At 42.2% G+C, this 72089-nt stretch overlaps 2 protein-coding genes across 2 annotated transcripts; one reads left to right on the top strand and one right to left on the bottom strand.

The window, feature by feature from the left end:
• Window positions 1-13552: 13552 nt before the first annotated feature.
• LOC121452996 (sentrin-specific protease 2-like) lies at window positions 13553-15061 on the bottom strand. Its single transcript, XM_041659501.1, has one exon. It carries the CDS (start codon window positions 15059-15061, stop codon window positions 13553-13555), a length of 1509 nt encoding a protein of 502 aa, XP_041515435.1.
• Window positions 15062-25032: 9971 nt separating this feature from the next.
• LOC121452767 (zinc finger protein 2 homolog) lies at window positions 25033-44380 on the top strand. Its single transcript, XM_041659022.1, is given in 5 exon segments — window positions 25033-25053; window positions 39685-39808; window positions 40293-40388; window positions 42203-43626; window positions 43628-44380. Coding segments are annotated over 5 exon segments (2418 nt in total).
• Window positions 44381-72089: the final 27709 nt, after the last annotated feature.

Genomic DNA, 72089 nt, shown 5'->3' with positions numbered 1-72089 from the left:
AACAGGGAACAGCCTTTCCCGGCTCGTTTTGTTCCAAATGATGTTGCCACAGCTTGCCAGATGTCCGAGGAAAATGGGCTCGCTCTTCCGTGAGCATCCATCACCCTGTCGACTAATTTCCCCAAAGGTTCCTGTATCAGGCTATGTCCCAGAAATGCCGCTCAGTTTCCCTTCTCCTGGGACCTGCGCTCTACATGTGGCTGCGCTGACTTTTCCTGCGGAACCTGATTATTTTTGAGCTTGGTGTGTTCAGAGGGGGATGAAATCCAGTTTAGGGGTACTTACCTGGGAGCAGAAACTGTAAATAAGCAGAGCAGCGGCCAGCAGAGAGGACAACGGGGACTTCTGAAGGGGTAGAGAAGGCTGTGGCCGTAAGGTTTACCAAGGGAGCTGGGAGTGTTCCTTGTCTTAGTCTGAGTATGTTGTAGCTCAAATTGTGCTGTGGGCTTTTTAATTTGTTCACTTTGTAAACATATTCACTTTCTCTGCACATTTCACAACTGAACTTAGTACATGGAAAAGGAGAAACAAAAAATGGTAGAACAAGCCTTTTTTTTTGTTTTGTTTTTGTTTTTTTGTTTTTTCAATATAGGGTTTCCCCGTAACTTTGGAGCCTGTCCTGGAACTCACTCTGTAGACCAGGCTGGCCTTGAGTTCACAGAGATCTGCCTTTCTCTGCCTCCTGAGTGCTAGGTTTAAAGGTGTATGGCCCACCATCCGACCTAACAAGACATTTGAAAGTGGTTTTGAGTTTCAATTCTGCTGTGTGGTGTAAGACTGGTGTGCTGTTTTTCAAAGGCACCTCGTTCAGCAGATACTGGAGATGAAGGTAAAGATGCAATTTGTTAAAGTAAGCTCTTTTCCATGGAAAAGCGTGTGCCTGGAGCCTGAGGTGGCTCATCTTGTCAATTTAGGTGGATTAGGAAACACCTCTGGGATATTAAAGCACACCTCTGAGTGTGTCGATGATGACATTTCGAGGGACAATTAGGATTAACCCCTTGATGGAGTCATTATATGGCGGCATTATTGGGAGGTGGTGAAGGGAGGAGATGGCACCCAGCTGGGGGACGCAGATCACTGGAGGAGAGGTCTGAGGGCTGTGTCATGCTCCGGCCTCTCTCCCCGTGCTTCTCTTCTCTGCTTACTGGCTATCATGCATGAGCAGGCCAGCTCTGTCCTGTCTTCCCCATCACGATGGGGGGATGCCTCCTAGGCTGAGTCAACACATGTTTCTATCTTTAAGTTCTGTCTTTGTCAGGTATCTCACAATGCGACAGATGTAATCAGGCCAGAGCCCGACTCATCAGGGTTCATCTCCCACCATCCCTAAAGTCTACTGTCATGAAGATGGGCAGATTATTGAATGGGCCTCAGTGTTAGTCTCTCCCCTTCTCAAAGAGAAAGAGAGAGACTTGCTAACTGCCAGTAGGGGTGTAGTCTCTCCTCACTACTCAGGATATTATTGGAAAACAGTCCAGGAGGCACAACATAAGCTCCAGAGCCATGCACACTGCATGGTGTGGAGATTGGGAGTGTGGCAGTAATTAATCACATGCATATGCATGTGCAAACAAAAGAAGTGTGGCATTTAATAGTGATGTTGCTATACCAAAGATTATGAAAGGCTAGCTCATATTTATCTCACAGAACTTGACTTGAAAATGCATGTATTCTAGAATATTTGGAGGACTTGATATGAGAGAAGGTGTACATACTTTATAGGGAGATGACTGGTTGCCAGGACCTGATGATAAGGACAGCATTATCTCCCCACTTAGATAGACCTTTTATCCATATCTAGCCTTTCTAATGAAAGTACATCTGCCTTAAGTACAAATTATTCTTTTGCCCCAGGTCCTGATGAATAATTTATAGTTATAATTTCTTACTCTTTTTCCTAAAGTATTATTTGACATAGCATACATAATACATACATACAGAACTCTTTAATGAGAATTCTCCTTTATTTTTTATGGAAAAGAACATGTTAAAACCCATTCCCTAGAAAATACTTCTCTGATCGTAAGTGTCATGGCAAACTGTCAGATCAGGCCCTACTACATTTGTCTTCAAGGGACCATACTTCTTGGCTATTCACACTGTGCACTGAATTGGGATATGATGGAAATCTCATGGCTTCTGTTTCTTGTCAACCCTGGTTACATGTCAATCTTCCCAGAACTTACTGAAAGAGACTGCTGTGGTGTGATTGTGACTATGCTCCTTAGGTTCCTGTATTTTGCCTCTTGAAATCTGGTTGTTGGCATTTTAGAGGCTACAGAGCCTCTAGAAACTCTGGTAGTGACTGATAATTTTGATCATGACTTTGTGTAGTGGTTTGAATCAAAATGGTCCCCAGAGACTCATCTGTTTGAATGCTTGTGCTCTAGTTGTGAAAGATTAGGAGGTGAGGCCTTGCTGGAGGATGTGTATCACTGGGGTTGGGCTTTGAGGTTTCTAAAGATTTATTCAAGTTAGTACTCTCTCTCTCTTCTCTCTCTCTCTCTCTCTCTCCTCCACTCCTTCTCTCTCTCCCTCACTCTCTGACTCCTGCTTGTGGATCAGGATATAAATTCTCAGCTACTGTTCCAGCACCATGCCTGCCTGAATACTGCCATGTTCTCTGTCATGATGGTTATAAACTCTAACTCTCTGAATCCATGAATCCCCAAACACTTTTCTTTCTATAAATTGCCTGGGCCATGGTGTTAGCGCAGCAATAGAAAAGTAACTAAGACAGAATTTGGTACTAGGGAGGGGAGTACTGTATGAGAGGCCTGATTATGCTATTTTAGGATGGACTATGAAAGACTTGGGGGAGTTTGGACTAGGTAAGGAGTTGAATAGTGTAAGTAGGGTTTAATGGGCCATTTGAGTAGTAGATTGGAAGATAACAGTGCTGAGAGCAATGTGGAATATAGAGGACCTGCTTAAGAGGGTTCAGAGGGAAACAGTATTAACAACTGCACTAGACAATTCTTGTGATATTTTGGCAAAGAATGTGGATGATTTTTGCTCTTGTGCTAAGAATCTGGGATGAAATTGAAGAGTTTGATGCTAATTTCGTTGGCAGAGGAGTGTTCAAGACAGCCTAATATTGGCAGTGTCATGTAGTTATTAATGATCACTCTTATGCTGATCTATAGTGGAAAGGAGCAAGAGGCAAAAAGAGATACAGAATACACAGAGGAGAAAATGAGCACCAGGAAATCTAATGCTGGAGCCATGGTTTGGGCTAAAAGAGATAAGGAGAAATAGAATAATGGGAATGATGCTCTTAGAGCAAGACCCCACTCAGCTAGTCTCCCAGCTTGTAAAAATAAAAGACCTTAAGAATTGCCTGTTCCTCAAGAGCAACAACAAAGGAAGGTTTATACAATGTAACCCAAGGAGGGTGCAGGTTTCCAGCCTAAGCAGTCAGCAGAACTTGGCAGCTTCCATTGCATGGCTCTGGCTTTAGAGTCATGAAATATCTAGGAATAATGGGGTATGGAATCTTCTTCCACAGCTAAGGATAGCGCTGAGCTCAGGCATGAGTCCAGAGAGTCCCTGCATGGAGGGCTGGAGAGGCTATTGTTGTAAAAGTGATGTCTGGATTGTATTGGAGACCTCAAGGAGTTGAAGGTCCAAGAGTCATGTACTATCTGCCAAGAAGAGCTACACACAGGGAGCAGAACCATCTTAAGAGAGGGAATTGTGTTTCAGTCAGTAAAACTGGAAGGGTAGAACTATCTAAGCCCTTTGACATTGAACATAGAGTCATAGGGTTGGGAGTTTGACTCACTCCACTTTGCTTTTGCTTTGATCCATTGTCTCCTCAGTATGCTCTGGTTCCTCCATTTTAGGATGGCAGTGTGTATTATAAGCCACTCTATGCTGGAAGTATATAATTTGCCTTTTCCTTTTATAGGGGGCTACAATTAAAAGATTACCTCATGTCTCAGAAGAGACTTTGGAATGTGAAATAGTGTTGAGACTATTGAAGTCTCATAGGCACTTTTGAAGTTTGACTAAATGGTTTCTACATTTTGATATAGTCGCAAGACTGTGGGAGTAGGGATGGAACAGAATGATTAGAATGAGAACGGTCCCCATAAGTGCACATGTTTAAATGTTTGTTCTCGAGCTTGTAGTGCTGTTTTGGAAGGATTGGGGTGTGTAGCCTTATTGGAGCAGGTGTGTCACTGAGGATGGGCTTTGAGATGTCAAAGGGCCATGCCATACTCAGTTAACTCTCTCTCTGCCTTGTGCCTGTGGATCAGGATGTGAGCGCTCAGTTACTGCCCACCTGGATACCTGCCTGCCTGTTGCCATGCTCCCCGCCATGATGTTTATGAGCTTTAACCCTCTGAATCCATGATCCTAGAGTTCCAGTAGAGTCTTCTTTTTTTTTAAGTTGCCTTGGTTGTGTTATCTACACAACAATAGAAAAGTAACTAGGACAATCTGATTCCAGAGAACCTTTAAACTTTATGAAGACTTTAATAACTCTTCCTTGGCCTTTTGTTCCATAGATATATTCTCATAATAAAATTTATAATTTTATATATAATTATGCATAATTTATGTAACATATAACATTTTATATTATAATCTTTAATTTTATAAAATATGTATATTTTATCCCTGTTTACATAAATATATTCTAATTTTTGTTATTTTACTATTAATTTTTTAGACATATGGGTGTTTTTGTCATCATGCAAGTCTGTATTTCACATGCATGTCTGGTGTATGTGGTATAGAACATTTTAGATATCTGGATCTGGAATTATAGACAGTTTTTAATTACCTACCATGCTGGCTCTCTGAATCAGACCCAGGTCCACAGGAAGAGCAACCAGTGCCATTCACCAGTGAGCTATCCTTTTAGTCCTTGCAAAAAGCTTCTATTGAAGATTTTTCTAATGAAGATGCGACTTCTTCACTGTACAAGCTCAACACAACCCCTTTTTTCCTACCACAATCAGGTTCAATACAACCCCCTTTCTTCCTACCACAATCAGGCTCAACACAACCCCTTTTTTCCTACCACAATCAGGTTCAATACAAACCCCTTGCCTACCACACTCATCAAGAACCCATGTTGTTATTGTTAAACCTTGAAATCTTCCTGAGCCTTTGTCATGAGGCAGATCTTGGTCTAAGCTTCATTCTTTCATGGTTTTGAATATTCTCCCTTATAATATCACAGCAGAAAATGTAGTAGAACCTTTGGTTCAAGTTATGTGTTCTATATATTGGGTAACTTCTAAGCGGGTTCTTGGCCCCATAAATCTAATGGTCTCCAAAGTGAGGATACTCTTCAATTACTCTATTTCACCTCTTTTGTCAACAACATATAGTGAACATAAACACATGTTCTTGAATTCACCAAATTAGCATCTTTTCCCCCCAGCTGTGTGTAATTTCTTCTCTTTCAGTGTTACCTAACTTCAGTAATAGGCTGGGGTGAAAATTCACTTCATAAACGAAACAAATGTTCATATTTTCCCCCCTCAATTTCATCTATTTTAATCCAAAAACTCTTTAGGGCGGAGATACACCAATTAAAACCACTGAAACACAGAAGAAGTACGGTTAATTAATCTACTCTGTGTTGAGCAAAGTGAGTCAGTAGAAAGAATAACCATTTCCTGTGCGGCATTTTCAATTACTCTCATGATTAATGTTTTAAATACTTTTGTGTCTCCTTTCATCCCAAAGAGAAATGCTGGTCTTTAAGAAAGGCCTCATTACAAGGAACAAAAACTGAACCCATTTGAATAGAAGAATGTATCTACATATCACTCTGTGATAAGGTTTTTATTATTTCCAAGTATCTAAAGAATTCCTAAAAGTCCACAGCAGAAGACAATTCAGTTTTAAAAGAGTCAAGGACAACAAATTTTTCTCAAGATGGACAAATTGCCAATGAACACACAGAAAATGCTCAAAACCACTAATCAATAGGCAAAAGGAATCAAAATCTCAATGTAGCACCATGACAGGCTTACTAGAATGAATCTAGTTTGTTTTTTAAGTATAAAAAATGTGTTCTAAGGATGTGGAGAAATTGGGTACTCCTTTCTTAGATTCTAACTGGAGTGCAATGTGTTATACATGTTGTGTACATAGTTCTTCAAAAGGTTAAGCATGGGATTGCAACATTATCTTGCAATCTTACTATTAACTTTATATCTCATCGAACTGAAAACAATCTAGATGTGATATTGGTACTCCAGTTGCAGCCTTAACCACAGTAACCACAGAGTAAAATATTCTAAATATTCATCAACAAAAAAGTGAACAAATAAGATATTACCATATTCTGTAGTATCTGCACATGGAATGGAGAATTATTAAGCCATAAGAAGGAATACAGTTCTCATGCCTGCCATGGCATGTACAACCCTTGGAAATATTATTCTTTTTTCCACTTAACTCTTATTTGCATAAATATGGGTATACATTAATGATGATTATTGTAAATTTTTATAACTTATTTTATTTTTAAAAAGAAAACAAACTACACTCCCTCCCCTCCTCCCATTCCCTCCACCTTTCTCCTACCCCAGCTCTCCATCCACTCCTCAGAGAGGTTAAGGCACATTGCTTTGAGGAAGATTCAAGACCCTCCCTATTATATATCTAGGCTGAGCAAGATACCCATCCAAAGAGAATAGTTTCCCCAAAAAGCCAGCACAAGCAGTAGGGATAAATTCTGGTGCCATTGTCAATGACCCTGCAGTCTGCCCCAGCCATACAAACATCACCCACATTCAGAGGGACTAGTCTGGACTTGTGCTATTTCCTTCCCTGTCTGGCCAGAGTTGGTGAGCTCCCATCAGCTCAGGTAAACTGTTTCAGTGGGTGTCCCAATCACGGTCTTGACCTCTTTACTTCTATTCTTACTCCTCCAACTCTTCAACTAGACTTTGGGAGCTTAGTCCAGTGTTCCACTGTGGGTCTCTGCCTCTATTTCCATCAGGTGCTGGATGAAGGTTTTATGATTACATTTAAGATATTCAATCAGACTACAGGGCAGAGCAGTTTGGGCACCCTCTCCACTATTGCTTAGGGTCTTAGAGGGGGTCATCCTTATGGATTCCTGGGAATTTCTTTAGAGCCAGGCTTCTTTCTAGCCCCATAATGGCTCCCTCAATCAAAATAGCTCTTTCCTTGCTTTCATTTCTGTCATTCCTCCATCTTGACTATCCTGTTCCCTCAAGTTCTCCTCCCACCCTCCTCTTCTCCCCTCCTGATCCCCTTCCACCTTCTCTTCTCCTCCCACCCATGCTCCCAATTTTGTCAGGTGATCTTTTCTACTTCCCCTTTTCAGGTGGATCTATGCATGTTTTCTTAGGGTTCACCTTGTTCCTTAGGTTTTCTAGGATTATGAACTATAGGCTCAATATTCTTTGCTTTACAGCTAGCATACACTTACGAGTACATACCCTGTTCATCTTTCTGGGTCTGGGATACCTCACTAAGGATGTTTTTGTCTTTCTAGTTCCATCTATTTGGATGAAAAATTTCAAGATGTCATTGGTTTTTTTTTACCGCTGAGTAGTACACCAATGTGCAAATGTGGCATATTTTCTTTATCATTCTTTGCTTGAGGGGCATCTAGGTTGTTTCCAGATTATGGCTATTACAAATAATGTTGCTATGAACATAACTGAACAAATGTTCTTTTAGTATGATTGAACATCTTTTGGGTAGATGCGCAAGAGAGGTATTACTGGGTCCTGAGGCTGGCTGATTCCCAATTTTCTGAGAAACCGCTCTACTGATTTCCAAAGTGGTTGTACAAATTTACATTCACTCTAGCAATGGAGGAGTGTTCCCCTTACTCCACATCCTAACTAGCATAAGCTATCATTGGTGTCCTTGATTCTAGCCATTCTAACTGGTGTAAGATGGTATCTCAGAGTCATTTGATTTGCATTTCCCTTGTGGCTAAGGATGTTGAACATTTCCTTATGTGTCTTTTGAGATTCTTCTATTAAAAATTATGTTTAGTTCTAACCCCATTTTTAACTGTATTACTGGGAATTCTGATGTCTAATTTCTTGAGTTCTTCATATATTTTGGAGATCAGTCCTCTGTATGATGTGGGATTGCTGAAGATCTTTTCCCGTTCAGTAGCAATGACATGAAAATTGGTTTATAACCATTTCTTCCCTTGGCTAAGTCTAGCCTAGATGTTAAACTATTTGGTCATATAAATAAGACAGACCACTGTCTTTTTTCTTAGAAAGGCAGAGGCAACATGTCTCAGCATTTATGAGCACACACCAGTCTTATGACCCAGGTTCAGTTTGCAGCACCATATTGGGTGATTCATGACTGCCTATAACTCCAGCTCCTGGGGATCTGGTAACCTCGTTTGGTCTCCATGGACACTGCACTCGCATGCACAAACCTAAACTCAGATACACACACATAATTAAAATAAATAATTTAAAATATTCTTCTAAAAAGAAAAGCAAGAAGAGAGGCTGGCAAGATGGCTCAGCAAGCAAAGGTATCTGCCATCAAGCCTCACTGCCCGAGTTCAAACCTTGGGACAACCATAGTGGCAAGAGAGCTGATTCATGGAAGCTGTCTTCTGTCTTCCACAACATGCACCTTGGCATTGTACACACTCACAACCCTCACACACATAATAAATAATTTAAAAAGTTTTCAAAGCAGGAAAGGACGGAAAACCATGAGCTTAGTGGGAATCTAAATGAAGAGAAGGAAGCTGAGATTGGGTGCTCCAAAACCCAACCAAAATGTGACTTTGCTTAACCTTCTGCAGTACTCACCCTTCATCAGGAACAGAACATCCAGAAGATTGAAGGCTGGCTTTGTTTGCTTGCTTGCTTGTTTGTGGTATTGGAAATTGAGTCTATGTCCTATGTCCTTATGCAAGCTGTACATTATTCCTCTAATATGATCCCCCAAACAGACATGAGTAAAATACAGAGAAGCCAAATCTTCCCATCTGAGATGCTCTAAAGGGAGTCATCTGTGGGAAGTGATCTGGAGCAATGTATGTATATATTATAAATATTGATTTTTTTTATTTTAAGAAAAGCTAGAGAGGCCTGAATTGCCAACCCACCAACCCTGGGAGCACTGAGTGACTGCAGGAAACACTGAGAGAATGAAACTGTGACCCTGACTCCATTTCGTGAAGCAACCATCTGAGACTTGGGCCCACTGGCACCTGGAAGAGTGATCACTGGAGGCTCTGCTCTACTGGTACCTGACAGAGCTTTCAATGGAGACACAGCCCCCAATTATACCAATTTCAGGAAGAGATGGGTAGACAGTCAGGTAAGAATACACTCAACATCATAAAGAACGATACACCACAAGAAACTAGTGGCTTTACAACAGCAAAACTGAATGAATACAATACAGATGAAGCAAAAGAAAATTATCTTAAAATAAATTTATGAAAATGATTGAGATCCTTAAAAAGGAAATGAGAAATTCCCTTTAAAAAGTGGAGAAAAACAAAAAATTGGAAGAAATCAACAAATTCCTTAAAAAAAACAAAAAAGTGAAATAAATTATTCAAGACTTGAAAACTAAAATAGAAATAATAAATTAAACACAGACCAAGAAAATTCTGGAAATGGAAAATTTGTATAAATGATCATGGTCCACAAAGACAAGCATAATAAAAGAGATGGAAGAGAGAATCTCAGGCATTGAAGATACAATTGAGAAAATAGATACATTGGTCAAAGAAAATGTTAACTTTAACACAAAATATTTAGGAAATATAAGACACCATCTAAAGACTAAACCTAATAATAACAGGGATAGAAGAAAAAGAAGTTTAACTCAAAGGCACATAAAATATAGTCAACAAAATCGTAGACGAAAACTTTCCCAACCTAAAAAGGAAATGCCTATGAAAATACAAGAAGCTTACAGAACAACAAAAAATAAGTCCCCTTGCCGCATAATCATCAAAACACTAAACATACAGAATAAAGAAAGAACATTAAGAACTGCGAAGGCCAAGTAACATATAAAAGCAGACCTATCAGAATTACACTTTTCAATGGAAATGATGAAAGCTAGAAGGTCCTAGACAGGCCTTAGGATGACACTACGAGACCACAATTCCAGCCCAGAGTACTATACCCAGCAAAACTTTCAATCACCATTGACAGAGAAAAAAAAGATACTCTATGACAAAACCAGATTCAAACAACAGCTAGCCACAAATTTAGCCCTACAGAAAGTAGTAGAAGGTAAAGTCCAACTAAAAGAAGTAAGTTACATTCACAAAAACATAGGCAACAGATAATATCAAGCAGCAAAACCAAAAGAAGGAAAAAACACACACAATACCATCATCAATAACAAAAACTAAAACATCAGTAACTAGCAATAGCTTTTCATTAATATCCCATAATATAAATGTACTAAATTCACCTATAAAAAGACACATACTAACAGATTGAATAATAAAACAGAATCCATCCTTCTGCTGCATACAAGAAACATACCTTAACCTTAAAGACAGATATCACCTCAGAGTAAAGGATTAGAAAAAGATTTCCCAATCAAATGGACCTAAGAAACAAGCTGGTGCAGTTATCCTAACATCTAACAAAATAGATTTCAAACTAAAATCAATCAAAAGAGAAAGAAGGTCATTTCATATTAGTCACAGGAAAAATCCATCATGAGGAAATGTCAATTCTGAACATCTATGCCCCAAATAAAATGGCACCCACATTTGTAAAACAAATATTACTACAGCTTAAATCATACATAAAACCCCACATACTAATAGTGGGAGACTTTAACACCCCACTCTCACCACTGGACAGGTCTGCCAGACAGAAACTTAACAGGGAAATAAGGGAACTAACAGATGTCATGATTCAAATGGACTTAACAGACATCTATAGAATATTTAATCCAAACATAAAAGAATATACCTTCTTCTCAGCAGCTCATGGAAACATCTCAAAATGACTGAATAACTGGCAACAAATCAAACTTCAACAGATACAAAAAAATTGAATAATTCCATGTATCTTATTGCATCACTATGGCTTAAAATTAGAATTCAACAGCAACATTAATTTCAGAAAGCCCACAAACACATGGAAATTGAATAATACTCAGCTGAATCACCAAAAGGTCAAGAAACAAAGAAATTAACAACCTATGTTTCCTAAATATACATCACATTTTAAAAATGAACCGCACAATCACAATACCTCAATCAAGAGCAGAAACACATATACATATAACAGAATAGACCTTAAAATCCAAATCAAAGCAAATTATTCATATCTATATCATATCCCCCTTTAAATGTAAAAGAACATATATAACAATATTTGGGAATATGGGTGCAGTTATTTCTCTCCAAACTGCTTCCTGCTGAATGGGGGCACTGTTATTTAGGTCTTTCATGATATAATCTGTGTGCTAGGTACATCTCAGTTACCAGTTGACTGAAGTAATTTTTTGAGGGTGTTCACAGCAACCTTTCAGGAGGGTGTGATCTATCATACCGTATTGAGACAGAAGCAATCCATAGGGTCTCATCCTCTGTGAAAACAAAAGAAGAACCTCCTTTCCAAAGCATCATATCCTTAGACGCAAATTCTGAAGTCAAGATAGCTTTATAATGTACATTCTGGTTTAGTTTTGCAGCCCACCCAATGAACCATCTCTCTGTACTTAGCTCCGTCACAGTAAAAAAAAAAAAATCAAAGAAAATACAATAATACACAGAATCCAAGCTCTCTGTGAATTTCTGTGTGATTTTCTTGGGGCTTGCTGGCTGTGGGGTACCGGGCAGGACAGAAACCCCAACAAGCAGGCCCTCATGTTATAGAATGGTGCCCATGTGGATAACTGCATCCACAGAAAGCTTGAGAAAGCTTGTAAAAGAATAGAGTAAAGCATGGCTTCTTGGTGGCACCAATTTCTTGGGTCTGCTCTGCTTACTACGGGCAAGTAAGCACTCTCATTTAAGAGAGGCTTCCTGACTCAGCTTTAGCTGCAAAACCCTGCCGCTCTTTTAAGAGGTCCTGCCACAAAAAACTTAAATGGTGTTGATGAAAAGCTGAACACATGTTTTTCGATTTTCAGCCGTAGCAGGAAAAAAGCTGTGCCATTGTAAAATGCCAGTTTTCTGGGCCATCCTGCCTGGGAAAACTCTGACTCTTTCAGGCAGGCAGTCCGTGTGGTTAAGCACATTGCTAAAGCTTGCTTGCTGGCAGGTACCTACTTTTCCAACAAGGTTCTACCTTGTTTGTTCTTGGAAAGAGACAGAATTTTTAAAGTATCCTGACTTATATACCCATATTCATGAGCTTAAATTTGAGGGAAATTCTTCAGGATGAAAGAAAAACTTTCAGAATGGCAATTTATATAACACTTTTTATTTTTATTTAATTTTTAAAACAACTTTAACCTTATTACATAAAAATTGCATAAACACAACTGTAACATAATGAATAGAAAAGTTAAACATAAGTTTATAATAAATAAAATGGATTATTGTATAATTGGAAATATCAATGCTAAACATGAAATCCCCACTTCCATGGTGGGAATGGGATATAGCAATATTATTCTAATAAATTAAATGAAAGACATACTTTAAATTGAACAAAGCTTTTCAATAGATTCAATATAGCCCTAGCAAAGCTGAGGTTTGTATTCAATGAGACATGAGATACAAAATGGATATTTACAATTAGAGTTATTTCTAATCAATTTCCAAAACTAAGGTGTGTCTCCTTAATTCTGGGATAGACTATGCCTTTGAATAACCATAATGCTTGTCTTTACAGTCTTGGACAGGCAGGCAATATCTTGGCCACATCCTATGGCTACACAGGTCTACATTAGTTCTTTACAGGCAGACAGCAGCTTGCCCACATCCTATGGTCACATACGTCTACAACCTAGGCAAGTCCAATAGAGTTTGATGGCTCAGAATAGAATCAGTCTGTTCATTTCACTTTCCTTTCTTGGACTATTCCAAACCTAAAAAAATAAATAAAAACACACGCCCAGCTTTAACAGATCCAACTTCAGCATTAGAAATGCTAGTCAGCACTGCCTGCCTCCTCTTGTTGATGTCTCTCCTGGTCTTCAGTGGGAATAACACTGTAATGGGCATTCCTTTCAGGGATAAACAGTTCACACAAGAAATAGAGTTGATAGTTGTAGGATATTGGAAAATGACAACTTCCAAGAATATCAAATGAGTTAATGAAAACAAACAATTATGAGGGGAGGGAAGAAGACAAAAAAACAATTCATAAACTAAATCCAGCATTCAAACAGTATTTTTGGACACGTGTTCTTAATGAGGTTTGAACAGCAGTTCCTAAGCTTTCAGTGGTTACATGTATCCTACAGGTGGCACTGGGCAGGACTCCCCAAGCTAGGACTTCATTGAAGAGAGTGGGCTTTATTGTGTTGGACAGCTCAGTATCTGTTTTCAATATTTTCCATCTTGAATGAAGTATCTAGAAGCATCGATGGAAAAGTGCAGGGTTCCACAGCAACTGGGAGGATGTTGTTACAGTAAGTGATGGTGCAGGATCTCGCATACCATCCTCTTCCTAAAGAGGGGCATGTGATGCTGAGAAAAGGTGACAGGTTGGTCTCTAGAAATGTAATCTGCATATTTACAGGTAAACACGCCACAGTCGCTCCCGTTCAGCTGTTGAGGAATCTCCGCTGATGTCATGCTGTATTGCTTCCACTCCAAAGGGTTTAGCTCCATGTTCCTACGAGTCTTGCTCTCATTTTGTAAATACTGGAAGATTGTTTCACAGATACTCTGCCCTGAGTGTCCCATTGAGTCATAATATATAATACTGCGTTTCCTTAGGTCAATTTCTATTAAACTCCAATGTACCTGCTGGTGAATAGGCACTAAAATGATTTCCTTTTCAAATAGATTCATTCCTTTAGTCCATCTTTTAACAGCATTATAGCCTCCATGTTTTAGCTTAGGGTAGAAAAAAGTGCTAAACACATGAAGAGCAGGGTAGCCTTCACTGTCATTTCGTTGAACCAGAAGATTCATGTAAAAATTAATTACCTCATCATTAAGCCACTCACCAGTCTCTAGTGTCTGGATATCTTCTCTAGTAATTTTCAATTTGAATGCACAACTTAAAATTTCGTCTTTGGGCCCTGGACCTAGTGCCTTCTTGATTTCTTTTTCCATGTCTTCGGTAACATCAAGGACTTCATCTGTTCCTCTGCCCTTTCCTTGGCCTGCAACAGGCTTTTTCTCTGTACTAAATATGGGCATCTTGTTGGGGAGTAACCTGCTGCTGCCACTATGCAGGATTTGAACCTGTGTTCCTTGCAAGTCAGACTCCAAGTGGTGTCTCCTTCTTTCTTCAAGGGTTGCTCCCTCTTTCTTCTGTGAATCAGAAGATTCCTTGGTAGACATCTTTACTCTTGTGTCTGGTGACAGACATTCTCTTGTGGCAACAGCAACAGATTGTTTAGGATCACACTGAGTTAAACTGGATCCATGACTCTGCTCTTCCCCACAACCTTTGATGTTCAAAGTATTCACGAGGGTTGTGTGAGCCCTGTGTGGGTCATAGTTCATGTCACTATTGTGTTGAAGGCACTGCTGTAACTTTTGGTACTTTTCCCTTTGATGGTCTTGTGCAAATTCTTCCATGACACAATAGGGCCGCTTACGACCCTTACCACCATCAGCAGACTTTCTCTCAGTTACACCCTGCTCCCGTGGACCTTTGGCCCACTCTAGGGGCTTTAGCTGTTTTGGACTCTCTTCCCGGGGTTTCTGTGGCTGCTCTTTGACTGGCTGTTGGCTTTGAAGCCATAGATCTCGCTGTTCCTGAGCCATCCTCTTCCGAGCCTTGCTGGGCTCTTCAAACTCCCAATCTGTTCTACCCTCGTCCTGGCGTTTCAGTTTTCCACCATGTCTCAAGGCTTCAGACTCCGTCTCTATGCCTCCTTCATCCTGCTGTTTCCTTTTTCTACACTGTCTGGAAGCTTCAGGCTTCGTCTCCATCCCACACTGTCCTGGATGCCACATGAAATCACTGCCGGAATTGCCTGTGTTGGGTGCCGGACTCCAATGTCGGGAAAACTACTTACTCCAGGAAATGTTAAATCCACAAGTTGCTTCAAGATCAGAAACTTATCTGGTCACAGGATGAAGAGCTCAGAATAGCTTTTCTTCATAAAGAGAGTTGATTGGGGTATCAGGGTTAGTCAAAGTATGAAGCCAACTGAGTGGGCAGCGTTGGGAACTGATTGGTGAATAATCAAGTCTTCGCAGTTCACCAGGGTCCACTGTGGGAAACCCCGTGGAGTTCTAGGACTACTTCCTTAGAAATGTCCCTCTAGGGCATAGTAAGTGGCTAAAGATCCAAGACATCAAAATCGGACAAACTGTCCTAGTCACTATAAGACACCAGGTCTTAACTGCGCAGCTAACACGTGGGAGGCAAGCCTCACAAGTGATACCTGAGTCGGGAGGTTGCCCTAGCCACAGCATTCAAGGTTCTGCAGCTGGTTGTGATGTGACCAGTAAGAATGTAACTCAACATTCTTTGGGGCAGAGGGTGGCCCTGCTCACCCCCAACTTGGTTCAGAGTTGGAAGACAGGATTGCGGGGTTGTGAACTAATCACACACATCTCAGTTTCCCTCAGCAAAGCACAAGGATACCCAGATCCTCTCAGCATAACTGAGTTCATCTTGATTAGTACATTTATCTTCTGGAAAATCGTCCATCAGGGTCAATAATAGAAAACAAAATATAATCGCCTTTAAAATGGCTCCCCACAATAAGCTTAGTTATTACAAAGAATAAGTAGAATTTTGCATTTATGAAACCCAGTAGGTGGTGTTGTGTGAGCAAAGGAGTCAAGACACATATTATTTGTTGCTCACACTTAAATGTGACTATAAGTCCCAATCTCTGGCCTCCATCTTTCGAGGCCCCGCCCCTGTGCCTGCCAAAACTTGACCCCTTCCCCGAGGATGATCAAGGCAGACCACCAAATCCTTGGCCGCTCCCCTGAAGGAGAGTGTTGGCAGCCCGCCAAATCTTGACCACTCCCCCAGTCTATTTAAACTGCTCCCTTGAAAGTCCCTTCTATGTTGGCGGCTTCCTGGTTCCCCTTGGGGCCACCGGAAAGCTCAGAAATCCCATTAAAACCTGGATACCCTTCAGTTCGGCTTGTTTCTAACTCGGCTTAATTGGTGTTTTTGCTTCGGCAGAGAGCTTGTGTTAGGAAATATTTCTAACATCTGGAGGTCCCACCACAACCTAAGCTCTCTACGCAAGGCTAAAACCAGCTCCTGAACTGCAGCTCTTTTTTCTTGTCTATGCGATAGGGTTTTGGGGAACCCATTCTTACTTACAGTGTCCATTATCGGACTCATGTGGAAGATGTGGGCCCATGCCAAGAGTCCGATTTTAGCCCGGGTCTACTTGAGGTGAATTTTGTTTGTTTTAGGGATGCCTAGCATTCAATTTTCATGACCCCATTTAGTCCTAAGAGCTACTTTGGCAGATGCACTGTAATAGACTTAGGCCATGCAGTTGGGCATAGACTTTATAATGGGTACTTGCAGTTCAAAACCAGATCCGTTGTCACCCCTGGGATGCCTCTTACAAAATCTTTATAAATTGGGGATGTCTGATCTGTGCTGAACGGCTAATTTCCCTATGCATTAAGATTTGGCCTCAATACAATCTTGACAATGGGACGTGTTGGCCACCAGAAGGAAGCTTTGAGCTTACCATCCTCCCGGACCTAGAAAATTTTTGTCACCATAGGGACGGTTGGACAGAGCTTACATATGTCCATGGTTTTTGGGCTCTGCGCTCTCACCCTTCCCTCAGTAGCCAGTGTCTCACAGCACCTGGTGGCTAGGACCGCAACACCTCCAAATTCCTGGTCATCTGGGAACTGGAACCCCGACAATTCCAGCTGGACCATGCAGTCAGAGGCACTGGCCCCTTCACCACTCGCTCAAAACCACACTACCCACCACCCTCTTGTGGAACAACATTCTCCTTTCCTGTCCTCTCCTACCCCCTTCCTTGCCAATCTGGAAGTTCAAGGTCAACTTCCACCTTACCCACCTTCCTCCCCCTTTCCTCCACCTCACCAATTTTAGTTTTGGGGGTAGACAGGACCCATTCCTCCCCATTTAAAACTTTGCCACTGCTCTACATTCTTACAGGACAATTTTTCTCTCATTCTTTGTTAGTGATACCTGTTTGCCCAGCACTTTTACTGGGTTGAGGTATCCTGAGCTAACTCCTCGGTTTCTCTACCTTTGGTGGACAGGATCTCACACCACACCCACCTTCTCACCTCCTCTAGGAACAGATGCCTGGCGTCTTCAGGATGACAGTATACAGGATGCCTTTCCAGCCACACCTCTCACTGAGCGTGGACCCACCAATGTCCAGATTCGCCCCTTCCCCACACTGCCTCATGCCCGCAGGAAGTAGCCAGACTAGAGTCATTGCCCCCTTTTCCAAAGAGAGCTTATTAGTCAAAATATCACCTCAGCTTCCTGTCACCCCTTATGCAAACAGTCTGGAATGTAAGTCCGATCTCTGACCTCCATCTTTTCCATCAATGCCCTTAGTTTATAGCTATCATCCACTTTTATGGGTACATACCATATTTTGGGGTCTGGGTTACCTCACTCAGGATAGTGTTTTCTAATTCCATCCATTTGCATGCAAAATTCAAGATGTCATTTTTTTTAACCACTGAGTAAGACTCTAATGTGTAAATGTGCCACACTTTCTTTATTCATTCTTCAGTTGAGGGGTGTCTAGGTTGTTTCCAGGTTCTGGCTATTACAAATAATGCTGCTATGAACATAGTTGCACAAAAGCTTTTGTAGTATGATTGAGTATCTTTTGGGTATATTCCCAAGAGTGGTATTGCTGGATCCTGAGGTAGGTTGATTCCCAATTTTCTGAGAAACTGCCAAACTGATTTCCAAAGTGGTTGCACAAGTTTGCATTTCCACCAGCAAAAGATGAGAGTTTTCCTTACTCCACATCCTCTCCAGCATAAGCTATCATTGATATTTAGGGTCTTAGCCACTCTGACATGTGTAAGCTGGTATCTCAGAGTTGTTTTGATTTGCACTTCCCTGATAGCTAAGGAAGTTGAACATGTCCTTAAGTATCTTTTGGTTATTTAAAATTCTTCTGTTGAGAACTCTCTGTTTAGTTAAGTACCCCATTTTTAATTGGGTTATTTGGAATTTTAATGTCTAATTTCTTGAATTCTTTATATATTTTGGAGATCAGTCCTTTGTCTGATGTGGGGTTGGTGAAGATCTTTTCCCATTCAGTAGGGTGCCTTTTTGTCTTATTGACGCTGTCCTTTGATTTACAGAAGCTTCTCAGTTTCAGGAGGTCCCATTTATTTATTGTTGCATTCATTGTCTTTGCTACTGGGGTTATATTTAGGAAGTGGTGTCCTGTGCCCATGCATTGAAGGCTACTTCCCACTTTGTCTTCTATTAGGTTCAGTGTGGTCGGATTTATATTGAGATCTTTAATCCATTTTGACTTCAGTTTTGTGCATGGCAATAGATATGGATCTATTTTCATTCTTCTACAGGTTGACATCCAGTTATGCCAGAACCATTTGTTGAAGATGCTTTCTTTTTTCCATTGTATAATTTTAGCTTCTTTGTCAAAAATCAAGTGTTCATATGTATGTGGATTAATATTCGGGTCTTCAATTCAATTCCATTGATCAACATCTCTGTATGCCAATACCAAGCTGTTTTCATTACTGCAGCTCTGTAATAGAGCTTAATGTCAGGGATGGTGATGCCTCCGGAAGTTCCTTTATTGTATAGGATTGTTTTCGCTATCCTCAGTTTTTTGTTTTTCCATATGAAGTTGATTATTATTCTTTCAAGGCCTTTGAAGAATTGTGTTGGGATTTGATAGGGATTGCATTGAATCTATAGATTGATTTTGGTAGAATTGCCATTTTTATTATGTTGATCCTACCTATCCAAGAGCATGGGAAATCTTTCCATTTTCTGGTGTCTTCTTCAATTTTGTTCTTCAAAGACTTAAAGTTTTTGTCAAATAGGTCTTTTACTTCCTTGGTTAGTGTTACACTAAGATATTTTATGTTATTTGTGGCTATTGTGAAAGGCAATATTTCTCTGATTTTCCTTTCAGCTTCTTTGTCTTTTGTGTATAGGAGGGCTACTGATTTTTTTGAGTTGATCTTGTATCCTGCCACATCACTGAAGGTATCTATCCGCTGTAGTAATTCTCTGGTAGAGTTTTTGGGGTCACTTATGTACACTATCATATCATCTGCAAATAATGAAAGTTTAACTTCTTCCTTTACAATTTGAATCCCCTTGATCTCCTTATGTTGTCTTATTGCTATTGCTAAAACTTCAAGCACTATGTTGAAGAGATATGGAGAGAGTGGACAGCCTTGTCTTGTCTTTGATTTTAGTGGAATGCTTTGAGTTTCTCTCCATTTAATTTGATGTTGGCTGTTGGCTTGCTGTATATAGATTTATTATATTTAGATATGATCCTTGTTCCCTAATCTCTCCAAGACCTTTATCATGAGGGGTGTTGGATTTTGCCAAATGCTTTTCAGCATCTAATGAAATGATCATATGGATTTTTCTTTCAGTTTATTTATATGATAGATTACATTGATAGGTTTTTGTATGTTGAAATAGCCCTGCATCTCTTGGATAAAGCCTACTTGATCATGATGTATGATATTTTTGATGTGTTCTTGGATTTGTTTTGCCAGTATTTTATTGAGAATTTTTGCATCCATGTTCATGAGTGAGATTGGTCTGTAATTTTCTTTCTTGGTTGAGTCTTTGTGCAGTTTTGGTATTAGGGTAACTGTAGCCTCATAAAAAGAATTTGGCAATGACCCTTTTGTTTCTATTATGTGGAGCACTTTGAGGAGTATAGGTGTTAGCTCTTCTTGAAAGTTCTGGTAGAATTCCAGAACTAAAACCATCCAGCCCTGGGCTTTGTTGTTGTTGGGAGGTTTTTGATGACAGCTTCTTTTTTCTCATGGCTTTTAGGTCTATTCTGCTATATGGTATTTATCTAAAAAAACTGTCCATTTCTTTTACATTTTCCAATTTTGTGGAGTACAGGTTTGTGTAGTAAGACCTAATGATTCTCTGAATTTCCTCAGTGTCTGTTGTTATGCCCCCCCTTTCATTTCTGATTTTGTTAATTTGGATATTCTCTCTTTGTCATTTGATTAGTTTGGATAAGGGTTTGTCAATCTTGTTGTTTTTCTCAAAGTACCAGTGCTTTGTTTCATTGATTCTTTGTATTGTTTTCTGTGTTTCTTATTTGTTGATTTCAGCCCTCAGTTTGATTATTTCCTGTCTTCTACTCTCCTGGGTGAATCTGCTTCTTTTTTATTTCTAGAGCTTTCAGGTGTGCTGTTAAGTCACTAATGTGAGCTTTCTCCATTTTCTTTATGTGGGCACTTAGTGCTATGAACTTTCGTCTTAGCACTGCTTTCATAGTGTCCCATAGGTGTCCCTCCCCAATTCCCTCAGCTTTTCTAGCCAGCCAGCAGGGAGTATTCCTGTAGCTGGGCTTTATCCCAACCTACCCGGCCCTCACACTTGCCTGTTTGCCTGTGAGGACAGTGGAACCCTGGAACACAGATTGCTCCAATACTGAGGGGAGCTGGGAGGTAAGTCAACAGTCACAGGGCTAGACAGCTGGACACCCCGCTCTCTGGGACCTCCCCAGTGGGACAAAACTCAGGGGCCCATCCCTAACTCCCTTGGCTTTTTTAGCCATCCAGCAGGGAGTATTCCTGTGGCTGGACTGTCCTCCAACCCATCTTGCCCCCACACCCGCCTTTTCACTTGAAAGCTCAGTGGAACCCTTGAATGCAGATTGCTCCAATACTGAGGGGACCTGGGAGTTTGCCCCAATCCTGAGGGGACCTAAGAGACAGCCACAGCAAGGATTGGACCAAGACACCAAGACGCTGCCAGCCTCATTTGGAGGAAGAGATGGGTAGGCCCCAATGCTAGAATTCCTCCAACATCCTAAAAAGCAACATGGTAACACCAGAAACCAGTGGAGACACAAAAGGAAGACTTGATTATCCTAACCCAGAAGAAGTAGAAGAAAACAACTTTAAATGTAACTTTATGAAAATGATGGAGACCTTTAAAGAGGAAGTGAAAAGCTCCCTTAAAGAAATGGAAGAGAAGCAAACAAAAAGTTGGAAGAAATTAATAAATCCCTCAAAAAAAACTAAGAAAATCAAGAAAAAACAAATCAAACAGGTGAAGGAAACAGTTCAAGACTTGAAGAATGAAATAGAGGTAATAAACACAAACCAAAGGAATTCTGGATATGAAAAATGTGGGTAAATGAACAGGAACTATAGAGATGAGTATAACCAACAGAATAAAAGAGATGGAAGAAAAAATCTCAGGTGCTGAAGATACTATAGAGGATATACACTAATTGGTTAAAGAAAACATTAAATCCAACAAATTATTAACACAAAACATCCAGGAAATCTGAGACACCATGAAAAGACCAAACCTAAGAATTATAAAAGTAGAAGAAGGAGAAGAACTCAAGCTCAAAGGCATAGAAAATACATTCAACAAAATTACAGAAGAAAACTTTCCCAACCTAAAGAAGGATATCCCTATAAAGGTACAAGAAGCTTACAGAACACCAAATAGACTGGATCTTAAAAAAATCCCCTTACCATATAATAATCAAAACACAAAACATACAGAACAAAGAAAGAATATTAAGAGCTGCAAAGGATAAAGGTCAAGTAACATATAAAGGTAAACCTATCAGAATTACACCTGACTTCTAATAGAAACCATGAAATCCAGAAGGTCCTGGATAGATGTACTGCAGACACTAAGTTGCAAGCCCAGACTACTATTCCCAGCATACCTTTCTTTCACCATCAATGGAGAAAACAAGATATTCCATGACAAAAAATGGATTTAAATGATACTTATCTACAAGCCCAGCCTTACAGAAAGTACTAGAAGAAAACCTCAAGGAAGCTAACTACACCCACAATAACACAGACATCTGATAACCAGCAAAACCCAAAGAAGAAAAATACACAAACACTACTACTGAATAATAACCAGAGTTAGCAACCACTGGTCATTAATATCGCTTAGTATCATTGGACTCAATTTACCTATAAAAAGACACAGGCTAAGAGAATGGATACAAAAACAGGGGGGCTGGAGAGATGGCTCAGTGGTTAAGAGCATTGCCTGCTCTTCCAAAGGTCCTGAGTTCAATTCCCAGCAACCACATGGTGGCTCACAACAATCTGTAAAGATGTCTGGCGCCCTCATCTGGCCTTCAGGCATACAGACAGAATATTGTATACATAATAAATAAATAAATATTTTAAAAAAAAAAACCAAAAAAAAAAAAAACAAATCAGAATCCAGCCTTCTGCTGTTTACAAGAAACACACCACCGGGTGGTGGTGGCACACGCCTTTAATCCCAGCACTCGGGAGGCAGAGGCAGGCAGATCTCTATGAGTTCAAGACCAGCCTGGTCTACAAGAGCTAGTTCCAGGACAGGCTCCAAAACCACAGAGAAACCCTGTCTCGAAAAACCAAAAAAAAAAAAAAAAAGAAAGAAAGAAACACACCCCAACCTCCAAGACAGACATTACTTCAGAGTAAAGGGTTGGGAACAGGTTTTCCAATCAAATGAACCTAAGAAACAAGCAGGTGTAGCTATCCTAATATCTAACAAAATAGACTTCAAAGTATAATCAATCAGAAGAGATGGAGGACACTTATACTCATGACAGGAACAATTCGTCAGTATGAAGTCTCAATCCCGAATAGCTATGCCCCTAATACAAGTGCACCCTCATATGTAAAAGAAACATTCCTAAAAGTTAAAATGCACACCAAAGCCCACACACTAATAGTAGGGGAGTTCAATATTCCTTTCTCACCAACGAACAGGTCAACAAGACAAAAATTTAACAAAGAAATTAGAGAACAGATGTCATGACTCCAATGGACTTAACAGATATCTATAGAACATTCCATCCAAACAAAAAAGAATAAACCTTCTTCTCAGCACTCATGGAACCTTCTCTAAAATTGATCACATACTTGGTAACAAAGCAAACATCCATAGATACAAAAAAATTGGAGTAACCCCCTGTGTCTTATCGGATCACCATGGACTAAAGCTAGAATTTAACAATACTTCTCCCAAAAAGCCCACAAACTCATGGAAACTGAACTCTCAACTACTGAACCATCCTTGGTTCAAGAAAGAAATAAAGAAAGAAATTAAAGTTTTTCTTGAATTCAACAAAAAGAAGGCACAAGATTTCCAAAGTAGCTATATAAGTTTTTCACTCCAACTGGCAGGGAAGGAGTGCTCCCCTTACTCCACATCCTCTCCAACATAAACTATCAATTGGTGTTTTTATTTTGACTTTAGCCATTTTAACTGGTGTAGAATAGTATCTCAGAGTTGCTTTGCCTAAGGATGTTGAGCATTTCCTTAACTGTCTTTCACCCATTTGAGATTCTCCTATTAAAAATTCTCTGTTTAGATTTGCACACCATTTTTAATTGGATTATTTTGTAATTTTATGTCTAAATCTTGAGTTCTTTACATTTTTGGAGATCACCTCTATGTCAGATGTGGCATTGGTGAAGATATTTTCCCATTGAGTAAGCTGTCATTAAGTCTTATTGAGTGTGTCCTTTGCCTTGCAGAAGCTTCTCGATTTCAGAAGGTCCCATTTATTTATTGTTGCATTCATTGTCTGTGCTACTGGTATTATATTTAGGAAGTGGTCTCCTGTGTCCATATGTTCAAGGCTACTTTCTACTTTATCTTCTATCAGGTTCAGTGTGGCTGGATTTATATCGAGGTGTTTAATCCATTTGAACGTGAACTTTGTGTGTGGGGATAGATATGGGTCTGTTTGCATTATTCTACATGATGACATCCAGTTATGCAAGGACCATTTGTTATAGATGCTTTGCTTTTTCCTTTGTACCATCATTTGTTGAACTTGCTTTCTTTTTTCCATTGTGCAATTTTAGCATCTTTGTAAAAAATCAGGTGTCCACAGGTGTATGGATTAATATCAGGGTCTTTGATTTGTTACCGTTGGTCTGCCTGTCTGTTTTTATGCCAATATCAAGCTGTTTTCATTACTTTAGCTTTATAATAGAGCTTGATGTCAGGGATGGAGATGCCTCTGGAAGCTCCTTTATTGTACAGGATTGTTTTGGCTATACTTTTTTATTTTATTTTTCCATATGAAGTTGATTGTTGACCTTTCAAGGTCTGTGAAGAATTGTGTTGGGATTTTGATGGGAATTGCATTGAATCTATAAATTGATTTTGGTAGGTTTGCCATTTTTATTATGTTGATCCTACCTATCCAAGATCACGGGAGATCTTTCCATTTTCTGGTGTCTTCTTCAATTTCGTTCTTCAAAGACTTAAAGTTCTTGTCATACAGGTTTTTCACTTTTTTTCATTAGTTCAGACATCATTTTATTTCATCTATCAATTGTATTTTAAGTTTTGGAATCGTATTTTGCTTTTATTTCCTTCAAATTCTCAGAAAAAAGTTAAGGTTTTTTTTTTATTTGAAGAATAGAGATTGCCATACTTTACAAATGTCATCAATATATTATTAAAATTCTATAACTTTAATTCTTACAACCTCTCAGGATTACTTGACTGTACTATCTTCATTTACTGAAGATGAACCGAGGCATAGAAAAGGTTGAGACTTAGCTGGAACCAGGAATCCTGGCTGCAGAGCCATTAGGACTGAACACAGCCATGCCTCCACATGCTGCTGTTTATTCTGGTACATTCATAGTCTTCATCCCCATTCCCTTCTTACCACATGGATAACCAAATCTCCTTACTGATTAACTGTGGTATGTTCTCGTCTGTCTGTTTCCAAGAACGTACCTGAGCCGCCATGGTTGTAGCTAGCAGGAAGGTGAGCATTGTTTCTGGAGTTGGTAAAACAGAGAGAGCATTGCCATGGAGCCAGACAAGGTCCATCTGCAGAAGAACTTCCCAGATCCTGAAAAGGAACCAAACATGTGTGCACACTCAAAAACTTTGAGTTTTAAAACTAATTACCCTTGATTGATTAAGATTTTCTATTCGGACCCTCCTTCTTCATGTTTTCTGTGTCAGTTAGAATGGAGTTGACGGGGTGTGTTTGTGATCTAAGCGTCAGGTGATTTGGAAGCATCTTTTATTTGACTCTGGAAAGCATCTGTGCAGCTTGCAATCTCACTCTACTGTAAGGTATTGTAGTCATCCTTTGACAAGAATCATTTCCGGGAGAGTTTAAGAAAAACAGTGAGTCAAGCTGGAGGATTGTATAGGAGCCATTGAATGAAGAGGAATTTGCCACATGGCATTTCGAGAACATGTTTTATTTTTATTTTTTATTTTATTTTTTGCGATTTGAAATGAATAGCACCCAAGTTGATAAAGGAAACACAGTTCTAAAAAAAACTTGATCAATGGTGTCTAAGTCAAAGAAAACATTGGAACAGTCTTTGCATAGCAAACTACAAGAGACTATGGTTGTTGAATTTGCACAGGAAACAAAGTTTAAATGTGTAAAGAACTGAAATTCCAGTTGAACATGGCAGATGAAGGCACGAGGTTCTTCCTTCCTTCCTTCCTTCCTTCCTTTCTTTTTTCTTTCTTTCTTTCTTTCTTTCTTTCCACTTTCTATAAAAAATATAGACATTGGGGAGATGGCTCAATGACCAAAGTGCTTGCTGACCCAGCCCTATAACCCATGTAAAAATCCATGTGATGATATACAATACCAGTCCTGGGGCTCACTGGCCAAACAATGTAGTAAAAATGATGAGCTTCCGGTTCAGTGATCAAAATTAAAATGGAAAGACATCCCAATGTCAAACTCTGGCTTCAGTATGCACTCACAAAAGTGAACACACCTCTACAAATGTCTATACTATGTGTTCATGCATGCACACAAACATACTTCCATAAGACACACCTACATCACACACATCTTTTTATTACACATGTAAACCCTTCCTACACCACAAACACCCTTATACCACACACCCCTATACTACACACACATATACACACATCTCTACATCACACACACTCTTACACTGTACAAACACCTATACCACACACAACCTACATCATACATACTCATATTCCCCCAATATTCCTATATCACAGATACTACAGATACACACATGTACATACATAACCCTACAACACACATCCCTGATATAGGTATGAATAATTTGCATTAGTATAGATTTTGCTTTATTGATAGAGATTTAAGGTCAATTTTGTTATATATTTATAAGTGTTTCTGATTTTGATTAAGGTATTGTGATTGTGTAGTTCATTTAAATATGTACTGTATAATTAAGAAATATAGGTTGTTAATGGATAATCATCGATAATAGTAAAGCTTGTAGTCATGTTAGTTAATATTTTCTAGATGTGCGTAGATATATTTTAGATAGACATTCTTCATGTCTTTCAAAGATTACAGAATAGGACATTTAATGTTTTAATAACTGAGGACATTTCATGACAATGAGACACTCTGCTCCTGGCAGCACCAATCTACTTCAAGAGGAAGATGGGCATCGAAGAGGCACCTTATGGAGTTTGATAGCCATTTGGGCAAGAAACTGCTCTTGCCTGGACTATTGCATAAACTGGACACAGAGAACCCACAGAGAGAGAAGAGGAAAGTGGCTGCTTTTTTAAAGGGAGAGAGACCACGCCCCAATGGGCTGGTATCTCAGCAGCTATAGGTTGGAGGAGCGGGAGGACCTCCCACAACACATCCCTATTACCATAAACACAACATACATGCAATGACAAGGAAACACATTCACACATCTATGCACACACACACACACACACACACACACACACTCCTCCCCTCACACCTTCCATCACACCATCCCAGGCCTGTTTGTACTAGTTCCTTTTAACTTGTTCTACTGTTAAGAAAAAAAATTAAGACATATTAACACGTAAAAGACAGAAAACAATGACTAAACACATAGTTTTTTTTTTAATTTATTTATTTATTAAGGATTTATGCCTCGTCCCCACAACCGCTTCCCATTTCCCTCCCCCTCCCCCGATCAAGTCCCCCTCCCTCATCTGCTCGAAGAGCAATCAGGGTTCCCTGACCTGTGGGAAGCCCAAGGACTGCCCACCTCTATCCAGGTCTCGTAAGGTGAGCATTCAAACTGCCTAGGCTCCCACAAAGCCAGTACGTGCAGTAGGATCAAAAACCCACTGCAATTGTTCTTGAATTCTCAGTATTCCTCATTGTCCGCTATGTTCAGCTAGTCCGGATTTATCCCATGCTTTTTCAGACCTAGGCCAGCTGGCCTTGGTGAGATCCCAATAGAACATCCCCATTGTCTTAGTGTGTGGGTGCACCCCTCGTGGTCCTGAGTTCCTTGCTCGTGCTCCGTCTCCTTCTGCTCCTGATTTGGACCTTGAGATTTCTGTCCGGTGCTCCCGTGTGGGTCTCTGTCTCTGTCTCCTTTCATCGCCTGATGAAGGTTAATATTCCTGAGGATGCCTATGTAAACACATAGTTTTAAGAGACACAGCAAGTTTTAAGAGACACAGCAAGTGTCAGCAGTCAAGAAGAGCCAGCTCCTAGACTGCTCAGGAGTTGGTGCACTAAGATTTTCTATCTGAGGGGCTTGGAGAAAGCAAGACCCTCACTCCTATTCTGATGGTTTCTCTTTATTTACTCATGTTGAATTCCAGTTCTTCTTTTTCTTCACAGCTTTTAATACCCACAAAATCTTTCAGGCATTACATTTGAAAGTCACATTCCATTTCTTAAGTAAATGATAAAAACAGAGTCATCTTGACAACGCACATGAAATAAATCTAAATAACTTGTCACAGAGCAAGGAAGGAACATTTTTTCCTTAGTCAACTCCCTAATTGGTGGGCTGTAACTTGCAGCTACAAAGAAAGAACCAGTCATTTTATTATCTTATCTAGAGAGGTAGTCCCGATAAACGATTTCAAAAGAGCTTTAAAATTAAACTTCTGAACAGTCTAAGAAAAATAAGGAAATTGTGTACTATCTTCTATGCTTCTGAGTGTAAAAACATTTTAAACTAACATTTTGTGGTTATTGGTCATAATATTGGTCTCACTTGGACTGAGAGTACCCTATTTGGTGTGTCATAAATTCTTTAGCTTGAGCTCAGGGTCCTGAAAATTGCTTAGTATCAATTTCTTCAGCATTTCCCAAGTCAGCGCTTTAAATCTCAAAATATAATTTCTGCCCTGTGTGTAACTGTTGACTATGAAAACAAACAAACAAAATCTTGTAACTCTGTCTTGGGGTTATGAAGCCAGATTAATTGTCACTCTGGTCAGTTAGAAAATATTTCCCTGTAGTGTATCTGAACAAAACTAATTTTGTCTCTAGACTGTGGATAATTGCTCCCTGTCACCAATGAACTTTCATAAAAATATAAAAAACAGTTTATTGATTGAACTTTGAGTGTTCAGATTACATACCTGTATCATAAAACTGAGGTTAGGAATTTGTGCAGAGAGTTAATCACTGTCTGTCCTAGGTTATCATCCAGACCTTTCAAAAGAACCTGGTATAGCAATTAGGTTGCTTAGCCAGGCACCTGGTCTAATCTAAAGCTACCTTGAAGCTTTATATCAGCTAATAGTGTACAGCTCTCTTAGCAGATGGGGAAATTCAACTTTTTTCCAATGTCAGACTGAGCTGTGATCTACAATGGGTTCTAGGGGGAGCTTATAATCCCTGACTTGTATACCATTTTATTCTATTTATTTTTATGTATCAAAACTCTGTATAAACTAATATTATTGATATCAATTAGAGAATACAGCTTAAGGGGGAGGCCCCTTCTAGACAATCCAGAAATAAAAATGCCCAGTAGATCAGGATGTAATATGAGATAAACACACTATCATAAGGCAGGGGGGATTCCACATAGCAACCAGGGAAAATCACAGAAGCACAAGTGAAGTTACAGACAGAAGCAAACAATACTGGAGTCTTTAGCCTTAATGAGGTTTCCTATCAGAAAGTTTCCTCCTAGTGGGCGGACACCTTGAATATCAATTGCCATCTGCTGTTCTTATGTCATGGCTTCCAGCATGCCAGGCAATAATTCAAGACAACAGGGTCAATATACTAATTCCAAGGGATAGAACAGAACAGAGACTCATGCACACAGAAAAAGAGCTGGAACTTCTAAGAGCTCCCTCCTGCAGAGCTAGAAAATGTACCAGAAAATGAAAATAACCTTGACTAGCTTTTTAGTAGACTGGATTCAACTGGAAAGAGATTGTAATTGTAGGGTATACCAATAAAAAATATTCAAAACTAAGAAGCAATAGGTAAAGACTAAACAGCAGGATGGAGTCATGACAGATTGAGTGGCACAAAGAGACCCACACGCTGGCCCTGGCGGTCTGCCTGGTCTCTGAGGAGGAAACACGACCTCCTGGTGCCTTAAGGTGCCTGACAAGATGGGTACAACAATGGTGAGCAAATATATAGTGTGGTATAGGAGAGAGAGAGGGAGAGACAGAATGGTCCATGTCCTTTGAACAGAGGCAGATCTGGAGAGGTGAAAGTGGAGAGGTATGGGCTGAGATCGGTGCCTTCATTGCCAGCCAGGGTCATGGTGATGTCTGCTGTTGCTGTCATGGCTGATGCTGGGGCCCATGTCTGTGTTCATGGATTTGATGGAGCGGGAGCCTGGGTTGATGTTCCTGGCCCCTGATACCACTGGAGGCTGAGAGGATACAGAATTGGCCCCGCACTCTCACTGGCTGCAACACCAGGGAGAACTGGTCCTGCCCCTTACCATACACAGCACTCAGGAGAGAGGATTTACACCTCACCTTGGCAACACAGTAGAGCTGATTCTGTTTTCAGGGGCATGAGCTAGCTAGCCCCAAGGGTGTGAAAATGAGAGAGAAGGTCGTGCTTACCTAGTGGTGAGGGAAAGATGCCTCGCCTCGGCCCTCACCACCTGCAGCAGATGGGGAACCTGACCCAACCTCTCACCACCTGCAGCACTCTTGAGAACAGGCCTGCACTTCAGCTGGGCACCATAGTAGAGTTGACCCTGTAGAGAGGGGATCAGGTGAGCCAGCCCTGAGGGCACAAGAGGACATAGCTGGCATGACCTCCCTCGCCTGTGGTGTGGTGGTGGGAATGAGGGAAAGATGCCCTCCCCTTCGCCCTCATCACCTCCAGCTGGCGAGGGAGCTGACCCTCCTCTTGTCTAAGGTGTGAGAGTGGGATGAGTGGCCACACCCCCTCATCTGCCCTGTGGTGATGAGGACAATGGAAAGATGGCCTCCCTGCCTTGCCCCTATCACCTGTGATGGGCAAGGGGGCTGATTGTCCCCGTTACCAGCTGTAGCATTTGGGGAAGTGGTCACTGCACCTTGCCTGGGCAGCACAGTAGAGCTAACCCTATTGACGTGTTCAGAGGAACATGCGCATGGTAGATCTGCCTCACCTGCCTCATCTGTCATATGGTGGTGTGGGTGGGGGAGAGAAGTCGTCTCCTCCCTCCCCCCCAACACCTGTGGCAGGTGGAGAGCTGTCCAGTAGGTCACAAGAGTGAGAGATTTGTCTCTGTCCCTCACCAGCCACAGCACTTAGAAGAGTAGCCCCTCACCTGACCCTGTACAAGCAGTATGGATATATCCTGGTCCCAGCCCTTCAGTCTGTCCTAACCATACAACTGTCACCCACATCCCAAGAGTCTAGTTTGGTCCTATGCTGGTTCCTTCCCTGTCTGGCCAGAGTTGGTGCATTCCCACTAGCTCAGGTAAGTTATTTCAGTGGGTGTCCCTATAATGGCCTTAACCTCTTTGCTCATATTCCCACTCCTCCTGCTCTTGGACTGGACTTTGGGAGCTCAGCCCAGTGCTCTGCTGTGGGTCTCTGCCTCTCTTTCCATCAGTTACTGGATGAAGGTTCTATGGTGATATTTAAAATATTCATCAGTCTGACTATAGGGCAAGGCCAGTCTGGGCACCCTCTCCTCTATTGCTTAGGGTCTTAGCTGGGGTCATCCTTATGTATTTCTTGGAATTTCTCTAGTTCCAGCTTTCTTGCTAGCCCCATAATGGCTCCCTCAATCAAGATATCTCTTTTCTTGCTCTCTGTCTCTGTCCTTCCCCCAACTTGACTATCTAGTTCCCTCAAGTTCTCTTCTCCCTTCCCTTCCTCCCCTTCTTCCCTTTCTTTTCCCTCCACCCCATGGTTTGTAGTCTTATAAACTATATTAGGTCTGATTTCTCCTCAGAAATCAGGCAGGTAAGAATATGAATGAATGTTGAAAATGTAAGAGAACAGAACCAACGACAATCCGGAGCCCTGTGGAGTTGTCACTAAACCTAAGGCAGATGAATTAGTAAGGATGTGACTGAACACAACACCATCAATCAGTACATATAACTGATATCTACGGGTTTGTTTTATCCACCAACAGAAAAGAATATATTGTTTTCAAACTCACATGAGGCCTCCATCAAGACAGCGCATCTTGAGAGAGAAGCATGTCCACGAGCTACAGCGCAGAGCCATAAACATCTTCTCTTTGATGCAGTCAAACTAAGCCAAAGTTAATAAAAGTACCTGAAAGATTTCAGCATATCCAAACACTACATACTTAATTCCCAAATAGTACAAGGATCAAAGAAGTGTCAGGAGAAATTTCTAAACATTGTGATCCATCCAGAATGAATGAAATACAAACAAGAACAGATTTTGTTAAAATTAGTGAGATACAGCAAAGTCATTGAAGACTTATAATGGACAAAAGAATCTAGCCCTGCAATTAACAACCTAAATGGCCCCACTTTTAAACTGCTAAAAGAAATTTTACCCAAACTAAATAAAAACCAAGAAAAAAAAATCAAAACTGTAACAAAAATCAATAGAATTTATAAAGGAAAACCAATAAAAAATTCAACAATATCTTCTGCAGCTGGTTTTGTGAGAATATCAGTAGTGTTGATTATACGTCAAGGTAATTAAGAGTAGAAAGAAACAATAGACTTGAAAGAGGTAACATGATCATACAGCCATAAAAAGATACAGAAGAGAGTAAATAATGTTATAGCTAACTCTATACCCATCAATTTATCAATGGGCCAATTCCACAAAAGCAGTCTATCAAAGCTTCCAGAAGAACATGAAGAAGCACAGGATCCCGATCAATTGAAGATACTGAGTCAGTATTTAGTCACCTTCCAAACGAGAACTGTCAAACTCAGCTGCCTGTACTGTTGAATTATACATACCCGTTGAGAAAAAAGCCAGACAACGTACAGTTTTGTTCAGCAGATAGAAGCAGAGAAGACACTATCTCAGCACATTCTGGGCTATCTGTTTCTGTTAAATTTTGTTTGTGTAGGTGTTTTGCCTGCAGGTATGTCTGTGCACCACATGTGTGCCTGGTACTTGTGGAATACAGAAAAGGGTGTCAGATCTCCTAAGACTGGAATTACAGACAGCTGTAAGTTACCATGTAGGTTCTGGGACTTGGAAGAACAGACAATGCTCTTACCCTTAGAGCTGTCTCTCCAACCCTCAGCATATCCTGTTAGGTCAGAGCTACTCTAAAACCAAACCAGGAAACATGGTACAAGTGTAAAACTGTACAACTTAAAAAATAAGGTACGATAAGTAATCTCTCATGAGCATAGATTCTTGAATCCTCAATCAGATACTAACAAATTGAAACTCACAACATATAAAAATATTTATATGCTATGAACTGTTGCCATTTATGCAAGGTTAGGTTGGTTAATAATTCAAAAACCAATTTATATAATCAACCGCATCCCCAAGAAGAAAAAAAAGAAAAACCACAGAATCATATCTAAGATGGAACAAAAGCACTGGAGAAATTCCAATATCCAATTAAAGATTTAAAAAAACTTTCAGCAGCCTAGACATAGATGGGAATTTTCTCAGCTAAAACCTCAGTGAAGTCACAGAAATGCGCCTGATGATCATAGTTGAGCCACAGTCCAGGGGAAGTCCATTGCCCCATTTCTCAAAGAAGACGTGAGGGCTGTCAGGAGCTGCAACTGCCATTTCTGCCTGTCACAGGAAGCTTTTTTTTTTTTTTTTTTTTTTTTTTTTTACTAAATACCTCAAATGTTTTTCAGCAGATCTCTCTCTCTCAGAAATTTGATGGCTATCATTGAATTTGTTAAGTATACCTGATTTTTTTTAACAAGCTTTACTTGTTTTAAGCTCAATCTTGACAACATGTTGGAAGACTAAGGGTTGTCCCTGTAAATGAATTACATTTGTACTCAGCATAAGTTATGTTCTGAGCCCCTTAAAAGACTAATCATTTATGCGGTAACTGACCGTAACTTGCATGGCTTAATTATCTTTAACAGTTTACAAGTTCTTGGCTTTTATAAGATTAGGATTTTCAGTTTTATTCCTGTTAAGTTTGAGCCTGAAAAATTACAATTGGAGATTTAATCGAAGATCCTTTAGCATCAAGATAAAACTTTAAACCATAAGTATAGTTCACAGAGACTGGGAACCTTGCACTGGTCCTTTCTCTCTCTCTCTCTCTCTCTCTCTCTCTCTCTCTCTCTCTCTCTTCTATTTATTTATTATGTATATAGTGTTCTGTCTACATGTATGCCTGCTGGTCAGGAGAGGGTGCCAAATCTTATTACAGATGGTTTTGAGTGACCGTGTGATTGCTGGGAATTGAGCTCAGGTCCTCTGGAAGAGCAGCCAGTGCTCTTAACCACTGAGCCATCTCTCCAGCCCCCTGGTCCTTCCTTAGTATACCTTTGTAGAATGTCATAATTTCTTGTATGAGTCAGTTAATCCAAATAGCTAAAGCTTTAAAAACTTAACAAAGACAAAGAGGCTGACATACATCTTCAGGTTAGTTTTTGCTAGCCTGAATGGACCTTAGGAATTAATAAACCTTATTCATCAAACATGTTCCTTATCTAAAAAAAAAAAGTTTTTAGAAGCCTGGTGTCGAACACAACTAGCAACGACATAAGTAGTTAGACATACATCTTTAAATCGGTTTCTATTAACCTGAGTAGACCTTGTAATCTTAGGAATTCATAACTCCCAATCATCAAACATGGTTTAAATCCTCTTCCAGGAGCCTCGTTCCTGCTCTTGTTCTCATCCGTTATATTTTACCCTCAAAAAAAAAAAACAATCTCCATGCAAAAATCCATCCTGACCCTAAACATCTCGGAGGCCTGGTGTTGTATTTTTAATCTCAGCTAGTACAGTGACAAGCAGGGGCTCAGTAGCACACGGAGTTTTGTGGGTGTTGCCTTAGTTGGTTTGTATTACATGGTCACCTTAACCAAGATCCCATGCCTGCCAGTCTCTTGGTGGCTATTTATTCCAAAGTGAGCCATCAGGCACACACTTTTTTTTTTGCCTTTTATAAACATCTATTTTTCTAAACAAGTGTCGAATCCAAGTTCCATAGAAGTGTGTTTTAGCAAGTTGAGATTACCGATGTATAGATTTTTTCCCTATGAGCCCTTTCTGTTACAAGTTTTAAGCTAACTTTTTATTACAGATCTTAAAAAAATACACCAACCAAACTTAAAAATCTTGAGATACGGGAAATTTGCACAATGGTCTTATAAATCTTGAGATGAAGTTTGTACTTCAGCGAAAGTCTCAGAGATAGAAGAGAAGGGAGTGTTCAGAAAGTTCAGTAAAACCAAGAACGGGGTGAGGTGAGCAGCGGTAACCCTTAGTGGGCGTAGTTTACTCTAGTGTTCTAAAGCACATGGCGTCTTTCCCTTTTCGGGACTGTTTCTCTTTGCTTTCCTTCTCTGTCATAGAGTCAGGTGGGCAGCCGGATCCCAGAAACAGAGACTTTGGAGGAAGCTTTTAAAAGAGCGTTCTTGGGGCTGGAGAGACGCTGTAACTCAACTCGAGAGCCCCTCTTTTAGTAGAACAGTGTACAAAACCATTTTTAGTATTATCTATACACCAAAGAGATTTGAATCTTTAAGAATGAATCCCATGGTCAGAGGGAGGGGGCCAGAGCAGCTTAGAGCAAAGAAGCCCAGAGGATAAGATTTTTGGGACAAGCAGAGAAAGCTTAGAGAAAAGGGGACTTTTGGATCACTTGTTTGTGTGGTGGCAGAAGTTGTCACAAGCTGAGTATTTGGCCAATTTCTGGCCATGGAGAATGATTGTCTAGTCTGTACGGAGACCAAACTATTTGTAGTAGGACAGTAGGGCTTTAATGGGGTCCCCGAGCCTAAGGAGGAAAGAGACTAGAGGAGGCAGGTGAGGGGTCTGTGTAAACGGAAAAGCCGCGGGTGGCGATGGGTGCTGAGAGACAGGGCAAGCAGGACAGAAGACATCTTTCAGAAGTGAGTGAAGAGGAGGTGGGAGAGGCTGAGGGAAAAAGTGTTGGGAATAGGAATTCTGTCCAAGGGAGGTTCCATTATCTTAGCGACACAGGAGGGCTTGGAGAAGCTGCCTGAGTACCTGCTGGACTTCTGTAGAGTAGGCTTCAGAGCTGAGAGAATCAGAAGGATCCAGAGAGAGGGACACAGAGCAGGCAGCTCCTGGAGGAGAGGAAGAGAGGAGAGACGGCTGGTCAGCCATGGCTGGAGAGCCAGCTCCAAGAGGAGCTGAGACACCAGGTGGGGAGGCGGCCAGGAGTAGAGGAGGGGAGGAAGTGTCCAGGTGACAAGAGTTTTAATTTCGGATGTCCCCAGATGGACCTAAAGATTTGTCAGAGAGATGCCCGGATCAGTGGAGGAGTGTCCTTCCTCCTCATGATGGTCCACACCCAAAAGGGCACAGGGAGGCTTCTGGAAAAACCAGTCCACCACTAACAGTCCTTCTGTCTGTCCACCACTAACAGTCCTTCTGTCTGTCCACCACTAACAGTTCTTCTGTCTGTCCACCACTAACAGTCCTTCTGTCTGTCCACCACTAACAGTCCTTCTGTCTGTCCACCACTAACAGTCCTTCTGTCTGTCCACCACTAACAGTCCTTCTTTCTGTCCACTAACAGTCCTTCTGTCTGCCCATGACCAGTCCTTCTGTCTGTCCACCACTAACAGTCCTTCTGTCTGTCCACTACTAACAGTCCTCTGTCTGTCCACCACTAACAGTCCTTCTGTCTGTCCATGACCAGTCCTTCTGTCTGTCCACTACTAACAGTCCTTCTGTCTGTCCACAACTAACAGTCCTTCTGTCTGTCCACTACCAACAGTCCTTCTGTCTGTCCACTAACAGTCCTTCTGTCTGTCCACCACTAACAGTCCTTCTGTCTGTCCACCACTAACAGTCCTTCTGTCTGTCCACCACTAACAGTCCTTCTGTCTGTCCACTAACAGTCCTTCTGTCTGTCCACCACTAACAGTCCTTCTGTCTGTCCACCACTAACAGTCCTTTTGTCTGTCCACTAACAGTCCTTCTGTCTGTCCACCACTAACAGTCCTTCTGTCTGTCCACTAACAGTCCTTCTGTCTGTCCACTAACAGTCCTTCTGTCTCTCCACCACTAACAGTCCTTCTGTCTGTCCACTAACAGTCCTTCTGTCTGTCCACTAACAGTCCTTCTGTCTACCTGGCCAAAGTCCTGTTTAGGACGCGTCACCAGCACTGCCACTTTGGGGGAAGGAAAGCTTTGGACCTGACAGTATTTACACATTTTGCGCTATCTTTACAACGTTGTAAATTGTGTATTTATTTTAAGTTTAGAAATAAGGATATTGGGCTGGAGAGATGGTTCAGTGGTCAAGAGCATTGCCTGCTCTTCCAAAGGTCCTGAGTTCAATTCCCAGAAACCACATGGTGGCTCACAACCATCTGTAATGAGGCCTCGTGCCCTCTTCTGGCCTTCAGGCAAACACGCAGACAGAATATTGTATACATAATAAATAAATATTAAAAAAAAGAAAGAAGGATATTCCAACACCCAAGTTTGCTGCAGAACGTTAATAATTACTGATTTTTAAAAACGCTGTAGACTTGATCACGGATATTGAGCTACATTTACACCTTGGGAATCTTCCCTCAGTTGTAATGGTCACCTTTTCATGAGTAAATATTATTCAAAAGGTGGAATAAAGACACCAACTCAGTGCTGAGAAGAGATGTCTTTAACACATACTAATATACTGTTAACATAAAAAGGGAGCCACAAGAATGTAAGTTGCAGGAACGCAGTTTTGAAGCAGATGAAAGGCAGGTTTGTGGTAAAGAGTAGAAACAATCCCCAGGCCTGCAGGGTTGGACTCTGCCTTAGACTCCAGGGATCTGTGTGGAGATTTGAGCAAGAGCTATCCTATTGGGAACGTGTCTCAGGGAATTGTCACATTGCCCATTCCGAAGTGCTTGAGAGAAGGCAGGCCTGTGTATCTTTGACCTGGAATAACTCTGTCCACCAGGCTGTCCTTGAACTCTCAGAGATCCGCCTGTCTCTGCCTCCCAGGCATTGGAATTAAAGGCTTACACTACTACACCTTGAACTCACAGAGATCTGTTTGTCTCTGCCTTCTAGGCACTGGGATTAAAGGCACGTGCTACCACACCTTGAAGTCACAGAGGTCAATCTCCCTCTGCCTCCCAAGTGTTGGGATTAAAGGTGTGTACTACCACACCCAACTACTCTCTTTCTTTCATTTTTTTTACTTTAAGAATTTCAACTTTTAGCCTGCATATATTTTTAACACACTGTAAATCATTTAAAAATTTTCTTTGTCTTTGAATCTCTCTTTACTCTATATCTCTCTTTTTCTGACCACATGAGTCTTTAGGTAAATTAACCAAGCAATCTCAGTAGGACTAAATCCGTGGCTTTGCCTGCTAGATGTAGCCCATTCCTTAGCTTTCCAGCCTCATGGTTGTACCCACGTTCAGTGCCACAAGTCTACAGTGTTTCAAGGTCCCTGCCAGCAAGCGAGCTTCAGCAGCCTGTGCTTGCAAACCGCACGAACCGCCTGCGTAAAAGAGTCAGAGTTTGCCCTGGCAGGACAGCCTAGAAAGCCGGCATTTTTAAACGGCGCAGCTTTTTTCCTGCTACGGCTGAAAACTGAAAAGCATGCATTCAGCTTTTCATCAACACCATTTAAATGTTTTGTGGCCGGACCTCTTAAGAGCTGCAGGGTTTTGCAGCTGAAGCTGAGTCAGGAAGCCTCTATTAGATAAGAGCGCTTGCTTGCCTCTAGCAAGCAGAGTAGAACCGAGAAATTGCAGCTACCAAGAAAACATGCTCTTCTCTTTCCCAAGCTTTCTCAGGCTTTCAGTGGATTCAGTTGTCCACACATTGGGTGCCATTCTGTAGTAATAGGAGCAGCGGGGCTGCGTCCCCAGCACCCAGGCCGCCCGGCTAGTTCGGTTAGTTCGGTCGGTCGACAGCTCTCCTCTAGGGGGCAGACACCTCTGAGAGACGCCATGCCCCGCTCCCAGGCAGACACGCGATGAAGCTCAGACCCAGGATGGACGTAGGATAGAATCTTCCCGGTAAGACCAGTGCTCACAGATTATTAGAGATGGGTTGATCGGGATATCAGAATTAGCCAGTAAGGACTAGACCTAAAGGGTCAAGCAGTGTTTAAATGAATACAATTTGTGTATTGTTATTTTGGGGCATAAGCTAGCCAGGCGGCCGGGGTGCTGGGGTCGCAGCCCCGCCGCTCCTATTACTACAGACCTGTTAGTGAGTTTGTTAAGTATTGTAGCAAGTAAAATTGGAAGAGGCAGTGCCTAACCATTACATTGCTTTTCTAACTCAGCACCATTTCTCAAAGGTTTGTATTACATGTAATTACCTGTGTATGTATGTAGAGCATGTACGTACCACAACACACATGTGATGGTCAGAGGATATCGTGTAGGAGTCAGTCCTTTCTACAGTGTGTGTCCCTGGTATTGAACTCAAATTGGTAGGATTGGTAGCAGGCACCTTTACCTGCTTGAGCCATCTTGCTGGTCATCAATATTTTTTATATTGGAGGAAAAATCAATTATGATTAATTTACTTATAGAATTCAATTAAAATATTATAACATAGAATCATACTTTGCAAAGGTAATGTTGTTTAATTTTTGTTTCAGTTTTTCAAGGATGTGTAGGTATATACTTGGCTGGGCTGGAGCTTAGTTATAGATCAGTTTCCTAGCTTGTGTAAAGTCCTAGGTCCGAGCTACCACCCCATACCCAAAAGAGGTAGCAGTGTTTCAAAAAGTCATAAGCATGTCCTTTTCACCTGAAAATAGACATACATGATCTTATATTAAAAGAACTTTAAAATGTAAATACTTATGTTGATGCCATTACATTTAATTTTTCATAAAAGCATGGTATCTACCCTGCTTCTGTGGACTTTATATCATCTTTACTCGAGAGTTAGGTGATACAATAGAAATGCCACTGGGGCAAAATGTCTCCGTTAAGACCACTCCCCTGTGTGAAGGGTAGTTCTCCCTAACTCCTTTATCCTGAATCAAATTCAAGAACGGGGTCAATGGCCACATGGTCATTGTGCTGCCTGGTTTTATTTCAGGAACCGTTGACCTTCAAGGTGGCCATCGATTTTTCTGGAGAGGAATGGGAATGCCTGAACTCTGAACAGCAGACTCTGTATAAGGACGTGATGCTGGAAAACTATCGGAACCTGGTCTTCTTGGGTGAGGCTCACTCTGCGGAGTTTAGAATTCAGCATTGCATTTAGTTTCCCTGCATTGCTGAGTATATCTTGGGAGCCTATGATTTCAGGAGAGAAATGGGGGGAGGTGAAGAAATTGAAATAGATAATATTCATATTTTAAAATCTTTATCCTTTCCATCTCTCTTCAGGTAATATATATCCCAAATTAAAATTAGTGGTAATTATAGCAGCCAAGTGGCATAAACTGTTACAATTTACATCTTAAAGTTCAATTATTCCCCTTTACCTGTGATTGGGTAGTAGACAAAAATGGAGCTAAGAATCTTTAAATTGTAAATGTGTTCCTGTATATCTGTAGGGAAATAACATTTGGAAAATGATGCTATAGAGTAATATTATATATCTTTTATGTATCTTTTTCATACTGAACCTAATTCTAGGCCAGATATGTTAGTAGTTATGAAGAATCAAATAAGTGTCATGTTCTGTTTTCTACTAACCAGGTCTTGCTGTGTCTAAGCCATACCTGGTTACCTGTCTGGAGAAAAGGAAAGAGCCCTGGAATATAAAGAGGCAAAAGACCATGCTCTTGTTCCCAGGTCAGTAGGAGTGACTGAAGCAGAGCCCAAAAATGCGGGATCCAGGATTTGAGGAAGCAGGCCTGAAAGATGTGTTATGAAGTCTGTTCCAGTGGCATTGGCTTTCCAAAGTGCAGCTCTGTTTGTCCTCCCATTGCCACTGAAGGACACTTCCTGCTGTGTTCACCATCCTTTATATCCTCCAACCCTAGTCCTGCAGTGATCTCCTCCACATTCACAGTGCTCCTCCAGCCTAGTCCTCCTGCAGTGATCTCCACATTCACAGTGCTCCTCCAGCCTAGTCCTCCTGCAGTGATCTCCTCCACATTCACAGTGCTCCTCCAACCCTAGTCCTGCAGTGATCTCCTCCACATTCACAGTGCTCCTCCAGCCTAGTCCTCCTGCAGTGATCTCCACATTCACAGTGCTCCTCCAACCCTAGTCCTGCAGTGATCTCCTCCACATTCACAGTGCTCCTCCAGCCTAGTCCTCCTGCAGTGATCTCCACATTCACAGTGCTCCTCCAGCCTAGTCCTCCTGCAGTGTTCTCCACATTCACAGTGCTCCTCCAGCCTAGTCCTCCTGCAGTGATCTCCTCCACATTCACAGTGCTCCTCCAGCCTAGTCTTCCTGCAGTGATCTCCTCCACATTCACAGTGCTCCTCCAGCCTAGTCCTCCTGTAGTGATCTCCTCCACATTCACAGTGCCCCTCCAGCCTAGTCCTCCTGCAGTGGTCTCCATATTCACAGTGGTGGCTGAAATCCTCCCCTTTCCTATGAGGAGCTGTATAATGTGACAGTTATTTCATAATGTTTGGTAGCCTCAGAAAATTTGTCGACTTTTTCAGGACCTCTTGGTCAATATAGTATATTATATTAGTATGCTGAAAAAGTTTTCTATTAACATTGTTTATATATTTGTTTTTTCAATTCTCTCAGAGCTGTTTATTAACATTTTAATGGACTTTCTGTGATTATTTTCTACCAAACACTGACCACTAATGATTTACAGGTATATAAAGACAAAACTGAGAACTCGTTTTCTATAAAGAAACTTTGAATTAAACCTTAGGATTTTATGGTACAATGGTTCTTTTTTCCTTCTTTTTTTTCTGTATTTTCTGTCTTTATAGTAGGTTCCTTTATATTCCTTAATATTAGCAACTTTACCTGTATTTTATTATTAAATGTCTATTATAAATACTGTATATTGCAGGACAGTGTAAGGTGAAATTAAAATAAGACTGAGTTATGTATGTGTCGATTACCAATAAAATTGTGTGGGTTTTTATTTGCCTGGCTAAATAGTGCCCCTATTGCTTATGGCGGGGATGTTTTCTGACTGGGTTGTGCTCCTTGGTCATTTCATCCTGGCTCAGTGAATATTCTTGACAGTTACCTTACTGTATCATCTGTCTTGGCAAATCTGCTTTCATGTCTAAGAGAGACAGTTTGTTTATGGTAGCTTTTGAGAAGTTTCAGTTTCATTTCTTTCTTAGCTTTTTACCATGATCAAAACCACATAAAATTAAATTTATTGTCTGAAAGATTTTCTTATTCTATTTTATACTGTTAAATCCAAATTGTTGCATAACACATCTCTATGAGCTTTTCATTTACAAAAGAAAAATTCAGTATTTATGAAGAAAAAGGAGTGTTTATTTTCTTCCAGAGTCATTGTGTTCAGAATGAGTAAAGCAATGAAGGCCATAGATTTTTCCATTCTGCTGTTTGCTGTTGTGCTAAATTTAGCATGATTTTAGATGTTAGATATGTAAATTGTATTCATCAGAGTCTAATGAGTGAAATAATTTTTTTGTCTTGATTTCTTTCAGGTGTGTTTCCTCATTATAACCCACACTTTTCACCAGAGCAGAACATAAAGTATTCATTCCAGGAACTGATCAATGGAAGCCATAGAAATGGTGATATTGACAATTTGTGCTCCAGAGAAGAAAGGGACCGTCTAGAGGGCCATGCAGTTCCGAAGACGTATTATAATGGGTATAACCCGTGTGTAATAACTGATGGTGGGAGAAGCTTTGCTCCCAGTAGGCAGCAAGAACCTGAAATGGCTCAAGAAAACCCTCAGGCTCTGCCTGTTACTTGTGAACAGCCGTGTGCTTCCGTCAGTAACCATCAGAGTCAGTGTTTGAACTGTACCTCTCCTTTCAAAGATGGTTTGGGACGTACAGAGAGGGGTCTAGCCCATTCTTCAGTTACTGACTTCAGCAGTTTCAAGTGTAGCTTTGGGTTAAGCTTTCATTCAAACCTTTTTGTAGATGGGGAACTTAAAAATGAAGAAAAAAATTCTAAATGTAATCAATTTGAGAACTCCATGATGAAAAATTCCTTAATATATAATCCACAAATAGGTCTTTCATGTGTCAAAACGCAGAATTTCCATAAATACGGCGGGTTCTTTACACATCCAGTATCACCTAATCAAAATTCAAGTACAGATATTTTAGAAATCCAGTATATATGTAAAGAAAATAGGAAGGCCTTTACTGAGGCGTCTGCCTTAAATAATCACCAGGGCGCGTTTATTGGAGAGGCGGTGTATCAGTGCAATGAAGATGGCAGTGACGTAAGCCATGAGGCAGATCCTGCGGATCAGCAGTCTGCTCGTTTCCCAAAGGACTTTTACAAATGCTACAGATGCGACACCGTCTTTCATCAATACTCAGAACTCATCATCCACCAGTATATCCATATTCAAGACCAGATTTCCAAGGGGATGGATTGCAACACAGCTTTCAGTAAAATTTCCAGCCTTCCTAGAAGTCATTCCGGAGAAAAACCCTACAAATGTAAGGAATGCGGCAAAGCCTTTACCTATTGTTCCAGCCTCAGACAGCACCATAGGATTCATTCTGGTGTCAAACATCACAAATGTAAAGAATGTGGCAAAGCTTTCTACCACAAGTCACTGCTTACGCAACACCAGAGCATCCATGCCGGGAAGAAGCCCTACTGCTGTCAATTTTGTGGCAAAGCATTTAATCAGAGATCAACTGTTACTCAGCACCAGAGGATTCATACTGGAGAGAGGCCCTACCATTGTAAAGACTGTGGCAAAGCGTTTCACCAAAGGTCAAGCCTGAGCCTACACCAGAGAGTTCACACTGGAGAGAAGCCCTACAAATGCAAAGAATGCGGCAAAGCCTTCAACCGTAATTCTCTCCTTACTCAGCACCAGAGGATTCATACTGGCGAGAAGCCCTACCGTTGCGAAGATTGTGGTAAAGCTTTTAATAAAAAAATCAAGCCTTACTCAACACCAGAGAATTCATACTGGAGAGAAACCCTATTCTTGTAAAGATTGTGGCAAAGCTTTTAATCAATGATCAAGCCTCAGCCTGCACCAGAGAGGTCACACTGGCGAGAAACCCAATAAATGTAACGAATGTGGCAAAGCCTTTAACCGTGTGTTTTTCCTCACTCAACACCAGAAAATCCATACTGGCGAGAAGGCTTACCACTGTAAGGACTTTGGCAAAGCTTTTAAACAGCGCTCGAGCCTCACCCAGCACCAGAGAGTTCATACCGGGGACAAGCCCTACCACTGTAAGCACTGTGGGAAGGCTTTTACTCAGAGGTCAAGCTTTACTCGGCACCAGAGAATCCACACCGGAGAGAAGCCCTATAAGTGCCAAGATTGTGACAAAGCCTTCAGCCTCAACCTCCTTCCGATCCAACACCAGAGAACTCACACAGGAGAGAAACCGTACCACTGCCAAGACTGTGGCAGAGCGTTTAATCAAAGATCGAGCCTAATGCAGCACCAGAGGGTTCATACTGGGGACAAGCCCTTCTGTTGTAAAGACTGTGGCAAGGCGTTCACCCAGAGGTCAAGCTTTAACCGGCACCAAAGAATCCACAGCGGAGAGAAGCCCTACAAGTGTAAAGCGTGCGAGAGCACCTTCAGCTGCAGCTCGCGCCTCGCTGAGCACCAGTGCGCTTCCTTAGGCCGCTGCTTCCAAGACACAAAGTTCCTCCAATATATGTGAGTTTACTGTTCTGTTACCGCCAGCTCACAGACTGTAGGATTCATTGTTAAACATGTGATGTGTTTTATATAAAAGATACTTCTTTCTATTGTTGCAATACCTTACTGGATTCCCAGAATATCACATTCTGGTTTAACTGAGTAATAGTTTTCTTTCTTGTCATTTTGTCAACTGGTTCTGTGTTAATTGCATTCTCAGATGTATTTCCCATAATGTAAATGTAAAACATATGCTGTTACACAGAGAAACCCTGTCTGGAAAAAAACAAAAAAAATACATTGTCCAATGTATACATAAAACTGTCCACCAGACTTCACACTAGAGTAGTTTTTGGCGGGCGCCATTCAGTCTTCCTGTGACTTACAGTCCCATCTCTAAACTGTGTAGCATGGAGCTTGGCTGTCTCCTCCAGTTGTGTTATCATCTCTTCTACAGCAGTTAAGATGATATTATCCAGTATATAGCTGGTGCATGCTGGATCCACACTTGTATAAAGTAGAATTACACTAGGGAAGGGCTGTTGTGTGACGGCATGCGTGTGAGGGTCAGCGGGTTGCACTCAGTCCTCTATCATTTTGATTTTGGGAATGGAACTCAGCTCAGCTCGTCAGGCTTGTCTGCAAACTCCTTTAACTGAGTCATCTCTTCCGTGGTGGGACTTTAGGGTCTAGGGTTTCTCTGGCTTGACTAGAACCGCCTCTATGGCGCGGATCCCTGCTGTCGTCCACCCTGCCATATGAGAAAGGCAGGCCACCTACAGTTTCAGCACAGGGCTTATCATCCCCCTGCGACTTGAAGACGTGACCATACTTAAAAATGAGGACTTTCAGAAAATGTAGGGGAAGATTTTTATGCTGAGATTTCAAAACCGACCCATAGAGCTAAAGGCCTTTTGGGGTAGTCTTTCGTGTTCTCCAGATCATGTCTAGTTAGGTGTCGCTGCTAGAAGGCTGTGTGTCAGCGTCCTGGTGATGAGTACGGAATCTGTAAGGGCACGGGAATAGTGGCAGCACACTGGATCTGATACATTATCAGGAGGGAGAAGAGCTGAGAGGAGTGAAACTTAGACGCCACCTAGCCCAGAGCTGTTAACAACTTACTCAATTATAGACTGCGAGTGTTGTTTGCCTCGGCCGACGGAGGACCAGTCCTGTCCCACTGTGGAAGGTTTCTACTGGGGCTGTTTCATTCTCTGTGTTGGCCCAGAGTCCAGGGTCACTGCGAACTGTCTCACTGCACCTAGGACCTGCCAGATTTTTAGGGCTTCGGGTTGCACATTGGTTCAGGCTAACAATAGGTCAGAAAGGAGTGAATGATTCAGAATTCCTTCACAGAAGCATTTTTGGTTCTATGGAGGAATCATTCCAGTGTTCTGGTACTCAAAGGAGGAAACCTGTGTCCACCTGCAGGCAAAATATACTCAACAAATAAATTTCTTTCCATAGGTCTTCTTTCCAAGACAACAGCAAGAACAAACACAAAACTGCCATGGCTGAAAACTTCTAGAAAACTTCAGTGTAAAGTAAGTGGACAAATATTTGAACTTATGAGTTGATGAGCATGAAGAAGGGAAGGAATGATTGACAGATTTGAATTTGTTTGGAAAAGATTGATTTATTGTATTATACATTCTGATGCACTTCTACAAGGGCATTTTCTAGAAGGGTTCTTGTTTCTATCTGTGTTGCTTTTTCCTTGTTGTAGGATTTAGATGATAATAGAATTATCTTAGAGAAATTTAAAGAGTTATGTTAACTCGGTTGTTGTTTTATATTATGAAGTGATAAAGTAATTGTAATTTTCTTTCTGTTGCTGTGATAGATAACTATAACCAAAAGCAGCGTGGGGAGGAAATGGTTGGTTTTAGCTTCCTTTTGCATGTAGCAGTCTATCATAGAGAAGTCAGGATGGGAGCTAAAGCAGGAGCAGGGGATGGAACCGTGGAAGAGAAGCTCACTGGCTTGCTCCGCCTGGCTCCTGCTCAGCCAGCTTCTCTAAACATCCCAGGACTATCTGCCCTTGGGTGGCACTGTACACAATAAGCTAGGTTCTCCTACGTCAGTCAGCAATCATAACCATTCCAGACACGGTTAGAGCACTGTGATCTGGGCCGTTCCTCAGCTCCTCGGCCGAGACTCCCACTTTCCACATGACTTTGGTGTGGCAGGTTGAGAATAAGAAGAAACAAGGATGGTACAGTGTAAGGTGGTGATTAGGGAGGGCAACAGAGTAGCTACGGTAGCAATACAGTAACCAGGAGCCTGCATCCTACTTAGGGTTCCACAGAGATGCTCAGAAGAGGCCCGCTCAAGGCGAGACCAACCAGCAGTCTCCCCTCAAAAGAAGAAACAAGAGGTCAGTACATTTGGTGGATACACTGGCCTCAGACTTTCTCAGACCCCAAAGAAGATAAGTCTGTTTGGTGGGATGGCCCCTTGATTTCTCATTAAACCTGTGTCCAGAAATGTTCTCTCAGATACTCTACGTTTTGATTCCTAAAGGTCTGGTGACTGCTCCAAATACAAAATAACAAGCACAAAGGCAGTGAGATTTCCTTTGACTTTAGGAATTCTCCTTTGTCCCAGTTATGGTGTTTAGTCCTTAATTCTCTGCATTAGCAAGAAACGAGTGAAATGGAAACACACAGCTGGTCCTGACGTCTGTATGGCTCACCATGCACGATGAAACAGTACCCAAATTCTAGGTCTTATGTTAAGTGTTGTGAACAATATGAAGTTTCCAGCTCACAGTTTCACAACATGCTGTGAGCACATAATGCCAGGTTAAATAGACATTTTGTGCACGACTGCATCTTATGGATAGGTGCCTACAGCAGATTTTAAGCAGAGTGATTTAAGATTTGCAGTGGTCACTGAGAACTGAGCCTGTGTTCTGAGAACAGATCATGTGCACGAGCCTTGTGCTGTGGTTTTTCTCTACTGTAGCGCTGCACATGGTGGCCGTGAACACCAACAAGGACCCTGCTTACGATGCCAGTTCATGAGTGTCCCCTCGATTTCCTCAAATTCATGGAATTACAATGCCTTAGATTGGGGTCCACGTGTATCTTCCTCCAAATGCAAGGTCACCAGCATAAGCCCACAAGGTAGTGTGTGCGTTTGCTTTGGTGCCAGCGCCATGCTGCTTTTTAAACTTGAGGATTTTATAACTATGTTTTGATTACATTTTTTTTCTTTTTAAAGTCTTTTTTAATGCACTATACATTTTTCTCTGCTCCCTTCTCTTCCTCCCCTCTCCCCTTTTACCGTCTCATGATCCCCACACTCCCAATTTACTCTGGAGAGCTTGTCTTTTCCTCCTTCCTGTGTTTTATGTCTAAAAGCCACCTATGAGTGAGTCCATATTTGTCTTCCTGGGTCTGGGTTACCTCACTCAGTATGGTGTTTTCTAGTTGGTCACGTTCTTACTCCTACTTCTTCCCCAACTGCACACCCCATTGCCTTTAGGAGGATATAGTATAGTTTGAAGTCTGAAATGCTATTTCCAGCATTACCTTTCCTACTCAAGATTGTGTTAGCTATTTGGGGGCATTTTTTATGAGTTTTAGGATTTAAAAATATTTCTATAAAAAATGTCATAAAATTTTTGATTAAAATTGCATTAAGTCTGTCTATCACTCTTGGTGCTATGGATTCGGCCCAGCCATGAGCATGGGAGGTCTTTCCTGTCTTTAGTGTCTTGTGCACTTTTGCTGTAGAGGTGTTTAACATGTTCAGTTAGCTTTGTGCTTGTGTTCATATACATGTGAGCACGGGGAGGCTGGATGTAAACTTCAGGTGTTAGTTCTCAGGTGCTGTCTGCCTTGTCTCCCCGGTGTGGATTCAGCAGGACGAGGCAGGTGTTCAGAAGTGCAGTCTTCTTCCTCGTGCTGAGATGCAGGCACACACTACCACGTGCGTACTTTCTCACATGGGTTCTGGAGACTGAATCCAGATCTTCATGCTCTCACGCCCAGCATTTTACCAACTGTGCTCTCTCCCCCATACCGGGTACGTTTCTGAAGATATCATGGGTGGAGTTTTTCTGATTTCTAGTTCATGAAGTTTGCTGATTTTGATTCTTGCTTCTTTGCTAAAACTACCAGATGTAAGAAGCTTCTGGGTCTTTTGGGTGTATTAAGTATAGTATATGTCCTACAAATCAGTTACTTAAGTTCCTTCTGTTAGATCCCTTTCATTTCCCTTCATGCTGTAACTAGGATTTCAAAAAATTGCTTTGGTCAAGCGTGGCTAGAGTGGACGTGTGTCTCCTTCCTGATTTTAAACGAGGCGCTTTCGGGTTTTCCCCATTCGGTGTGATACTGGCAACAGTTTTCAGGTGTTGAAGTATGTATGATCTTACTAGTTTCTTCAGGAGTGTTGAATGTTGTCAAAGGTCATTTCCAGTATTGCTTGGAATGATGATATGAGCTTTGTCCACATTTCTGTGTGCTATCAGTACTTACTGATTCGTGTATACGGAACCAGTTTTCATTCCTAGTGTGAAACCAAGTAGTCGGCATATGATCTTTTGCTGTGTTCTTGCATTGAGTTTGCAAGCATTTTGTTGGGGATTTTTGCATCTAGATTTGCCATGAAGTTCCTTTTTTCCCTCCCTATTAGTTTTTTTCTTAGCAGAGGACTGAGTTTGGAAGTACTCTCATTTTTATTTTCACAGACTATTTTGAGGAACATTGGTATTCAGGTTCTTCAGATGTCTGGTGGGATGCAGCAGTGAAGCCATCTTCGTCCTGGTTTCTTCATGGGCAGCTGCTACGTCTTCCATTACGTTGTCCATGATAGATTTCTTTAGTTTCTTAGACCCTTGCAATGACTGTGTGTCTAAAAGAACAGTCCATATTTTTCAATCTATGGAAACATTTTTTAAGCAGAGAGTTTGTTGTTTATTGCTTTATAAATAATACCATTCAAAATTTCCACTTCTTCCCCTCCTCCCATTTCCCTCCTGCTTCCTCCCCTTCCCCCCCCATCCCCCCATCCCCCTCCAGTCCTAAGGGAGGGCAGGGTTCCCTGCCCTGTGGGAAGTCCAAGGCCCTCCCCCCTCCATCCAGGCTTAGGAAGGTAGGCATCCAAATAGAATAGGATCCCAAAAAGCCAGTACATGCAGTAGAGACAAATCCCAGTGTCATTATCATTGGTGTCTCAGTCAGCCCCCATTGTCAGCCACATTCAGAGGGTCCAGTTTGACCACATGCTCGTTCAGTCCCAGTCCAGCTGGCTTTGGTGAGCTCCCATTAGATCAGTCACACTGTCTCAGTGGGTGGACCAACCCATTGTGGTCCTGACTTTCTTGCTCATGGTCTCCCTTCTTCTGCTCTTCAACTGGGCCTTGGGAGCTCAGTCCAGTGCTCCGATGTGGGTCTCTGTCTCTATCTCCATCTGTCCCCGGACGAAGGTTCTATCGTGATATTCAAGATAGTCATCAGTCTGACTACGGGACAAGGCCAGTTCAGGCATCCTCTCCTCTACTGCCCAAGGACCTAGCTGGGAACATCCCCGTGTTGAAACATATTTGTTAATTGTCTGTGTATTTCATAGTATCTTGAAGTATCATAGAAACTTGGATTTCAGTAGTATCAGTTTTATTTGATTTCTTAATTGTATTCATTTCCAGTTTTCTCTTTTACTTATGTAACTTAGGCTGTTTTTCTACGTTATCTTTTCAAGCAGGTAGCCTTCCCTTTCTTTTAATCCTTCATGATTTTCTCTTTTCCCAGTTCATTAATTTGAGATCGGAACTTAGTATTTCTTTCTGTGGGTGTTAGGTTTGGCTTATTCTTGTTTTCACAGCCTTGAGATAGCATCATGAAGTTATTCACTTACTGTCTCTTTAACTCATTACTACGTAAGTTTCTTTCCTAGAACTGCTTTTGCTGTAGCCACACACTCATATAAGTGGTTTTTAATTTTCATTTGATACTGGGAAGTTTTTAATCCTCCCCTTTCTTCAGTGAACCACTAATCATTCAATAGTATATTATTTAAGTTTCATATATTAGTTTATTTTCTCTTATAGTTGATTTCTGGTTTTATCCCAACACGATCTGATGAAGTATAAGAAGTTATTCAATATTTTTTTATTTGTTAAGATTTGCTTTAGGGTCTGATATAAACTATTTTGGAGAAAGTTTCATTGGCTGCTGAGTTCAATGTGTATTCTGCAGCTATCGGGACAGTCTTTGTGTGAGCGTGTCTGTGTCTAGGATGTTTGGTCTTTGGTTCAGTTTAAAGCTTGCTGATATTTTGTCTAGATGTTCTATGTATTGATGAGAGCAGGGTGTTGAATTTCCCTACTGTTGTATCTGTATGTATCTGTTCTTTATGTCCAATAGTGTTTGTTTTATGAAATGATCCTGCTGAGTGGCAGCTCCCCCTCTCCTCACCATCCTCTGGGGTACATACTGCTAATATTGTGTTTCCATTCCAGTCGAAGGGTCTGTAATTTCTAGAGTTAGTCTGATTGCTGCCCAACTGGATGGTGGTAGCTCAGACTGAGGGGCTTCCAAGTGGAGCCTGATCTCGAACTTGAAGATCTTCATGTAGCCCAGGCTTTTCACACTTCCAAGGGATGTGCAGATTTTCCGACAGAGTTTATCTTTGGGATTTGTTAAGACTACAGCTCAGGTTAGACCCTTAGAGCAGTGGTTCTCAGCCTTCGTAATATTGCGACATTCTTGCGCTTGAAAGGAGGGGGGGGGGGGCAGAAGCTGTGCACTGGCTCAGTGGATTGATACACTACGTCTTCAGAGAAGTCTAGTTGGTGACTGACCGGGACTAATAAGATCTGACAGCAAGACGACATCTTGGAAAACACTTAGCCTGCTAAATTTGGTCACAGCTAGAAACATTTGCCAGATCAGAGAGAGCCATCCTGAGGCTTCCCAAGTACTGTTCATGGGCCAGACTTTATCCCTCAAGAGCAGGCATAACTGCCGAACACTGCACAATTCTTCACTCTGCCTACTGACCACATCTTGTAAGGCAACCGAGTGACCATGGCAACAGCAACGGCATGCTCTGCTCTGGGTGCACAGGGTGAGAAGAAGGCAGAGGATGGGCCCTCCGGATCTCAGCTCAGACAGCTGCTCCCATTTGTAGAGCGCTGAGTCTAAGGAGGACTAGGTCCCAGCTCTCTCTACCTCCTGCTTCCAGGACCTCCCAGCGCAGAGAAATAGCTCAAGGCCCATTGCCTAAGGGATAACTGCTGCTCACTTTTTAATTTTGCTAAATCCTTCCCCAGAGAAATGAGGTTCAAAACAAAACAATAACCTCGTTGTACACTGAGTGTTAAACTAATTAAACTGCTAGTGAATTTTGCCTTATCTAAAAACCAAAAAAACAGCAGCAAGAACAAAAGCCACTGTGACTAAGTGAAGATTCTCCTTTGTTGTCAATAACCTTGGTAAAGAGGACTAAGCAAACAGGTGTGTGCAAGGAACCCCCCTGCTGTCTCTGCAGCGCAGAACTAGCAAGTCCGTGCAGCTGGAGTCGATAGCTGTCTGAGTTATCTATCATCTTTGGCAATTGAAGATAATGAGATGTGCTTGTCAGATCCATAAGAAAATTAGGGTTGGGGAGTTAGGAAGGGGAAGTCCCGTGTTTGCTTCCCTGAGGTATGTTCTATCTCAAAGACGTTCTAAAGACTCAAGCGTTTATTTCTTCATGTAGTCCAGGCTTTACACATTCCCAGGGGATGTACAGGTTTCCCGACAAAGATTATCTTTGGAATTGAAGTCTACAGCTTAGGCTAGACCCTTAGAGCAGTGGTTCTCAACCTTCTTAATGCTGTGACCCTTTAATATCGAGAGTTCCGCATTGCGGTGACCCCAAGTCATAGCCTTAGTTTTGTTGCTTCTTCATAATGAATTTTAATACTGTTATGAATTACAATGTAAATATTTTTGAAGGTAGAGGGTTACCAAAGGGGTCCTGACCCCCAGGTCGAGAACTGCTGTCTTAAAGAAAATACTTGCTCAACAACATCTTGAACAGATTGAGGCTAGTTATTATTTCGAGTCACCACAAACAGTGAAATTTGTATCAAAGTACCTTATGCCAATTTCTTCCTTGCCTCCACTTTCTTAAATAAGCCCGTAGTTGGCAATGACAGGTGTTCCTGTTGTTTAAGAAGTTACAAAATAAAATAATTCTGTTGAGAATTTTTTATTTAAATTCCCACATTAAACTACAAATCTGCCAAATGTTTCAGTGCCTCAAAATAAGATTTCTTAACTAATGTCACCATATTATGACCTAGGGAATCAATCAAGAATATATGGTGATTATAAATCTACATGCATTTGCGGCCCAGCATTAACAGCACAGTTCCAGCGTTTGGGAAACTGAAGCAGAACCAAGAATATGTGGCCAGTTCGAGTTACTGTACCAAGCCAGTATCTCCACGCATGTTATAGTGAAGCACCCGACCTCATAAATACATCGACTCAAAAGATAGGCTCAAATTTAGTAGTAGAAGTTTCCAAACCCCAGCAGCAGACAATTTCCTAGACGATACATCAGGTGTAAGAAGAACTTAAAAATGAATAAATCTGGAATCTTGTATCTTCTGCTCACAATAGAATGAAATTATAAGTTAGAAAAAGAAACTTTGCTGACTAGATTTTTTTTTTTAAATTTGACCCAGGCTAGAGCCATTTGGAAGAGGGAACTTCAGTTGAGAAAATGCCTCTTTCATATTGACCTGTATACAGAGTTCTGGGCATTTTTTTAAAATATTTATTTATTATGTATAGCATATTCTGTCTGTGTGTATGCCTACAGGCCAGAAGAGGGCACCAGACCCCATTACAGATAGTTGTGAGCCACCATGTGGTTGCTGGGAATTGAACTCAGAACCTTTTGGAAGAGCTCTTAACCTCTGAGCCATCTCTCCAGCCCCCTCTGGGCATTTTCTTGATTGACAATTGATGTGGAAAGGCCCAGCCCACTGTGGGTGATGCTACCCTGGGTTGGCCTTGGGTGCTCTAAGAAAGCCGGCTGAGCAAGCCAGTAGGAACCAACCAGTAACCAGCTGCCTGACAAATTCCTGTCCCTGTTTTGTTTCCACGTTGGATTTGAAGGTCCAAGTGTCAGCCAAATACCACCCCTGAAGCAAGCTGCTTTTGTTCATGGTGTGTATCACAGCAACAGAGATCCTAACTAATGCAGAAACTGGTACCAGGTTGTGGGGTATTGTTGTGACAGACCTAACCATGTGTCTCTGGGAGGATTATAATAGTGTTTGAACTTTGGCCTGGAAAAGCCTTTGAATGCTCAGAGCTCAGTGGGTTGTTCTGTGGGAGCTGAAAAGACAAGAGTGTCCGTGAAGATGATGGAGGCTTTCTGGCTTGTGAAGTTTTAGATGGAAGCAAAGACTATCTGGGAGGGAGAGGAGCAGAGAAAACTGCAGTCGAAATGTAATATGTGAGAGAAGAATTAAAGAGAAAAGAGACCAGGATCACTGAGGATCATAAACTGGGGAGTATCTCCTCGGGGTCAGCACACACAAGCTGTGGGCCGTCGGGGGCCAAGGCTGCTCCTCACGTTGTTAACTGAACTTGGTAATGTTTAAGAGTCACCCAGATGGTATTGTTTTTGAAAGCGTGAGGTGGGCATGGAGAGAAGCTGAGGCTTGACACCAGATAGTAGGCTTAGAGTTCTTGGAGGAAGGCCAGGAAAAGCTATCAGTGAAGGTTCAGCTTAGTTGCAGTAGAAAATTCCCAACATTTTGGAGATGTCCATTCCATGGGTTGACTGCCAAGGACACTCTGAACCTGAGAGACAAGCTGTGTGTGTTGCCAATGGCGGAGCCAGAGAAGTGACCCAAGGATCTCCCCCAGGGGATTGTGAATGGGTTCCAGGCACCAAGAACTGAGCTGTTGGGCTTGGTTTCCTTTGATCTGATTGTGACTGTGTCCCCCAGTTCTTCCCTCTTGGAGTAAGAAAGTTTTTAACCCATTTTTTTTAACTTTACAGGAAATGACAGCTATAAGATCTTAAGTATTTCATAGAAACCTTAGAAATTAAGGGGAACTCTGATATTTTAGAACGACTTGAACTTTTGGAGAGAACGGCTATTTTAGAGAGGCCTAGAAGTGTGAGAGAGACTACAGGTATTTTAAAGCTGTGGAGTGTTTTCAAAGACAGACAGACTTAAACTGGGAATGTTTTTGATTATGGCATTAAGTAATATGAGGTACTGGGGACAAGCAATAAGGAAAGGTGACGATTAATCAGTGATGTATTTATGGGTCAAGTTGACAAGGGGTCAGTTGTTCTGCCAGTTTGACACAAGCTGGAGTCATTTGAGAAAAGGGAACGTCAACTGAGAAAATGTCACCGTAGATTAGCCTGTGGGGAAGCCTATAGGGAATTGTCTCGATTAATGATTAATATGGGAGGGCTCAGCTCATTCCGGGTGGTGCCACCCCTGGGCGGGTGATACTGGGTGATAGAAGAAAGCAGCCCGAGCAAGCCACAGGACTTAAACCAGTAGCACTGCTTCACAGTCTCTGCATCAGTTCCTGCTTCAGGCTCCTGCCTTGAGTTACTGCCCTGACTTCCTTCAGTGATGAGAGTGTGACCTGAGTTATAAGATGAAATAAAACCTTTCCTCACCAAGTTGCTTTTGGTTGTGATGTTCTATCACAGTAATGGAAACCTTCACTGAGACAGAAATTTTAGAGAATTTGTAAATATATTGAGATTAGGTAACTTTTTTAAAAAACAAGCGGATTATTCAGAAATTCAAAAAGAGATGTTGAAATTTTTTCTTAAACAAAAAACTATGAGCACAACATACCAAAATCTGTGGTCTATAGCAAAAAGAACCACACTGAAGGAGATTTATAACAGTAGATGCCTATATTAAGAAATAGAAATGTTTTAAATAACTTAGAAGTTAATTAAAAGTTATTAAAAGCTAATAAACAATAATTTATTCAATTATAAAGTTTATTAAATAAATAAAGTAAAAAATGTAGTATCCTGTGATGTGGAAATCAAGTCTGAACCATAGGCTGGAGCAAGACTCACTTGTTGCCTGGGAGAAGGGTGAACCGCGTAAGATGTCTAAAGGGGTCCGTGTATAAGACACACCAGTATAGAGCTTGTCTACAGCTGTACCAAGTACTTAGGAACAAAAAGAGCAGGACCAAGAGAAGCAACCACCTCAGCCAGCTCATGAACTTCCTCTGGCCGTAGGGCTAACATCACACAGATCATCACAGTAAGTGAAATGCCATCAGTTCTTCAGTCATTGGAAGGTACCAGCCCACATACCCAGAGAATCTGTAAAAGGGACAAATTCAGTTCAGTGGAGAGGAAAGTGACCCACAAATGGTGACAGAATAAATATAAAAGGTGAGCTGTGTAGAATCCAAATGAAAAAATGAACATTGACATAAACTTTATGAATTACACAAAAATTCACTAAAATGTTTTTCACTTTATAAATGGAAAGTCTGTAAAGGTTATAGAGGAAGATCTTCATAACCTGTGTCCTTGAAAAAGGTGCCAACTAGATGGCCCAGTGAGTAGAGACAGCTGCTGACACACCTAAGGATTTGAGTTCAATTCCTGAGACCTGAAGGGTGACAGGTAAGAACTGACTCTCACAAGTTGTATTCTGACTTACAGAACTAAATAAATGTGTAATTTAAAAAGGTGTATTTATCTTTATTTTATGTGTATGAGTGTTGTGCCTGCATGTTTCTATATGTACCATGCACATTCCTGGAGCCCACGGAGGCCAGAAGAAGCTCACACACAGTCACTTTCTGCAATGGACACCCAGGCAGGTAAGTGGAGGTCTGTCATGGACACTCAGACTCCCCTTAGGCTGCCCTGTCTGACCAAGAAATTCAGCTTCCAGGAATTTTTTGTAAAACAAACAAAAACCAAACAGGTCAAGAGAAATGGACAGAGGTCATGAATGTCCAAGGCAATATTACTTTTTAAACATACAAAGAAGACAACAAGGAACCAAGCTATTGATTACACAATCGCACGATAAATTATTGGTCTAGGAGTGAAAATCTGGCATAAATGGCTGTCCACTGACATGGACAGATGCCAGCACATTCGGCCAAGTGAATGCAAGGAGAAGGAGACAGCAAAACCAACACAGTAGCTAATAGCATATTTCTCTCGTAGATACAATGAATTGCCACCAGACAGGTTCATTCTCTAGTCTGTGGTGTGTAGGCCAGTCCCAGCCAGGCTTGTTGCTTGTCAACCAGGGAAGATGTCCTATAAGCACAAAAATGGCAGAGAGCGTCCCATACTTGAATAATGAACTGGTAGAGGGTGGCGGCTTTGTAGGGCTAGGTGGGGGTCAGGGCTGGAGCATTCTGCTCTCCAAAGAGACCTCACTGTGCAGAGTTCTCCCAGCTCTCACCTCACAGCCAAGTGAAGCAAGCCCGTTCTGTGCTCCCTAGAATACAAGTGGTTGTCAATCAAACTGTTCAGTCAGGGCTGAGAAGCCGTTGATCCTTCTCTGCAGAATTCTCCAGGGAACCCTGGGGATTTCTGTTGTGTTGAAGATGAAGTTTGGTATGGAGTGTTGAGCAACAGTGCGGGCCACATCTACCCTCTTTACCTGGTGCCCCAGGTGTGGCTGGACTAAATGTTGCTGACAGGTCAGGAGCATCCTGCTTCTCAGGTCTGGAGGCCTGGCCACCACGGCCCTGTATCCTAAAACAAACACACAGAGGCACCATTTGCCAATCTCTGGCTCCCTTTCTTGCTTGGGAACTTGATCGTATCAGACACTCTGTGGACCAGGCAGCCTTCACTCCAGCTCCCAGTCCACTGATGTCCAAGCATAAGTCATCTCGGCTCAGGCACCGGTGAGGTGTATTTATTTCATGAAGTTCATGAAGAATCAAGCTAGTACAAAAATCATGACATTTCACCAAAATAATATCTGGTTCCCTTGGCAGATGTCATCAGTGTGTAAGAATGATACCACTCTCATGATCTCATGACAAGAACTTTATGATAAAGTTCCTTATATTTCTACCAGAAGTCAACAGAGGGATTTAAATTCTATAGCATTTATTTATTATCAGTGTCTGTGTATGTGTGCATCCATGGTGAGTTTGTGTGTACTGCATCTGCAGACGCTTTGATGCCTCTGTTCTCTTTCTGGAACACAGCGACTGTGTGAAGATTCCTGGGCTACTCTGATCCAGAAAATTCTAGACAGGATGGCCTGCCTCGTTCTGAGACCCAACACAATGAGTGCCTGGGAGTTCACCAGGTAAACATAGTCTCATGAGTGAGTCCCGTGAGCGTGGCCTAAGGAACCCTCAGTGGAGCCAGGCTGAAAGTGATGCCTCGTGGAAGTGTGAACAATAATCTCACAATAACAGTAACAATAATTTCCTTAGTCACTCCACTGTTCAGTGGTTTGTTATGTGGAATTGACAACCAATACACTAACATCCCCGAGCCTCCCTGGTCTCACCTGTAAAATGAGGAAGAGAACTACTTCCTCTGAGACATGGTCAGTTCGGATCTGACATCAGCGAGGTTCTTCTGACCTCCCTGCAGTGCACCGCAAGGCCCTGGTGCTCAGCTCTGCTGCACGCAAGCAGAGCAGGGTCTGAACCATGGGCAAGTGAGGCCCGGTGCCTGACTCTGGGGGCAAAGTGAGGAGCACCCCGCAGCATGAATTAGACAGCATGGTCATACGAACAACGGCGTTCAGGGAGAGGGATGGCAAGTTTGCCACAGGGGGTTGCCTTCAATTCCAGGCGGGGATGGGGCCTGTCAGCATCCCTGTGTGAGGATGTTGATGAGGCAACATGGTCCACCAATGTGGGGTGGCCTGGGAATACTCTTGAGCCTTGCAAGGAGCCACAGGGCTGCACCAGCTGAAGCCCTGTCCACACCCCCACTGCCCCCTCCTCTAGGGATGTGACGCCGCCTCCTTAGTAAAGGAGAGCTGGCCCATGCTCTGTCTGCTACGGACAAATGATTACTTTGAACCCTTGTAATTTAAGTACAGAAATAAATTTTCATGTAAATTGTCCAATATTGAACACAAATAGACTACAAAGTCTTATGATACTATTGTTTTGTATAAATTCATGTATATATTTGAGATATTATTAACAGCACCCTTACTTCTTTTTTACCATTTTTTAAGGTTTATTTAGTTTTACATTTTTTTAAAGATTTATTTACCTATTATGAATAGATATTCAGACTGCATGTATGTCTGCATGCCAGACCAGAAGAGGGCACCAGATCTCATTCCGGATGGGTGTGAGGAACCATGGGGTTGGTGGGAATTGAACTCAAGACCTATAGGAGAGCAGCCAGTGCGCTTATCCACTGAGCAATCTTGCCTACCCACACCTCAGACTTGTACTTAAAAACATCCCACTGCACTTTCCCCTGGCATTCTCACCGTCTGTGTCCCGTTCCTCCACACGGGGGCAGTAGTGAAGGTCAGCAGTCAGTGGGGAAGATGGGAAATCTGGAGGAGCTGCTGAAGGCTCCAGGCCTCCTGGTTGGATCTTTCCCCAGTGTCTTTCCCTGAACCACTTCCCTTGCTGGCAAATTTTCAGAATAAAGGAGGAGACATAGGTGATGCCTAGGTGCAGAGACCTGAAGGAGTCTGTAATATAAATCAAAAAAAAATCAAAAAAAGCACACGATTATAATTAACTATACAAGTGCCTCACTCTTGACCCTGGTTGTGGTGCATGCTTTCATTCCCAGTACTCAGGAAGCAGAAACAGGTGGATCTCTGGGAGTTCCAGGCTGGCCTGGTCTATAGAGTGAGTTCCAGGACAGCCATGGCTATACAAAGAAATCCTGTCTCAAAACAAAACAAGACAAAATATTTTTTTAAAAAAAAATGCTAAAAAAAATGTCCCACTCTAGATCCTCATGAAAACCCAACACACAGATGATGTGTGTTCATATTTCACAGAGAACACACACAAAGTAGCCTAGAAGCGAGGCAACATGGCAAGGCTTTAAGGTGTGCTGGGGCAATTAGGGTTGGGTTAAGAATTTCAGATGCAGGTCAACAATAGGAGCTCAGATTGTAAAGCCGAGGTGCTGCCTGTACCCAGACATCCCTAGGAGCAGTGAAATAGGAAGCACCTTTGTATCTGTGTCAAGTAGTGCACGTGGAAGGAGGGAGGGGGCCTAAGAGACTTCTGGGAAAGCCCTGTGTGAGGAGACTCAGGCATGGGGACCCCAGGAGTGACCTCACTTCCTTAACAGTGACATCACAATGCAGAAACCTGCAACCAGGCAGCCAACTGCTTACAGACAGCCCAGAAGGCTCACTTGTCTTGAGACAAGACTGACGATTAGTCATGAGTTGCTGTAGCTGGTGGAGTTGCTGCTGCTTTAGTAATGGGAAAAAGAAACACAGAAGCCGTGGCCTAGGAGGTGCGTGGAGACGCCTGGTTCACACTTGGCGCAGGCACCTCTGGCCATTTGGCCAAAATGAGAAGGGACAGCGAGAGCGAGACCAACACAGGCCAGGTAACCACTCTGAAATCTCGGTTTTCCCAAATTTCACTCTTGGTGTTTGGCAGAGTGAAGGGGTCAGGAAAACTTGGAATGATAATAACCAATCATGAATTGCAGTCCTGTGCCAGTTTGAACCACCCACCCTGATCTCTCCTCAGGTGGCAGAAGACCAGAAGAACCGCTGCCCTGGGGACCAGAAGGAGTCAGCCCCAGGGGACCTTACTGAGTCCGCCCCCAGGGTCCAGAAGGAGTGCCTCTCCAGGGACCCAATGGTCTCCTCCCCGGAGGCCCAGCTGCAGTCCCTCTCCAGAGACCCGATGTGCTCCCTTCCTGGGGACCAGATGGGCTCCGCCACGGAGGACAAACCTGACTCTGTACCCGGGAACCAGACGGGCTCAACATGGGAAGACCAGCCGGAGTCTGGCCCCAGGGACCCTATGGGCGCCACCCCAGAGGACCAGACAGACTCAATCTCCGGGACCGCCACTGGTTCTGTCCTTGGGGACCCAGTGGGCTCCACTCCTGAGGACCAGCTGGACCAGCAAGGCTGCGTCCCCGGGAACGCGACTGAGTCTGTCCTTGGAGACCCAAAGAGTCCCACCCCAGAGGACCATCTGGACCAGCAAGACTGCGTCCCCGGGGACCCAGTGGACTCCACTCCGGAGGACCAGCCTGAGGCCGCTCCTGGCGAACCCATGGGCTCTGACACTGGGGATACGATGTGTTCGGCCCCACAAGACCAAGACCAGCCAGAGTCCATCCCCGGGGAACGGGTGGACCCTGCCCCCGGGGACCTGACTGAGTCCTTCCCTGGGGGGGACCTGACTGAGTCCTTCCCTGGGGACCCTGTAGACTCCGCCCCGCAGGACCAGCTGGAGGACCAGAAGGACTCAGTCCCCGGGGACCCTAAGATCTTAGACTTCGGGGATCTGGAGAAAGTGGTCGAAGACCTGATCACTTCCCTTCAGAACGGGGACCGCGAGCATCTCATCGTTTTCCTGAGCAACTACCCTGCTCATACCACCATCGAGCAGGTGCTGGATGTCATCTTCAGGCGGTGAGTGCCCACTTCCGAGCTCAGACGCCTCACATCCTCTTGTCGTTTATGGGAAGCCTGTGCTTTTCTCTGAGCCTACCTAGTTGCTAGAGTCTTGTCAGAAGCCAGCAGCATGTAGTCAGACATTACTATCTCCAGGTTGGGCCCTAGGGACTGCTGTGACCCTAATGAGTGTGAGTGTGGGTGTCCTCTGCACCTTCAGGAAGCTCTCTATCCTTGGCCAGTTTTCCTGAAGCATTGGTCAAAGCGCTTCTCCCATTGTAAAGGAGGTTCTAGAATTCATATTGGAGCACCCGATAGAGATGGGTCTTGAGTGGAGACCCGAGGAGGATAATCCGAGGGAACCTGTGTCCATTGAGATGTCCGGGTAGACATACTGCACAAACATATTTGAAGCACCTACAGAATGCAGGTGAACTAATAACCTGAGACTTTGATTCTGCTCCAGGAGTCAGCAGGCTCCCCAGATGTCTTTTAGGTAGGGAACTGGGACCCCACAGGTAACATCCTTCCCGATCTTCTCCAGGTATGCATGCTTCCGCCCCGGCTGCCAGGAGGATGAGCAGCTCAAGAAGTAAGTGAGCTTTACAACATGAGAAAGAAAGGCCTTGGCTCTGCAGGGTGGGCTCCCTTGGGTACCAAGGGTGAGGGATGGCCGATGCTTGGGGCTCACGCTCCACGTTTCTACCACCATACACCATACTGAGGTCTAAGCATTGACTGGAGGGTGAAAAGAACTGCATGGGCACGGTCCTTGCCAAGTGGGGATATGGGGAAAGCCTGTGGCCTCCGGTGGCCCTCTGAGACTCTACTACCCTCATCTCAGTCCATGGCGTGAAGGCTCGCTCAGCTGTGCTCCATTAGAGCCTGATCATGGGGCGTATGGAGTTCCCTGCTCCCATGGACCTCTCAGCCCTGCTCATTGTATGGCTAAGGGCTGGATAGCCTCTCCTTTGCAGTCTCACATGCACGGAGTCTTGGGCGGGGTGGCAAAGGAAAGTCCAGGCCACTGGGTGCCCTGTCTGTCCCTTTCCACCAGCACCCTCTGCACCCTCCTGGACACGTGGACGAGCGTCTTCCCCGGGGACTTTGCCACAACATCCGGCTTGTCCGCCGCGCTGAAGAAGGTAAAGACCTACCTGATAATCCATCTGCCTTACTCGGACGTCCTCATACGTGTGCACGAGCTCCTTACGAGACTGCTCTCAGAAACTTCAGAGGAGAGCGATTAACAACAAGCCAGGTAGGTGCTTGACACTGTGAGGAGGTCTCAGGACCTGGTCTCAGGTCTCAGGAATGATTGGGGGATTGCCACACCGACTCCAGTGTCGTCTGTTTGACATGACATACGTCATTATGCCGGTCTGGAGCTGCGTGTCCTATGGGACCAGGCTTCCTGGAGGTCCATGGCAGACGGCCCGGTATAGGCCGCCGTTGAGGCATAGATGGGTTTCTCGATTAGCTGGCTATGCAGGATATGGGCTTTGCACGATCTCTTTTATGATAATGATATTCTTTATATCTACAAGACAAGGATTATCTCTTCAGGAACAGCTCTGGGATAGGGAAGCACAGTATGGGAATGTATAAGACTACAGCAGAACCCTTGCCATACATGGGGGTGTATGATGAGCAAGGGAACAGACGGGTTAATGTTGATGGACAAAGAGCGGTATAATATACTTTGAATTTTATGGATAAGCTTGCTAGATCCCGACCCCCATGGTGTCTGCTGCATAAGAAAGTACAAAAAAGTATATTTCGGCAGGTGCAGAGAGCTGTCAGGCACATTTGGTCACTAGATGAGATAAAGAAAGGGTTAGAAAGAGGAGCTTGGGGGAGGTCCAGATAGCTCCTGATCTCTTATTTCCTGTGGCGTTTGTGAGTCATCGAGCTAACTGTGTCTGGTTCCAGGGTGACACATCTGGAGACTATGAAAACTCTGCTGCTGCTCTGTGGAGAAGAGGACGACTGGGGGAGCCAGGAGCGCATGGTGCTGCCGCCTCCATCAGCTGCCCTCAGCGGCCTCAGCCATGCCCTCCTTCTTGTTCCTCACAAGCTGCCTTACTCACGCGAGCATGCTAATCACCAGATGTGTCACAGATGACAATAGTGCACCCTCCTGATCTCCCTCTAGACATTAGTGACAGCCTTAGCCCCTGTGTGTGTCTTAGTTATTGTTATTGTCTGTAGCGGGGTCAGATTGCTTTTTATAATCTTTTTAAAGCATCTTTTATATTAAGTTAATAAATAACTCTGTGACCTTGACCAGAACCTTACCTGTGAAATTGTGAACTCCTGGAAATGCTGCCAATCAGGCTCAGTGCTTTATCAGACCTACGACATTATGAAGGTCATATCAGGAAGTTTAATGACAAATAAACAAACATTCCCTTCCCTCGGAATCCGGTGTGCATCGGCAAAGCTTATCTAACATTGATGCTCTTTTGAAACCTGGCACTTGACAGTGGCATTAGTAAGAGCTAGAATTATAGTACATCTTGGAGTACTGAAAAGGCAGCCCTGCCTGCAAACCAAATTTCCTAATGGAGCAAGATGAAGGATGGTGAAGGCATGGGGGGGTTGGGGAGGTGTCCTGACTGGGCTTGGGGTGGAGTGGCATGCAGGTGCATTTGTGCGCATGTGTGTGGAAGGGTGTGCGTGCGTGCATATGTGCATGTGCATGTGTGTGTATGTGTGTGTGCGTGTGTGTGTGTGTGTGTGTACGTGTGTGAGTGGGTTTCCTGGTGATGAATAGGGAAGAGGTTTATTTCCTCATCAGCTCAGAATCCTGTGTGCTTCTTACTAGCAGAAAAAGTACTTTTTGCACAATCTAAAATTTCAGAGTGCTAGCTTCGACTTTTGCTCTTTGCCCTCTCCCCTATGTAGTAATAGCACAGACAGTATTTTTAGAAGCATTTCTTCAGCTTTCCTAATCCTTGCCTTTCAGTTACCTGCATCCAGGGTGCTTTTCTGTGGAGTTATTTGCTATTTGTACTTATGCTACATATTCAGGGTTACCTTTTTTCTACTAAGTAAAATATTAATCTCCCTTCAAAAAATTTAAATAAAAGCAATCTTTTCGCAGCCCTCAGTGTTGTACAAAATCACTAAGGAAACTGTAAAAATTGTGTGTGATATCACTGAATGTTGGTTTTTCCCTCTCAAGCTCCAAAGGCCCAGATCCACGTTCCACATCACATGCATAAGCTGGGCAACAAAGGCTGACATACTCAAGAGCCCAGAGCTGGGTGTGGTGGCTCACACCTGTAACTCAACACTGAAAGTTGAGACAAAAGGACAGTTGGTTCTTGGAGAAAATCAACAAGATCAACAAACACCTATCCAAACTAATTAAACGAAAGAGAGAGAGAACACGCAACTAAATAAGATCAGAAATGAAAAAGGGGACATAACCACAGACACAGAGGAAATTTAGAGAATCATTAGATCTTAATACAAAAGCCTGTATGCCACAAAACTGGAAAATGCAAAAGAAATGGGCATTTTTTTAGATAATTACCATATACCAAAGTTAAACCAAGACCAGGTGAACTATCTAAATAGACCTGTTAGTTGCGAAGAATTAGAAACTATTATCAAAAATCTCCCTTCCAAAAAAAGCCCAGGACCAGATGGTTTCAATGCAGATTTCTACCAGAACTTCCAAGAAGAGCTAATACCTATGCTCCTTAATGTATTTCACAATATAGAAACAGAAGAGTCATTGCCAAATTCCTTTTATGAAGCTACATTACCCTGATACCAAAACCATACAAAGACCCAACCAAGAAAGAGAATTACAGGCCTACCTCACTCATGAACATCCACGCAAAAATTCTCAATAAAATACTGCCAAACCCATCAGTATGGCTATAGGATAGGATCACTTCAGGTTCCCTATCCTCAGCTGCCCAGTGAACTAACTGGGGACCTCGCCTTGGGCACCTGGGAGCCCCTCTAGGTCCAAGTCTCTTGCCAACCCTAAGATGGCTCCCTTAATTAAGATATGTGCTTCCCTATTCCCCATCCAACCTTCTTTTATCCCAATCATCCCGTTTCCCCAAGTTCTCCCCATCCTACCCTTCTCACTTTTCTCTCCCCCTCTCCCCTTACCCCCCTCCCACCCAACCCCCAAGATCCCTATTTTTTGCCGGCAATCTTGTCTACTTCCTATACCCAGGAGGATAGCTATATGTTTTTCTTTGGGTTCACCTTCTTATCTAGCTTCTTTAGGGTAACAAATTATAGACTCACTGACCTTTATTTATGGCTAGAACCCAATTATGAATGAGTACATCCCTTGTTCATCTTTTTGGGTCTGGGTTACCTCACTCAGGATAGTATTTTCTATTTCCATCCATTTGCATGCAAAATACGAGAATTCATTGTTTTTTACCGCTGAGTAGTACTCTAATGTGTATATATTCCACACTTTCTTCATCCATTCTTCCATTGAAGGACATCTAGGTTGTTTCCAGGTTCTGGCTATTACAAATAGTGCTGCTATGAACATAGTTGAACAAATGCCCTTGTCATATGATCGGGCATCTCTTGGGTATATTCCCAAGAGTGGTATTGCTGGGTCCAGGGATAGGTTGATCCCGAATTTCCTGAGAAACCGCCACACTGCTTTCCAGAGTGGTTGCACAAGTTTGCATTCCCACAAGCAATGGATGAAGGTACCCCTTCCTCCACAGCCTCTCCAGCAGAGGCTACCATTGGTGTTTTTGATTTTAGCCATTCTGACAGGTGTAAGATGATATCTCAAAGTTGTTTTGATTTGCATTTCCCTGATCGCTAAGGAGGTTGAGCATGACCTTAAGTGTCTTTTGGCCATTTGAACTTCTTCTGTTGAGAATTCTCTGTTCAGATCAGTGCCCCATTTTTTAATTGGGTTAATTAGCATTTTAAAGTCTAGTTTCTTGAGTTCTTTATATATTTTGGAGATCAGACCTTTGTCAGTTGCGGGGTTGGTGAAGATCTTCTCCCAGTAAGTGGTTTGCCTTTTTGTCTTAGTGACAGTGTCCTTTGCTTTACAGAAGCTTCTCAGTCTCAGGAGGTCCCATTTATTCAATGTTGCCCTTAATGTCTGTGCTGCTGGGGTTATACCTAGGAAGCGATCGCCTGTGCCCATCTGTTGTAGGGTACTTCCCACTTTCTCTTCTATCAGGTTCAGTGTGTTCAGATTGATATTGAGGTCTTTGATCCATTTGGACTTGAGTTTTGTGCATGGTGACAGATATGGGTCTATTTTCATTCTTCTACAGGTTGACATCCAGTTGTGCCAGCACCATTTGTTGAAGATGCTTTCTTTCTTCCATTGTAGACTTTTAGCTCCTTTATCGAAAATGAAGTGATCATAGGTTTTGATCCTACTTCATGTTTTGGCTTTGTGGGAGCCTAGCCAGTTTGGATGTTCACCTTCCTAGACCAGGATGGAGGGGGGAGGACTTTGGACTTTCCACAGGGCAGGGAACCAGCAGGGAACCCTGATTGCTCTTCAGACTGAAGAGGGAGGGGGAGAGGAGTAGGAGGAGGAGGAGGGGGAGGGGGAGAGGAGTGGGAGGCTGGGAGGAGGCGGAATTTTTTTTCAATAAAAAAATAAAAAAAAATAAAGGGGATGCCTTGACAAGGAAAAAAAAATACTGGCAAACCGAATCCAAGAACACATTAGAAAAATCATCCATTATGATAAAGTAGGCTTCATCCCAGAGATGCAGGGCTGGTTCAACATACGAAAATCTATCAATGTAATCCACCATATAAATAAACTGAAAGAAAAAACCATATGATCATTTCATTAGATGCTGAAAAAGCATTCGACAAAATCCAACACCCCTTTATGATAAAGATCTTGGAGAGATTAGGGATACAAGGGTCATATCTAAATATAATAAAAGCTATTTACAACAAGCCGACAGCTAACATCAAATTAAACGGAGAAAAACTCAAAGCCATCCCACTAAAATCAGGAACACGACAAGGCTATCCACTCTCTCCATACCTCTTCAATATAGTGCTTGAAGTTCTAGCAATAGCAATAAAACAACATAAGGGGATCAAAGGGATTCATATTGGAAAGGAAGAAGTTAAACTTTCGTTATGTGCAGATGATATGATAGTATACATAAGCGACCCCAAAAACTCTACCAAAGAACTCCTACAGCTGATAAACACCTTTAGTAATGTGGCAGGATACAAGATCAACTCCAAGAAATCAGTGGCCTTCCTATACACTAAGGATAAGGAAGCAGAGAGGGAAATCAGAGAAGCATCACCTTTCACGATAGCCACAAATAGTATAAAATATCTTGGGGTAACTCTAACCAAGGAAGTGAAAGATCTATTTGACAAGAACTTTAAGGCATTGAAGAAAGAAATTAAGGAGGATACCAGAAAATGGAAGGACCTCCCTTGCTCTTGGATTGGGAGGATCAACATAGTAAAAATGGCAATTTTACCAAAAGCAATCTATAGATTCAATGCAATCCCCATCAAGGTCCCATCAAAATTCTTCACAGACCTTGAGAAGACAATAATCAACTTTATATGGAAAAACAAAAAACCCAGGATAGCCAAAACATTCTTATACAATAAAGGATCGTCTGGAGGCATTTCCATCCCTGACTTCAAACTCTATTACAGAGCTACAGTATTGAAAACAGCTTGGTATTGGCATAAAAACAGAGAAGTCGACCAATGGAATCGAATAGAAGACCCGGACATTAACCCACAAACCTATGAACACCTGATTTTCGATAAAGGAGCTAAAAGTATACAATGGAAAAAAGAGAGCATCTTCAACAAATTGTGCTGGCACAACTGGATGTCAATCTGTAGAAGAATGAAAATAGATCCATATCTATCCCCATGCACAAAACTCAAGTACAAATGGATTAAAGACCTCAATATCAGTCCGAACACACTGAACCTGATAAAAGAGAAAGTGGGAAGTACTCTACAATACATGGGCACAGGAGACCACTTCCTACATATTACACCAGCAGCAGAGACATTAAGGGCCTCATTGAATAAATGGGACCTCCTGAGACGGAGAAGCTTCTGTAAAGCAAAGGACACTGTCACTAAGACAAAAAGGCAACTCACTTACTGGGAGAAGATCTTCACCAACCCCGCAACTGACAAAGGTCTGATCTCCAAAATATATGAAGAACTCAAGAAATTAGACCATAAAAGGCTAATCAACCCAATTATAAAATGGGGCACTGATCTGAACAGAGAATTCTCAACAGAAGAAGTTCAAATGGCCAAAAGACATTTAAGGTCATGCTCAATTTCCTTAGTGATCAGGGAAATGCAAATCAAGACAACTTTAAGATACCATCTTACACCTATCAGAATGGCTAAAATAAAAAACACCAATGATAGCCTTTGCTGGAGAGGTTCTGGAGAAAGGGGTACCCTCATCCATTGCTTGTGGGAATGCAAACTTGTGCAACCACTCTGGAAAGCAGTGTGGCGGTTTCTCAGGAAATTCGGGATCAACCTACCCCTGGACCCAGCAATACCACTCTTGGGAATATATCCAAGAGAGGCCCTATCATACAACAAAAGTATATGCTCAACTATGTTCATAGCAGCATTGTTTGTAATAGCCAGAACCTGGAAACAACCTAGATGCCCTTCAATGGAAGAATGGATGAAGAAAGTATGGAATATATACATATTAGATTACTACTCAGCAGTAAAAAACAAGGACATCTTGAATTTTGCATACAAATGGATGGAAATAGAAAACACTATCCTGAGTGAGGTAAGCCAGACACAAAAAGAGGAACATGGGATGTACTCACTCATATTTGGTTTCTAGCCATAAATAAAGGACATTGAGCCTATAATTCGTGATCCTAGAGAAGCTAAATAAGAAGGTGAATCCAAAGATAAACATATACGCATCCTCCTAAATATTAACCTTCACCAGGTGATGAAAGGAGACAGAGACAGAGACCCACATTGGAGCACCGGACTAAAATCTCAAGGTCCAAATCAGTAGCAGAAGGAGAGAGAGCACGAGCAAGGAACTCAGGAACACAAGGGGTGCACCCACACACTGAGACAATGGGGATGTTTAACAGGAACCCACTAAGGCCAGCTGGCCTGGGTCTGAAAAAGCATGGGATAAAACCAGACTTGCTGAACATAGCGGACAATGAGGACTACTGATAACTCAAGAACAATGCCAATGGGTTTTTGATCCTCCAGCACGTACTGGCTTTGGGGGAGCCTAGGCAGTTTGGATGCTCACCTTACTAGACCTGGATGGAGGAGGGTGGTCCTTGGACTTCCCACACATCAGGGAACCCTGATTGCTCTTCGAGCTGATGAAGGAGGGGGACTTGATCAGGGGAGGGGGAGGGAAATGGGAGGTAGTGGTGAGGAGGAGGCAGAAATCTTTAATAAATAAATAAATTAATTAAAAAAAATAAAAATAAAAAACAAAAAAAAAAGATTTCACTTCTACCATGTTTCTTGTATAGAATCAATGTAACTCCAGTCAAATCTCAGAAACTTATTCTGTGACAATCAACAATTGATTCTATATTAACCAGAAGACAAAGAAGCCAACACAATACTGAAGAAGAAGAAGAACAAAGTTGGAGGAATGAGTGAACTTATATCAAGACTCAACACAAGGCCACAGTACCAAGACAGTTGGAAATCAGTGAACCAGAACAGATGTCTCTAAATAACCCCAAGATCTTTGATGAAAGAGCAAAGGACAACAATGAAGAAAGGCTATTTTTTTTATCAGTCACTCTGGGACAACTGTATCTCCATACACAAGAAAATAAAACTGGTCACAGAGCTGACATCTTTCACAAAAATTAACTCAAAATGAACCATAGACCTAAGTGGAAAACTGAAAAATTCTGAGATGGCAAGAGAAGATTTACACGGCTCTGGGTATAGCCATGACTTCTTAGGTAAAGCACAAAGGTATGATCATGAATGTAGGAATGGACAAGCTTGATTTGTTAAAATTAAATGGTTCTCATCCATAATGGTGCTGCCAGGAGAACAGGAATACATACCACAGACCAGAATAGAACACGTAGAAGAGGCACATCTGATAAGAGCTGAAAATCTACATGGAAGTCAGGGAGGGAGCTTAGTGATTAGCATGCTTTCCACACAGCCATGCGTACCTGAGTTTAACCCCTGGGACCCATGCACAAGGAAAGGCGTGGTGGCATGCATCTGCAATTCCATTGTTGGTGTGGCAGAATCAGGGAGATCACAGTGGCATGGTATCAGCCTGCCCAGCTGCTTAGTGAGCTCCAGGTCCAGTGAGACCTCATCTCAAAAACTGTGATTAAAGTGCCAGAAATCAACCTCTGGCCTCCACACAGAGACACATACATATACATATACATTTACATATACATATACATACGTACACATGAAAACATACACAAAAATATTCAGTCAACTCTAAGGGTTCAAGCAGAAGAAAATGAACAGGCTCAGATACCACACCAGAGGAGGTATACAGGTGAATAACAAACATATTAAGAGATGTTAGGAATCAGCTTTTATCAGGAAAATGCAAATTAAAACGACCCCTCAGTACACTGTGGGTTGATGTATTGTTGTAACTGGAATGAGCAAAATCAGAATGACTATGGTATCAAAGGCAAGAGTATGAAGCTGCAGGGACTCTTACAGTGCTGGTGGGAATTCAGAGTGATGTAGCCATTCAGGGAGGCTCAGCACTTAATTATAAAATGAAAACTGCTCTTACCATAGGCTAGCAACCATGCTCTTCAATATTTATCAAGGTGGTGAAATCTTACAGCCATGCAAAATTCTTTACACAGATGTTCAGAGCAGGTTTGGCCATGATTTTCAAAACTTAGAAGCAAATGAGATATCACATAGTAGCTGCATGTGTAAACCATGAGAACACTCAGAAGGGATGACCTGTCTAGACAGACAGATATGGAGAACTCAGTTTCAGAAATCTATGCTTGTGTGATTGCAACTCTATGAGATCCAGGAAAGTTCTCTCTGTGGAGAACGAGAAGACCAGAGGTTATCGGGGATTTGGATGAGGAAAGTGTCTTAGTTAGGTTCGTATTGCTGTGATGACCACAATTACCAAAAGCCACCTCGGGAGGAGAGGGTTATCCTGCTTACAGCTGTCCATCATGAAAGGAAGTGAGGGAAGGCTCTTAAGGCAGAAAGAGGGAGACAGAAGCTGATGCAGAGGCCACGGAGGAGTGCTGCTTACTTTTCTGCTACCCCGAGAGGTAGCTTGCTCTGCTACTTTTCCTATACAATCTGGGACCACCTACTCAATGGTGTCACCACTGCAGTAGGCTGGGCCCTCCTAAATTAATCATTGATCTTCAAAACATCCCACAGATGTGTCTATAGGCTGATATAATGGGAACATTTACCCAGATGATGTCCCCACCTCCCAGATGATCCTAGTTATGTCAAGTCTGCGATAAACTACCCAACACATTAGAGCGTTCATCAACTTGACACACAATGCCATTGCTATCTATTAATCTATAACCTTTACTTTCCCATTTACCCCAAGTTGCCAAGTCAACGTTAATAACACAATATGAAACAACATAACTTCAAAGATTCCAGTCTTTAAAAATTCAAATACTTTAAAAGTTCAGTCTCTTTAAAATACCAAAATTCTCTTAACTGTTGGTTCCTATAAAATAATAAAAATAAATTAAGTATTTCCTTACTTTACGAGGGAAGAACTAGAGCACAGTCACCATCAAATCAAAGCAAAACCAAACTCCAGCAATGAAAATGGTTCAGTGTTTGATGTCTGGAAGTCACTCACAGTCATCTGGGTTCCAAATGGTCTAAAAATCAACGCCACTTCTTTTACGTCCCCCTCCATAGTCCATAAGTTTATAGCACAGGCTCAGACAGACTCTACTCCACAGCTGCTGCTGTCCTTAGCAGCTGTCCTGCTGCACTGGCATCTCCAATCTTCTGGGACCTCTACAGCTGCACCTTCACCAAGGGGCTCCTGACTGTCTCCTCAGGGACTCTGACCCTGCCACATGGTGCTGAGACTCAGCTCTCTCCATGACCCCTTCATTCTGGGGCCTCCACTGCAATTGAAGTTGCACCTTCA

This window comes from Microtus oregoni, unplaced genomic scaffold (genome assembly GCF_018167655.1).
Source record: "Microtus oregoni isolate MIOR12 unplaced genomic scaffold, Mior012 000010F_ref0000083, whole genome shotgun sequence".
Lineage (NCBI taxonomy): Eukaryota > Metazoa > Chordata > Mammalia > Rodentia > Cricetidae > Microtus > Microtus oregoni.
This window is presented reverse-complemented; position numbering and strand designations above follow the sequence as displayed.

Coding starts and splice junctions, on each gene's coding strand:
- LOC121452996 (XM_041659501.1), bottom strand. CDS start 15,061: ATGTGGCATCCAGGACAGTGTGGGATGGAGACGAAGCCTGAAGCTTCC.